Source organism: Leuciscus leuciscus (genome assembly GCF_965113295.1).
Source record: "Leuciscus leuciscus genome assembly, chromosome: 9".
NCBI lineage: Eukaryota > Metazoa > Chordata > Actinopteri > Cypriniformes > Leuciscidae > Leuciscus > Leuciscus leuciscus.
In genome coordinates this window covers 15210302-15282390 of record NC_138733.1, presented here as the reverse complement: position 1 = coordinate 15282390, position 72089 = coordinate 15210302, and the positions used below count along the sequence as shown (strand labels likewise).

At 36.3% G+C, this 72089-nt stretch overlaps 2 protein-coding genes and 4 long non-coding RNA genes across 6 annotated transcripts; 3 read left to right on the top strand and 3 right to left on the bottom strand.

Annotated features, from left to right (window-relative positions):
• The first annotated feature begins 14480 nt into the window (after positions 1–14480).
• On the top strand, positions 14481–17761 carry LOC309506046 (mRNA decay activator protein ZFP36L1). The gene is made up of 2 exons (XM_082179582.1): positions 14481–14689; positions 15620–17761. Exons 1-2 carry the CDS (start codon positions 14570–14572, stop codon positions 16766–16768), a joined length of 1269 nt encoding a protein of 422 aa, XP_082035708.1. The 5' UTR covers positions 14481–14569; the 3' UTR covers positions 16769–17761.
• Positions 17762–27023: 9262 nt separating this feature from the next.
• On the top strand, positions 27024–31000 carry LOC309507132. Its single transcript, XR_014209028.1, has 2 exons — positions 27024–28055; positions 30401–31000. It is a non-coding gene; the product is annotated as an uncharacterized lncRNA (long non-coding RNA).
• On the bottom strand, positions 27298–30405 carry LOC309507140. Its single transcript, XR_014209038.1, has 2 exons — positions 29768–30405; positions 27298–29027 (listed from the first exon to the last, which is right to left on the bottom strand). It is a non-coding gene; the product is annotated as an uncharacterized lncRNA (long non-coding RNA).
• A 1144-nt stretch (positions 31001–32144) lies between the features above and the next one.
• LOC309507134 lies at positions 32145–36761 on the bottom strand. The gene is made up of 2 exons (XR_014209032.1): positions 35700–36761; positions 32145–33596 (listed from the first exon to the last, which is right to left on the bottom strand). It is a non-coding gene; the product is annotated as an uncharacterized lncRNA (long non-coding RNA).
• Positions 36762–40826: 4065 nt separating this feature from the next.
• Positions 40827–42981, bottom strand: LOC309507106 (mRNA decay activator protein ZFP36). Its single transcript, XM_082181237.1, has 2 exons — positions 42832–42981; positions 40827–42727 (listed from the first exon to the last, which is right to left on the bottom strand). The coding sequence occupies exons 1-2, from the start codon at positions 42862–42864 to the stop codon at positions 41798–41800; spliced, it is 963 nt and encodes a 320-aa protein (XP_082037363.1). The 5' UTR covers positions 42865–42981; the 3' UTR covers positions 40827–41797.
• A 19684-nt stretch (positions 42982–62665) lies between these two features.
• On the top strand, positions 62666–64079 carry LOC309505386. The gene is made up of 3 exons (XR_014208419.1): positions 62666–62740; positions 63443–63527; positions 63840–64079. It is a non-coding gene; the product is annotated as an uncharacterized lncRNA (long non-coding RNA).
• Positions 64080–72089: the final 8010 nt, after the last annotated feature.

The following is a 72089-nucleotide window of genomic DNA, read 5'->3' as shown; positions in this document are numbered from 1 at the left end:
TGTGTGTGTGTGTGTGTTCCTCAAGTGCTGCTGGGGGATTAATGGAACTATGGGAACTCGAGCCACTGAGACGAGCTGCAGCTGGTCTGTGAATGCAGCGAGAGGAACACAAAATCCCACCATAACACTCCACTGCTTTAAGTGTACGACTTACTCTGATGCCTTAACAAGCCTGCTCATTAAACCTTATTAAATGTACTGTGGTGGAATTGTGAAACATTGTAAGATCAGCGGTAGTGTCAATCAAAAAACAGTGTGATCTTTAAGGTGTTTTTTTTTTTTTTTTTAGTAAGGTGGTATATTATATTTTGTTAAGATTGGTGTACATGACCAAATAAATGTTTAGATGGATTCTTTTTTTTCTTTTCTTTTTTTGGATATTTAGAATAATGTAAAATGCTCGAACCTATGAAATAACACATGGAATTATGGGAATTATGTACTGACCAAAAATATTATGCAAATCAGGAATATATTATAAGTTCTTCAAAGTGAGATGATATTGGAGTTCCCATTCTGATAATTTATTCATATTGTACACTGTGTACAGTTGCAAAGGATGGTTTTTAAACTGGAATTCACATGCTATATTTAGCTGCTAAAAAGAAATTCAAAATAAAATAATAAAATAAAATAAAATATTTAAGAATCAAAAAAAAGAAAAAAAAAGATTTTAAACATTTAAAAATAATAATAATAAAGAAAAAAATATTTATATCGGACACATTCAAGTGTGTCTAAACTTTTGCTATGGTCTACGTGTTACAAATGTACAAAGGATTGTTTTTAAACAGTATGGGATTCACTTAGCTGCTAAAACAAATGTTATTTATTTAATTTTTTAATTAATCTTGTTCAGTTCAAAAGCATCTCTGTAGCCATATTTTACTAGACCAACTGAACATCTTATTAAGTAAATTAAGAATAATAATAATAAAAAAAACTTTTATATTATTCATTCATATGTGTCCAAAGTTTTTGGTAGTGTACATTTCACAGTTGTACAAAGGATAGTTTTGGAGTTTGCATGTTGGACACTTGCTTGCTAAAAAATAAAATAAAATAAAGTGTTTATTGTTCGGTTCAAAAGCCGTATTTTACTAGAGCAGCTGAGAATCTTTTTATAATGTCATAAAGTCAGGCCATCAGAGCACTGTTTAACATCTTGATTGACAGGAAAAATGGGTTACAACCTTTACCCTTTTGTCTTCTACATAAATTGCCAAGATGTTCAGCAGGACAAATCCCAGACGTGGACCAGGGGTTGAGGGGTGGGTGGGGAAAGAAAATGCTTTTAAAAGTGGCAAACAATAACTTTTAATTTGCCACTCTCATTTCAAAAGAGAACCATGCAGCAGCCTCTTTGTAAAAGAGAGAGAAAGTGGGGCACAATGCCGGGATATCTGTTGAGTTTTTCTTTTTACTATGCTGAAAGGATTACGCTTTTAAAAAGAAAGAGAAAAAACTAAAGACCTGTACCTAATCACTTCCCCTGGTAATTCCTCTGCTTGATTAAATGAGGGGGGGAGTGTAGCGTAGAGGGATATCAAGAGGATTTGAGAGTTGCTCTGGGGCCAGGAAAGGCACGACCTGAAGTCTGTGCATCGCAGTTCATTATGAACATGCTTTGAGGTGATGAAGGTCTAATGTTTACTGCATTGGTACACGATTTAATGAGATTTATGAACACATTTAATCAGTATTTAGTATAATGGATGTCATAATTATTTTGATGCAGATCAGAACAATGCAACAGGTTTACAGTCTGCTCGATGATGTACTGTATTGAAAATACATCTTTCCAAACTTGAACAGACTTTGTTCAATGAAAAACGATATAAAAGTATATTGGGGCCTTGAATTACATTCAGTCTTTTCGAAGTTACGAGTGCGAGCACGAGCAGTAAGTTGCTGGCTGCAGTTCACTTAACGGCCACCGGTGTCGCTAATAACAAGGGTTTCTGAATTCTACATATAGCCCCTTTAAATGTTATTGTTTCAGAACGTTCCAAGAACATTCAAAAGTAACTTTTCCATAATGTTTGCTAAATGATAAAATGGAATGTTTGCTTTTCACTGTCTATGCCAGTTGTGGCAGTTGTTGCGTCGTGGCACAACAGCTTGACGAGGCAGTCCACTGGACGCGACAAAACTAGCGTTCCAAATCCGTTTGTCCCATCAATTTCTAGTCAGGAATTTGTCACCGCATTATTTGTCGACAGCCTCCCTGATTTTAATGAGTTCTGTTTGCTTTTGTTGCTTCGCACCGCACCGCTCGTGTCTGGTGTAGACCTGGTTAATGTTCACACAATAAAAAAAATCTCTTTGTTTAGATTGTTCTGAGAACAATCAGAATTAACGTTTTCACAACTTAATGGGAATGTAAGTAAAACGTTCTTATAGAGCATATTTTTGTTAGCTGGGAAGGCATCGTTCGCTACTTTTAAGTTCTTTTTATATAGTCAACTTACACTTAATTGCATGCAAAATGAGAAAATTTGTTAAATGGATTTAATTTTGCTTATAGACTACATAACTGCATCATATTCTCTGACTAATTACAAAGTTTAAAGTCTTTTCAGTGGTGCACAGTGTAGAAAAACGAAGCGCACGACCCTCAGACTATTACTCTTGCTTATCCTTCACTGTTTACCTAATGAAATGCTGTGTCAGTGGAAATCCCTTCATTGGCAGTCACTCAACCTTCTCAGCTGATTCACTCTGTGTCACACTGCTGGGGTCCAGTAGGATCCCTCCTTAAGAAAAAAATAAATAATAAAAGAATGTCTTCTTTGTCCATCTTCACCCCACCTCTTCTTCCCCGTCATCCCATTTGGCTTCTCCATGGTGATGGAACATTTGTGCATTTGTGCAGTGATGGATGTCTGATAGAAGGTCCTTTTGCCTCGCTGGCTCTTCCATGAACAGTCCGCATTGCGCTGAACCTTTTGTCCAGGGTCTTGCTACGTTCCTCCGGTTCTAATTGAATCAACAGTGTTGCTGTTACCAAGAGCATAGAGGCAAGGGGGTCTTTTGGAGGGCAAAGGACAGGTCAGGACCTCTGATCCCACCTCAGAACCTGCTGGGCATGGCCAACAGTGTCAAACCTTGGGCACTGGGATGAATTAGCACTGTGTTTGTAATGAGTCCCAGCTGGAGCACTGGAAAGAAGACTTCTTATTTCGTCTTTTATAGGAAACCCTTCTTACAAGCTGTACACTTGCAGACGAAAAATGCAGTTATGAAGAACTTCACTTTAATCAGATGCTTTAAAGTGCAAAAGAAAGTAATTTGTGACAACAACATGCAAGTCCAGCACTGCTAGAGTGTTGATCCTCTAAGATTGAATTGAATAAGAATTTGATGTACTACTATTGCCAATATATGAACAGTCAGTTCAGTAATAGAGATGGGAATCATAAAGGAATCTGAATTTCAGTTATGATTCCTTGTCATTTTGGTTCCTTTTACTTTTAAGGAATAAACAATGAATCGCATCAAACATAAAAGTTTGTGTATATATATTATATATTTACAAACTTTTATGTTTGATGCGATTAATCAATATGACAGCACTATTTATATGTATTTATTATTGCGAATATCTTAGAATTTAGATTTAGATCATTTTTACAACAGAAATGAATCAATGCTGAACTTACTTAAGACAATGATTTCTTCTAGAGCTGCTGTACAGCCAAAACAATCTTTGTTGCATTAATTTCCTGTTATCACTGTAAAGCTGCTTTGAAACAATCTGCATTAAAAAAAAGCGTCGAATTAAAGGTGACTTGACTTGACTATTGACTAAAAAGAACTGAATTATAAGAATCATTCCTTCGCAATCAGACTACGCTGGTCGTGTTGTATGTTTTTGATTAACTAAAAAGAGCCAACAGAGGCTTTCATTCTATAAACACACTGAAGTGGTCACACATTAATTCAGTTTTATATAAACATATAATTGGAGATTTAAATTGTAAACATGATCAGATTAATCAAAAATGAATTTCAAAGTAATGCTTGATTTACCAAAGCCATTCATGAGAAGTAATGGAAAACTCATGGTTGTAGTCAGAGATGCCTGTGGGATATGAGCCTAATTGTCTCCACAAGTATCAACCCTGAAGCTCATATGTCCTATACTTTTACAGGAGGGGCAAAGAAATTTCAGACCTCGGTCCAGAGTGTTGACGCCCTCCCTCTGTCACCCCTCAGGAGTTGCAAATCAGACCGATATCTTGGTTATTAATCAAGTGCCTTCAAGAAGGAATAAACAACAGGCCTGGAGGACAGGCCTGGATAATGTAGGCCTGGTTTGGATTCAGGGGTCGTTTAAACGCCGTCATGAAGAGGGGGGCGGGAGCTGTGGGGGTGGAGCCGTTCCAGAGCAATTTATTGTTGCAACAAAAATGCTTCTAGAAACAAAAACACAGTGGACAATGATTAAGATCACAATGTGACATGATACTAACAGTGCTTGAATATTGTTTATTTCATTTTTCTTTAAAGCGAAGGGTAAAAGTTTTGCTCTCAGTTAGATTACTGAATTTATGTGCATTATAAGCATAAACTTTTACGTTAAGCAGTAAAGTCTGTATACAGTAGTGGCCAAAAGTGACATCCGGTCTAGGAAAATTGACATCTTCACCCTTTATTCAAATTATTAAAAATGTGTTAAAGATTTTGTAAGCATATTGCCTAGTTGGGCTAGAGTCAATTGTTTAATTTGTGATAACGCAATGAAACGCCAAATTGTACTGACATATTTTTGGCCAGGGTGTCACAAAGAAAATTATGAACATGCAAAAACAAGAGAGAACCAACAAAATATGAATAACTGATTATGTTGTAGTCAATGTGTGCTTTTTGTTTTTTTATAGTAAAATAAAACCTGTAGCTCTATTTTAATCTTTTTATTTTTGCTAAATAATTTTGTCAAACAAATACCATAACCAAGTTTAGTGATTTGTTCTTCCCTCATATTTAAAATATTTAAAACTGTTAAATATTCTCCTCCTATTTTGACGGTTTAATCAAACTTGTACAGTCATTAAAAACAAATCCCCAGACCAATCCCATCCAGACATCACTTTTGGTCACTACTGTACAAACAGACTACATTAAATAGGGGTTCCCTTGCTGCGAAGATAAACACGGTTTGTGACGACAAGAACGATAAACCATCAGAATTACTTTAGAAAACACTGTAATCAAATACAACTAGATTGTAAATCAGACTTCTGCTGATGCTTATGCCTTTGCATCAAATACCTATTCAGCCTATTGTTAATTTGTTGAGCCTATTACAGTGTTTGATTTTGGTTGACATTTTCATAAAAAACTAATTTGGTGTTGAATTGATATCACATAAAAATACTGAAGCAAAACCAAAAAGCAAAACTTTGTATTGAATGAATTCTATAGCAAGTTATTGCATGGTTAACCCATCCAGTTCTACTCGCACCGTTCCCAGTGGGATTCGAACCGGCGTTATGATAAGAATAATGTCACGTCGCACTATTGGAAATATTTTTGGGTTTAAAACCCTGAAAGTGAGCCATAAAGTGGATATCTCAAAATAAATTTGCAAACTTTGCGCTAGAGTCATGCCGGTGAAGAATGCTTGGGACCTGACCATAGATGTATACATTACACTTCTTTGGAAGAAAAAAAAACATCTTCAGGATGGTCTTTGGCAGGAAAAGCCGTATTAATGCACAGCACATAGTGAACAAGTTCACCTTTTCTTTTTTTCTTTTTTGGCAAGTAGTATTGACGCACACACAACTTTGTCTCTGGGTCTCTTGAGGCTTGACCCATGGGAGGCTCAGTAGTTAGAGCCTGTCCTTTCTGAGCAAGAGAGATCTCTCCTGCAAGAGTGTAATGTTCTCTTTGTTCCCCGTGTGGAAAAACACAATGTAGGTGCTCAGGCATGCACTGGGAGGCAGTCTCCAGGGCTGCCCTGAATCTCATTAGTGGACTTTCCAAAGTTTATTATGATTGGACGGCCTTGTGAAAAGAAAGCAAGAGCCCTAAGAGTGCAGGGTAAGCCCGAGGGTGTGTGTGTGTGTGTGTGTGTGTGTGAGTGTGAGTGTGTGTGTGTGTGTGTGGGGGGGGGACAGAATTAGTCCCATTCCCATACAGGAAGCAGATGTTTTGCTGTGGCCAAGTAACTCTGGGAAATCCACTGAGACGGGTCTTAAATCTCGTGACTCTTCATTAACTCGATGCACCGTAAATGGGATTCTGTACACAGGGCCAATCTAGTTTCTCTTCCCCATTCCAAATAAATTCATATAAGTGCACTTTTCCGTGCTTTTGAGTAGCCTTTAAAAGGGCGCTCATAAAGGCGACCAGCAGGGGGAGGCTTTGATAACAAGTCTCCTCATTGCGTAGCGAGATTGGGCCCTCGGCAGGGAGCGAGCCAGAGCGCTGGGCACAATACACAGCCTGAAGAGACTTCCTGTGGGGTGAGGGATGAAAAATAAGAAACTAACTTAAGAAATAAAGATGAAAAGCTGGCTTGTCTTAACTGCTTGCCAATGAGGAACTGCTTATCAGTACCACATGGGCTTTAGGTCATGGATCAACACCACAGATGCTTGATGGTATGAGAGTTAACATCAAATTTGGTTTATTTGGCAGGATTTTGATTACAGATGGGGTATATATATATATATATATATATATATAATGTTCTATGAAATGCAAATAATAAAAGCCTATATTAATATATTATACAAAAAATAAATTATATATTATACATAAATACATTGTATATAATATAATATCCTAAAAAAAAATCTATATATTAAACATATATCTTAATATCTAATTTCCATACATCTTTTTTTTTTTTTTTTTTACATTTAGACATTTAGCCAACGTTCTTACCAAGAATAATAGACTGGGACATACATATTGTCCTTCCTTCAATAAACACTACCGTTTTTTTCATTCCTTAAGAACAGTTTTACTTTGACAACAATGATTATTCAATGGCTATTATGTCTGCAACACTGAACAGACTAATATAGATAAAAAGGTAAGAGCGATCACTGCATGTGTATGTTTGGTAAAGGTTTGCCTTTCTTTCTCTCAGGTTCACTTGTTTTCTTTAGCGTAACTGGACACCGTTTCCCTCCAGGACTGTTTTTCAGTAAACTAGCTGCTATCTCCACAGATGCTCTCACTGTGATGATCATGTATTCTGTAGCTCTTCAACATATGGAAAGTATGGATATATTTGAAGCTCACACATATGTTTAACGTTTCTGATACACAAATTTTTTTGAGTATATTAACACACACACACACACACACACACACACACACACACACACACACACACACACACACACACACACACACACACACACACACACACACACACACACACACACACACACACACACACACACACACACACACACACACACACACAGGGCAGATGAGTATGGATAGTTTACCTTGTAAATTGTCTTAAGTGCAGTTTGTTTTGGCTTGTCTGCATCACCTGTTCCTGGTTTTGTGTCAGGATGATGGAATGGTTCCACACTAAAATGACAAACACATACGTTTTTCACCCTCAAGCAGAAGTGTGTTCTTTTATGTGCGTTTAGTGGCGCCAAATGGAACTGCAAATTCAATCATGGTTTTCAAACAGGTTTCCTGGAACACTCAACTCAAACACACACACTAGGCATGTTGAAATAACAATAACACGTCAAAATACTTCTCACTGCAAAGTATGCGCAAAAAACTTGTCCAGTCCAATTTAAAGGAATAATTTATCCGAAAACAGAAAGTCTATCACCATTTACTCATCCCATGTTGTTAGAAATCTGTATGATTGTTTTCTTTTGTGGAACTCAAAAGGAGATATTTTGAAGAATGTCCAAGTTGCTCTTTCATACAGAGAAATAGGAAAGTGTATTGCAATATTATATTTCAAGTCTTTTGAAACCATATGTGACCCTGGATCACAAAACCAGTCTTATGTTGCACGGGTATATTTGTGGCAATAGCCAACAAAACATTGTATGGGTCAAAATTATAGATTTTTCTTTTATGCCAAAAATCATTAGGATATTAAGTAAAGATCATGTTCCATGAAGATATTTTGTAAATTTCCCACCTTAAATATATAAAACATTTATTTTTGTGAATGGATGCAGCACTATCGCCAATAGAAATGGACAACTTTAAAGGCGATTTTCTCAATATTTTGATTTTTCTGCACCCTCAGATTCCAGATTTTCAAATAGTTGTATCTCGGTCAAATATTGTCCTATCCTAACAAACCATACATCAATGGAAAGAGTATGTATTCAGCCTTCAGATGATGTATAAATCTCAATTTAAAAAAAATTACCCATAAGACTGGTTTTGTGGTCCAGGGTCACATATGTGACGCTGGATCACATTTCTTAACTTTATTATTATTATTATTTTATTTGTTTATTTCATTTTAGTATTTTAGTATTTTAGTTTTAGTATTTATAACAAAAACACACAAAATTACTACAACTTTAATTAAGATTAAAATGAAAACAGAAAATATAAAATTTAAATTTAAATTTAAATTTAAATTTAAATTTAAATTTAAATATTACTAATATTAAATCAATGATACTAAAATAACACTTTGGAATTACACAAAGGTGAGTTTATGATATATTTTTTTCATTTTTAACTGAACTATTACTAAAAGCTGAGTGTCTTTTTCAAGAAAGTCCATCATACCCAGACACGTAAGCCTCATTGATTGTCAGCATTTTTTTTTTGCAAAAAAGTACAACAGCTTGTCACTGGGGCAATACCCTCAACGGGTCAACATTTTACTTATCTAAGAAAGGTGCATATATACCTTATAGTAGTCATTTGAACCCTTAAGGTAATACTGAAGAACTAAATAAGGTTGTCCCTTTAAGGAACCAGCACTGTTGTAATGCTAAAGTAAGAACTTTTTAGTTTGAGAGTATAGTTGCATTGGAGTGTGCAGTTTCATCCTCTGGTGCTTTAAGTGGCAGGGACATCTCAGATGGATGTCTGTCTGCTTTCACTCCGAAACCCCCATGCTGAGCTCACACTGAGGGGTAATGCAGAGGGGTGTGTGCTTCAGCACCTGCAAATGAAATTAAAACAGATTAATAGTGCACAGAACAAACAAAAACATGCCCTCCGCAGGCAGCATGCTAATGTGGAGCCTGTATGGAGGATAATGGGACATTTTACACTGAAATGACAGATTTCAGATATCCTGCTGCATGGTCCTTAAAGGGATAGTTCACTCAAAAATGAAAATTGTGTCATCACTTACACAAGGTTTTTGGGGTTTTTTTTCCCACTATGGAAGTCAATGCGGTCCATCAACTGTTTGGTTACCGACATTCTTCAAAATATCTTCTTTTTTGTTCAACAGAACAGAGAAACCCATACAGGTTTAGAACAACACGAGGTTGAGTAAGTGATGACACAATTTTCAAAGCGATGCGTTCGTGTAAGAAAAATGTTCATATTTAACATGTTACAAAGTAAAATTCTATAGCTTCCGGGCAAACGAACCTACTACTTACGCCTAAAGCGCAAATTACGCAACTTGTGATGTCGGAAGTAGCGTAGTACGTCAAGGTGTAGCGTAAATAAGTTGTGCTTTAGACTTAAGTCGAATCCGTATGTTCGTTTGCCCAGAAGCTATTTTACTTTATACAGTTTTAAATATGGATATTGTTCTTACACTAATGTATCGCTTCACTTCAGAAGGCCTTTATTAACCCCCAGAGCCGTGTGGAGCACTTTTATGATGGATAGATGCACTTTTAAGGACAGAAAAGGCCATTCACTGCCATTATAGCTTGGTAGAGCCAGGCAATTTTTTTAATATAACTACAATTGTATTCGTCTGAAAGAAGAAATTGGATGAACCTAGGATGACTTGAGGGTGAGTAAATGATGGGCTAATTTAAATATTTTTTGGTGAACTATTCCTTTAAAATAAATCTAAAACTATGGGAATGCAATTTTGGGGCATCAGAATGCTTGCAGTGGAGTTTAAACTTATAAAGTCCATACAAATCATTAGAAGTCATAAAGGACATGGATCATATGTTCAGGCCTTTCATTTTGATCTACACATGAGTGTATAAGACCATTGAACGCTCTTTTGTCACTCACGCCCATGTGCGTTTCCCATGCGTTCTCACTGCATTTGCATGAGAACAGCCCTGAGAGGCGGGTGTGAAATATTCTTTTCATGCTCTGCTAAAGGATGGAGATCCCTGTCAAGGCAAAGCTTGCTGTGGCTTTGGTTTGTTTCGAGACCGCTGGATTCCATGAGCCGAGGTTTTATGTCATGTAATGGTTTCCCATTTGCAAGGTTGGGCCTCTGCAGCTGCAGAGCCCATTACAAGTTGATTGACATCATTCTTGGGACGTTTACAGGTCATTTGCAATGGCATGTGGTGCATGGTAATGGATTGAAATGGTCATATAAAAGCACACTTGTTGAGTTTCTGGACTTTTTGGGGAGATTTTAAAATGAAAGGTCATTTTTTTAGTTGCATTGTTTTCTGTGTTGTGTTCATTATCTTCAAAAATGAAGTTATGCATGTGTCCACAAGAAATAAAATGAAATAAAATAAATAAACGTAAAAATCTCATTTAAAACACACGTCAAGTTCTACTCCTTGTATTCATTTTGGTTTCAAATGATTTTTAATTTATAACATTTTCAAGAAAGAACAGTTTTAGATTAGTATCATGTGGTTTAACCGTGAATTAAAAAGGAATAACAAGTGTACATTTTTATTTACTATTACTATAAATTAAGGATAAGAATCAGATTGCAATCTGAGCATTACAGTCCGCTGGGGTCTATGATCATTTCCTGTTTTATGTTTTATTTTCCTGTGTGTCAGTCCCATGATATTTATGGTGGACAAACGTTTCTGGACTATTAATAATATTAAAAAAGATCAAATATAAAAATATCAACAAAAAAAGCCAAACTACTTAATTTATTATTTTAATGGGGCTTTTATTCTTCATTATGATATCAGGACACTTGCATTACTTTTTTTACTTTACTTTTTTTGATGTAGCCTATGTATTCAAGTAACTGTTTCTATGAATTGCATATTAATTTATCTTTACATAAATGTAGTTTACCCTAACATGGGACTGACGAGGTTCTCTCTAAGTTATGAATAAACATTCTTCTAATAGCATCACTGTAAAACACTTTTTTTCATGATTTGTTATCACAACTTTCTTTCTTTTGTCAAATCGACTTAGATAATTAATGTGGTTCAGATAGCGTAATATTTTGAATTCCTGTTGTTTAAAACAATCTTCTTCATTGTATTAACTTAAAAAAATATATTTCAATTAACTCAAAATTTTAAGGCAACCAGGTCATTTACATTTTTAAGTTAAACCAATCATATTTTTTACGTGTCCATTCAAAGTTATCTGGTCTTTACTAATGTTCTCATAACAAAAGAACATTTATACATCATTCATGGAATGTTTTTTGCTGAAATGTTTTAGTTGATAAGACAAGTTCAGAACGTTCAGAGAACATTCAAAAGCAGCGTTTCCCAATTTTTGCAGGTTAATAAAATGCAATGTCTCCTTAAAGTTGATATAATCAAGGACGTTTTAAAACATTTAAAAAACTGAATGTTTCGAACGTTCAGAAACATTTAGAAATAACGTTTTTCAATAGGAAAGTTAGCAAAACATTCTTTGTTAGCCGGAGATGTAGTTGTTCATGCACATTCCTGCACACGGCTGTGTGGTTTGCTGAATAATTTCGTCTCTGGTCATCTGGGATGACTGCCGTGAAAGGTGGGGGTGTCATTTTGGGTGATGTTCCTTTTTGCCCCCTGACACTGTTGTGATTAAGGATTAGACCGGAGAGGGTCTTCAGCCATCTCTCCCCTTTCCCTAAACAATCGCCCCCCTCCCTGCCCCCCCCTCCCCCTTTTACCACTCCTCCGTTCCCCTGGGGGTGGGGGGAGGTTTTTAGCCCAAGAACTTTTTTACTCATTATGTTCTAAAGTCTGTTGCTCAATCAGTGGAGCAGGAGGGAAACACCCCACACACCCTGCCCTCACTCCCCTGCCTACCAACAACATTGCATCAAACACCGAAGTCCCCAAAACAAACTGACCAGATGTCTGTTTATCACACTCTAATGACCCCAAGACAACAGGTTTAGTGTTCTAGGCCGCAAGGTATTTAGTTTTCAATCATTTGTGCCTTGCTAATGAGTTGCGCGTACTTTGCGCGAAGTTTGACTTTTCCTATTTTCTATACAAGTCTATTCTGAATTCCCCCATAACTGACCCATTACATCACTGTCTGTCTAAAGCACTTGTTTTATTCTCTCCCCTTATTAGGACGGTAATGGGGTTCCCGGTTCCTTGACCTCCTCATTAAAGTATGTTTCTAATTATAAGCAGTAGTCTAGCAGGAAGGTTAACAATAGATATTAGACAGACTAACTGTTTTGTTCAGTTGCGAGGTTAAGTTACAGCTGCATGGATGGAGTCAGCTAGTTCACAAGAGCCCTTGTGTCTCAACAAGCCCTTCATACGATGACATATTGGTTTGTTGGAACCTCCTCCCTGCCCATTTTGGTCTTTTCTGCATTTCATTAACAAAGAGGGGAATCTTATTAGTGTGGTTTATGTTGAGAGAGTAAAATCACAGTCACTAACAAGCTACCTCAAAACCTAGAGAGGGATTATTCGGAAATCATTCTAATATGCTTTGGGGCTCAAGAAATATTTCTTATTATAATTAATGCTGAAAACAGTTGTGCAGCTCAATTTTTTTGTGGACACCATGATACACAATTAAACATTTAAGCAAAAATAACCATTTTTTCTTAGTATGAAAAACATTTTAATAACCTAAAGAATCTTTTTCCACTATAAAGAACCTTTTGTGCGATGGAAAGGTTCCATGGATATTAAAGGCTCTTCGTGGAACCATCGATGCCAATAAAGTTGAACTTTTATGCACTTCTTTTAAATAGATCTGATGTTCATTTTGCACCGTAACCATTGATGAAGACCCCCCAAAAAACAGATCTGCATATGCATGTCCTAAAAAATACTACTATAAATTGTTCACTGAAGTAGCTATTTGGATTCAAAGTAATTGCAAACCAAGAACTGCAGAGATATCTTCTTGTTAAAAACGTCTAGCTCACGGAGACCGTCACGTCTCCTCTCACAGTGGGATCGGCTGATCAGAATGTCTGTGGTCACCAGGAAGAGGGATATAAAATGACTTTAATGTCAACCTCTTCACCAGTGGGTGACACTTTCAACACCTTCCCTAGGTCGTATCAAAGCACCTCAGAGGGTCGTCGTCTCCAGTTCTGACAGCAACAGGGTGGCGTGATCGAACCTTCAGATGTTTTGACGCAGTCAAATGAGTCACATTAGCCTCAAACGTTGTTTTCTTAAACTCATTGGGAATAGCTAGTAAAATAGAGTAAGACTCAATGCATAAATAAAGTGAATAGTGTATATAGGAACTGTACCGGTCAAAAGTTTGGAATAATTAGGATTTTGTAATGTTTTTGAAAGTCTTTACTGATTTGGTGCTCAAGAAATATTTTTTAAATAAATAATAATAATATATGTATATATATATATATATGAGAGAGAGAGAGAGAGAGAGTTCACATGATATATCCCCATGATTTATATAGAGTGCTCAATATGTATGTATGTATATATATATATATACATATATATATATATATATATATATATATATATATATATATATATATATATATATATATATATATATATATATATATATATACATATTGAGCACTCAAGAAAAAAAATATACATGTAGACATATATATTATATATAGACTACATTGTATATATACTTTTTTTTTTTCTTGAGCACTGAATCAGCATGTCAGATGTTATATCTATATATATATATATATATATATGTTCCAATGTTTCTTGAGCACAAAATCATCAATTGTAATTTATTCCTGTGATGGTAAAGCTGAATTTCACATGATCCTTCTGTAATCATTCTAATATTCAGCTTTTCCCTCACAGGAATAAATGACAATTTAAAATACAGGCCTATAAAATAGAAAACACTGAGGCTATTTTAAATCGTAATATTTCACAATATTACTGTTTTTGTATATTTTTGATCAAATAAATGCAACCTTTATGAGCTTCTGATGGTTCTTTCAACAACATTAACAATATGTAATTATTCCAAATGTAAATATAATGGTATATTTAATATTATATTAGTATATTTTATTCACAATGTCAGCGTGGGTTTACATAAGAATAGTTTTTGTGACAATTTGCCCCAATAGCTGGTTTACTTGTTAGCCTACTACTAACAACAACAGCTATAAGTAGTCTATCACACAAAAAACACAAACAACTCATCCGCGGGCTTGTAGAGTTCCGTGTGTAGTGGGCGGAGCAAAGAAAACGCGGAGGTGTGGTCGCCGTACAACAGCCTTAAAAACACGTGCTGAGTCGAACGCGTGAAGTTCATGAAAACTACGAGGGAGTTGCGTGGGATCACGGAGGAATCATCAAATAAAGTCTTCGTCAGGACTATGCCATCCTACGCGCTCAATCAGTTTATTGACCTGGATGATGTCCTGTGCAAGGTAGATCTGGCGTTTATGAACTAATAACGACAGTGTGATTGTTGTGGGAAACATCACGTAGCTAATAGGCTTGAATCACGTTTATAGTGCGGGTTGTTTTCCATGCATCTGAATGCATTCTGCAGGAAACGTATACAGCCTAATGCAAACGTTTTCAGTAAGGTTCAAGATAACTGATCGAAGCAATTTAACGACATCTAACGTTAAGTTGCTAGCAACTTCTCTGCCAGGGAGGGAACGTGGGCCACGAGTCAGCGCCGTTTTATTCCAATAAGACATTATAGTCATGTTGTGCTGGTTTTGCATGTATGAATCTAGAACATAATGAGATGAAAGCGCCAAATGCTTTTAATTGTTGAGAGTTAGTGCAAAAATATTTTTATTTTTTTTCAAACGTAAACAACTTGATTGGCGGAGCTGGAGAGAGAAAAAAACTTGCCGCTGCAAAGTTTTTTTTTTTCTTCTTGGTTCGCGTTTATCTGAATCTTAATTTAAATGCATGTGTGAATAGAGGGCAAACTATTCTTTCAGACATGAAATCGCAGTTTTCTTCTTTCTGCATTCATTGAAACCTTGCGAATTGTAGTCTCCGATGCGCATGCGAATCGTTTTGAGTCGACTCAGTTGAACCTGTTGATAAAACCTAATATTAGTTGTAACCGCTAAATTGATGATAAAAAACAAACAAACATTTTATTCATATTTACGACAGAATGTGCGTGCGTATGTATGTTGGAGTGTTAGAAACCACTCGATGATGCTACTATTCGTTTCTTAATCGGTTCTTTTGAAATCACAAAAACGAATCCGACTCCCCATGATTCCATTCACTGCATGTGCTGTTAACAAAAATATTTGTGGTTTTAAATTTAAACTCCCAGACTGTCATCTGCTTAAAGATGTATAACCCTCTTGTTCTTCTACTTGCAGCACCTTTTAAATCTTGATCTTCGAGAGCCGATGAAGACCTCCGCACAGGCAGCTGCTGTGGGATATAGGAACCCTGACAGTCCCTGCACACTTTCCTCCACTGGTTCAGGAATTTCTATTGACAGCATTGAGAGTGGAAGCATGAACACAAATTACTGGGGCACCCAGAAAGTTTCATCTCAGCCAAAGTGGGGCAAGATGCCCTTCTGGTCGGAGCGCTCCGTTAGCATGGTGGAGGGCAATACTGGAAGTCTGGGCTGGTCTTCTGCCGAACCCAGCCATTTAAAGCAATCTTCAGTCACGTCAGGTGCCGTTTCCCTCTCCAACTCTACTTCTTCGATCACAGCCACCTCATCACGCTACAAGACCGAGTTGTGCCGCACGTTCGCCGAAAGGGGTCTGTGTAAATATGGCAGCAAGTGTCAGTTCGCGCACGGCCCTGACGAACTGCGAGATCTCAACCGTCACCCGAAATATAAGACCGAACCCTGCCGCACTTTTCACTCGATTGGCTTCTGCCCCTACGGTATCCGCTGCCATTTCGTTCACAACGCCGAAGACGATTACGCACAATCCCAATCCCGACCCCAGACCTCCAACCCAACTGTCCAACGGCCTCCCCTACTCAAGCAGAGCTTCAGCTTCGCTGGGTTTCCCACATCTCCCCACCCTCTCGAAGCCCCTCTGGCTCCTTCCTCGTTCCTGCGCGCGCCTTCCGTTTCGACTCCGTCAAGCGCCATGTCCGACCTTCTCTCCTTGGCCTTCCCCGATATAGACCCCAACACCCTTCTGGACCAGGCTCGAGAGTTGCACCCTCAGTTTCTTCCCTCTCCTGACTCCGGGTACTCTCACTCGGGACTGACGCCCACGTTGTCGCCCACCCAGCTCGCTTCCTCCCAGCCCGAAGGCTGCTTAAGAGGGCAGAGTCCTACCGGTGGAGCTTCCCTAGGCCTCCGGAGTCTATCCCACACCTCTCTTTCAGACCACGAGGGGGGCAGCTGCAGCTCATCCAGCAGCATGAGCGGGTCCGAATCCTCCTTCGGGCAGGAAGCCAACGGGCGCAGGCTTCCCATCTTCAGCCAACTTTCAGTTCCGGATGACGCCGTCTACAACGAACATGGCAACTCTAGCACAAGCTTCTTCCTGTAGACTATCACTCCTCACGGGGACTGAACTGTATACTGTGGTATACCTGATGTATTATATGGCTGATACTTGACATTTTTAGTTAAGCTCTGAGTGAAACACACTGTTTGAAGGTACTGAATGTTGAAATGATTCGTTAAAGTGGGGTTTCATGTGCTTTTAAGTGGAGCGATTCGCCATGTTTTATTTTTGATGACTAAAAAGACAAGTGGGGACAAGATTTAACTCTACAACCTGCAAAGTTCTTGCATCGAGATGTTTAGTAACATATGCAGTGGTTAACTTTTAAGATGCATTTAGCAATCAGCTATTTACGAAACTGTTGTACCGAAATAGCCAAAGAGAGGTTATGACCAGGTCTTGAAGGTCATTTTCAATATTTGAGAGATTCATTGTACTCTTTCTAACTAGAGGCCAAACACTTTTTTTTGTTTTGTTGTTACTCCACAGTTTGTGTACTATCATAAACCGGCTGTTTCCGAAGTTAGAATTGATTTTTATTAATTGATGTTAGTCTGCAATATCGTTTTTGAGTTCTTCCAGCTCCTTTTTTTTTTTCTTTTTTTTTTTTTTAGATTGGCATTTGGTTCGTTCCCAGACCTACTTGCCTTATGTTTCCGAGGATCCATCCTCAGGAAGTGCACAGTTGGAGCTTTACTTGGAATGAGTTGCCTGTGTCATAGTTTTTGGTTTTGTAGCTGTTGATATTGTGAGTTTAGGCAAACCAATTTATTACAGTATGAGCCTTTAGTGGCTTTTTTTTTTATAGCTGGTTCTGATTGGTCCATGTTTTGCATCTGATTGTCTGTAATGCACCTGCTGGCTTTGTGTTACATGATGGAGAGTTTCAAGTAACTTAATTTCCTTTTTTTATATTTATTTTATTGTATTTATAGAAAACATGTTTTTGATGACGTTTGTATTAAGTTTAATATATTGATTTCTTCTCCCTGCTGCCCCTATTATTTTGTACTGAAAATAAACCCTGTTGATGAATATTGACTCTTGAGGTGTTTCTTTTCACCAACTTCAATGGATAGTTCACGAAAAATAAAATAAGGGGTTTGTGTAAACAACTTTTTGTATAATTCCAAACTTGTATGATTTGCTGCTGGGCATGAGATTTTGAAGAACTTTTGTTTGTTTTTGAGGTCCAACCAATAGACCAGGGTGAAAGACATTTCTCAATCTAATCTTTGTTACACAGAAGTAAGATACAGGTTTTGAATTTGTTTTTTTTTTATATATATATTTATTTCCAGACCCCCAACAAGTGACTGCCTGCAAAGATTAAACTTTAAAGGGATAGTTCATTCAAAAATGAGAATCGTTGTCATTTACTCACCCTCATGTTGTTCCAAACCTGTATGAGTGAGTTCCTTCTGTTTAATACAGAAGATATTTTGAAAAACAAACAGTTTACGGTATCCTTTGACAGTTTATGGCTTTTTTATTTTTTGTTATTTTTTGTTGTCTGTCGTAGAATGGCAGTTAATGGCTATTGTCAACTGTCTGGTTTCCAACATTCTTCAAAATATCTTTTGTTCAGTAGAAGACAGAAACTCATAAAGATTTGGAACAACATGAGGGTGAGTAAATGACAATAAATGTTTTTTAGTTGAACTACCCCTTTAGTGAATAAGCTCCAAAATGACTGACTTCATGTTTATTTTTATTTTTATAATCATATAAAACCTAAAGAGAACGTAATGACCTCTAGGTTTTAGTTTCTAACATTTAGCATGTTAGGATTTTCAGAAGCAACATGCGATAGTACAGTAGTCAACATTTGAAGTGGATCAAAAAAGTTAATCAAAGATATTGTTCAAAATTCATATATAACTTTGATGAAAGGTTTGGATCCACTTCAAATGTTGCCTACTGCAGTTCATCCGTGGATGTGAGTTATGACTTGATTTGTTAAATTGCGCTTTGACTGCAGGCTAGCATCTCCTTATCAGTGCTGTGAGTTTGTTCATTCTTCATTTATTGTGGCTTGTGGTTGGGGGAGGTGTGAGCAGATCACATCTAGTATGGAAATGAGAAGCCCTTTGTTTTATCTGGTTTACCCCCAATTTGCCTATCCCTCCATGAGTTAAGTAGTTGGTGGTGACAAATATAGAGTTATTTGCAGCAAAACAGTATTTATCATTGTTGTAAAGTTGTTGTTTTTTCCCCGGAATAACCTGTGGCTCTACTTTGAAGTTACATGTTTACTTTTTCTTCATTTCTCCCACTTTGTCCATTTAGCTTCAGCGTGAAGGAAGGTCCTAATGGTGTTATGAAGAGTTGAAACTGAATCCCACCAAAGCTTTTGACAGTTAAGTAACAAGAAACTGATTCTGTTCACTATTCACTTGTCAGGGAGGACAATGGTTCGGGGAGGCGTCCTTTGAGAGAGGCGAACCAGGGAAAGGGTTAAAACTGTCTTACTGTTCTCTATTGTGTGTGGGGAAGATTCTCCCACATCGCCTAGTGAGTTTTTACAAAGCCAGGCACATTCTCACACAGGGCCCGGATCATATGGAATCCTGAGCAGATGGCCACATTCACTGGGACTGTGGCTCAAACATATGCTCTCCAGGCTCTTGTGTAGAATGGAATCCGTGAGCGGAAAGGAGTGCGCTGGGAGCTGGGGGTGGGGAACTCAACCTGGCTACTGTAAGACAATGGGGCAGGGAAAAAAATACTTGCAAGTTTTTGGAATGAAACATTCTTATGCAAAGGAATCATTTGACTGAAATAGTTTTATGTTCGGATGATATATGTCGCTCTACAAGGTTTTAAGTAAAAAGCCTTATTGCATATCTAGTATATGTTGGACTACTTCAAAACTTTTTTAAATTAGATATTTTTGTTTTTAAATATGATTGGTCTATCATTTTTGGCCTTTAAAGAGATAGTTTACCCCAAAATGAAAATTCTGTCATCATTTACTCACCTTCATGCCGTTCCAAACCTGTATGAGTTTCTTTCTCCCGTTGAACTCAAAAGAAGATATTTGAAACCAGACAGTTGACGGCACCCTTTGACTTCCATAGTATTTTTTTTTCCTACTATGGAAGTCAATGGGTGCCGTCAACTGTCCGATTACCAACATTCTTTAAAATGTCTTCTTTCATTAAGAATGAAACAAATACAGGTTTGTAACAACTTGTGGGTGAGTAAATGATGACAGAATGTTCATTTTTGGTTGAACTATCTCTTTAAGTTGGTTAAATAACTCTATAAACCACTAAAACCACACTGGGATACATTACACAAGATTCAGCAACATTAAAAGAGAGAACCAAAAGGTTGGGACAAGTTGTCACATGTGTTTTATATGTTGTAGTTTTATAGTTTATCTGGCAAAATAGTTAGATTTTTGTATATTTATTTCCCCATGTTTGCAGTTTGATGAAGTGATAAATGTATTGGTTAAAAGCCATAAAATCGCTTAAAACATTTTGAATTATACAGCAAAAAATTGGTTTGACTTTCTGTCTTAAATGACATTATGTATACACTCTTGTTCAGAAGGTTTTGAACAAAGCCTCTAATGCACATCATTAAAAATACACTGTAAAAAATGTCTAACCCTCCCAAATCAAAAATTTCAAGTGACCGATAACATCTACATTTTTCAATTGGCCCAAGTGAAATTCTTGTTGCAATAGTCTGTTAACATTGGCTCAATGAGAAATAATACGTCAGACTAATTGAAAAATTTAGATGTTATCAGTCACTTGAAATTTTTGACTTGGGGATGTAATTTTTTTTTACAGTGTAGGCCTACAGAATTTTATTTGATGTATTTTTTAAATATGTTTTAAATAACATAAATTTACTTTGTAATCATTTGTAATTAGCTAATTTGGTGCTCAGGATGTTTTTTTTGTATCATTATCAATGTTGAAAACAGTTTTATGCTGCATAATATATATATATATATATATATATATATATATATATATAAATGCTGTTTAACTATATATATAATAGTCATATATAACTATAATATATGTATAGTCAGTATAGTCATATAAAAGCACCCATGTATACAAACATTATTCATTCTGTAATGTTAAAGTGCTCAATGCTCATTATATATATATATATATATATATATATATATATATATATATATATATATATTAGGATTATTTGATGTATAGAAAGTTCAACAGCATTTATTTGAAATATAAATCTTTTGTAACATAAATGTCTTTATTGCCTTGATCAATTTAATGTGTCCTTGCTGAAAAAAACAAAACAAATCTTACTGACCCCAAACTTTTACACAGTAGCAGACAGAATAAGATTAGATAAAAAGGATGTTAGGAAGAATGTTGGCGACTGATAATTTCAGTCACCATCAACCATTTTCTCAGTGAAAGGTGTAGAATGCATGGTTGAACCTTTGAAAACTTTAAATTCTTCCACTTTTCAGTGGATTCAACCAAATAACCACCAGAGGTCAGTATAGTCATATAAAAGCACCCATCTATACAAACATTGTTCATTCTCTAATGTTAAAGTGCTCAATGCTCATCATATCATAGTAAATAGTTTGTAACAAAGTGTTCTATCATATACTGTAGTGTAGTCTATTATGTTTTATCTTCTATGGCTGAAACAGTACTTCCTGTTTAATCATGATTTTGCCAAGTAAGATATGTTCCTGGATCAACATATTTTGTTGATCCTGGAACAACATTCCTGTCAGAAAATGTAGCCCTAGCCCTAACCTACTCCTACCCATAACTTATCCCTAAAATCTTATCAATAAATGTGGATAACACTGATGCACCTAACCCTGGTTGTAAGCCTAAACTTGACATAAACTGTAAACTAGTCCCCTAAATCTGATTGGTTGATGGAATGTTGTTCCAGGATCAACAAAGATGTTGATCCAGGAACATGTTGTACTTGGTGAAATCCGGATCACCTTCCTCATGACAGGAAGCCGTCAGTCAGCTGAAATAGCAAACATATTGAAATAGAAAAGTTCACATTAAAAGAAAAGTAATTATAATGTAGATTTAAATATTGGTTGGACTATAATCACTTATGTTTAGGCATTCCCCATCATCAGGTGCATGAGGCCTTTTAGATGTCTTTAGATAAAGAGAGCTCAGCTGATATCCCTTGAACAGGCCCGGAGTGGGTAATCGGGAGAATCGGAAGAATTCCCGGTGGGCCGCTTCACTTTTGGGCCGGTCGAGGATATATATATTTTTTTTTCACATTTCAATGTCACGTTAGTTACATTAGGCTACACACGTTCCGCATTCTGACACCGCAGCGCGCAGCCTCTGCATGGGTTGTACCATGTGAGGGAGTTCTCCCCTCCTCTCCTATAGAGTTGGTTGGGTCCATAACACGTCTTTTCCAAAACGTTTTCTCAGGTAGGCTACCGCGGCACCGCCGGCGCCTACCGATAGCTGGGCCGGCCCTACCGTAACGGTACGCGTCAGGGAGGATGGATGGGAGGAAGAGGCCAGGAGGTATGGAAGGTTTGTTTCTGCCACAGAATAAAACATTTTAAAAGATAATTGCGACTTTTTATCTCACAATTGCGAGTTTACAGCTCGCAATTCTGACTTTATTTCTCAGAATTGCGAGATATAAAGTCAAAATTGTGTGAAATAAAGTCGCAATTGCGTGTTATAAAGTCAGAATTGCGAGATATAAAGTCAGAATTGCCTGAAATAAAGTCGCAATTGCGTGTTATAAAGTCAGAATTGCGAGATAGAGTCAGAATTGCGTGATATAAAGGCACATTTGTGTGTTATAAAGTCAGAATTGTGAGATATAAATTCAGAACTGCGTGAAATAAAGTCGCAATTGCTTATAAAGTCAGCAAGATATAGAGTCAGAATTGTGATATAAAGTCGCAATTGTATGTTATAAAGTCAGAATTGCGAGATATAAAGTCAGAATTGTGTGAAATAAAGTCGCAATTGCTTCTTAAAGTCAGAATGGCAAGATATAAAGTCAGAACTGCGTGAAATAAAGTTGCAGTTGCTTATAAAGTCAGAATTGCAAGATATAGAGTCAGAATTGTGTGATATAAAGTCGCGTTATAAAGTCAGAATTGCGAAATATAAAGTAGCTAAGAATTGTGTGATAAAGTCGCAATTGCTTCTTATAAAGTCTAAGTGAATTATTATTTAACCTTTACATTATTTGTTGAACCATGGTATTAATACAAACTACACAATAGCTAAACTGTTGCTTCATTTATCCAATTTAGAAAAAGTGCTAATTTGGAATTCCACCATGGAAAAAGTGGGCCGGTCTTGGGCCTGAAACTCCCGGGCTGAAAAGTGGCCCCACTCCTGCCCTGCCCTTGAATATATTTTTACTAGATGTTTAATAATGTTCATAAGTTCCCCCAGGAAGGTCTGAACTGCCACAGTATACAAATTTAGACTGTGGGCGGGACCTTACGACAGCAAAAGAGAGAGAGAAAAAGTTTTCACTAATGTCACAATTGGTCAGTTTCGCTTCCCTTTGCTGCTTGCTTCATTTCCTACTTTAAGCAGATCCAGTGCATCATAAAAGAGGAAGTGCACACACACACACACACACACACACACACACACACACACACACACACACACACACACACACACACACACACACACACACACACACACACACACACACACACACACACACACACACACACACCACCACACACACACACCATTCCAAAGCTCAAGAGGCTTTTAAATCAAGTCGTCAGGTCTTTGTTCCAAAGGCTAGAATATTATAGAAGATCAGAGGAGTATCTGTATTATATTACAGTTGTGGTCAGAATATGGTAAATATGATACAAATGGCTGTAAAAAATAAATCTGCATTGTTTATCCTTTTGATCTTTCATTTAAAAAAAATTAGCAAAAATCGAACCTTTCATTGAAGTAAAATAATTAAAAGTGGGGAGTAAATCACATTTCTCAAAAACACGCTGGCCATAATTATTGGTTCCCTGTTATTAAATACTTTTTCCAACCTCCTTTTGCCAAGATAACAGCTCTGAGTTTTCTTCTATAATGTCTGATGAGTTTGGAGAACACCTGACAAGAGATCAGAGGTCATTCCTGCTTACAGAATCTCTCCAGATCCTTCAGATTCACAAGTTCATGTTGGTGCTTCTCCTCCTCAGTTCACTCCACTCATCAGGTCAGGGAACTGGGACGGTCATGGCAGAAGATTCATTTTGTGCTCAGTGACACATTTTTATGTTGATTTTGACGTTTGTTTTGGATCGTTGTCCTGATGGAAGATCCAACCACGGCCCATTATAAGATTTCTAGCAGAGGCCGTTTTTGCTAATTTTTTGAATGAAAGATCAAAAGGATAAACAATGCAGATTTATTTTTTACAGCCATTTTTGATCATATTTACCAGAGGTGCTAATAATTCTGTCCACAACTGTACGTATAAATTGCAGTATATACTATAGGATCAGTAAATTGAGAGAATGTGGAAATCACGTGATTTCTGAAAGGATCATTCACACAACAAAACTATTCTTTCCCATAAACAAGTTTGGATATTCCGTAATTCTTTATGAGGGTGTTAAATAAATAACAAGGGGGGACAGACATTTTTCACTTTCTGATGTTTTTGGAAACTCACCAATTATTTCAGCTGCCGTCGTTTGAGAGCCAGGGGAAAAACATTTTTTCATTACGCTACTTTTAAAGACAACAATTTAAGAACATGTTCGAGGACTTACAAAACAGAGGCGAATTTAAAAAAAGAAAGAAAAACCCCCTACACAGCTGATTGAGTAACTCCGACTGAACAAGATGTTTCCAAGGTTCTTTGGAGGTCAGTTTGAACATCCTCTCTCCTTCTGCACAAGGATTCCTTTAAGCACAGATGTCGGTCTAAATGATCCGTCTAATAACACTGTCAAAAATGCACTGCATTCAAATATTTGAAAGAAAATGCAGGGGAAAATTAACACAAAGTAGGACGTGAAACTCTTAAAAATTTATTTTCAGGAAATGGTCATTCAGAGGAAGTGCTTAGCCTTCAGAAAAGGCTGGTCAACATCCTCAGGAGGCCAACAAAATATCATATGATATGTTGGATTTATATTCAACCCTGTTAGCAAAGTTTCAGAGTTATTGGTGTGATTTTGTTGTTTTCCAACTCACTCTCAGTAGTAACTACCAGTGTAGTTCGACAGTGGTATTACATAGTAAAAGCACAATAATCTTAACACTTACTATGTTTTACCACAGTAACTTTAGTTTTACTGTGATAGGTGTAGTAAAAGGACAGTAACCACAAAACTTACCATGCTTTTTCAAAAACTACCCCAATTGGTAGCTTGACCCTGTTATGTGTAGTAAAATTTATTTATTTATTTAGCAATAAATATTCAAGTTAAATACACAACTTAAATTAAATTAAAACAATACAAATTTAAACAAATAAATAAATGTATATTACAAAAATTAATTGTTGACACTTTTGGAGTTGGACCACATAAATATTATATGAGCTGTTGTACATTTACATTTACATTTATTCATTTAGCTGACGCTTATATCCGAAGCGACTTACAATTGCTATATATGTCAGAGGTCGCACGCCTCTGGAGCAACTAGGGGTTAAGTGTCTTGCTCAGGGACACATTGGTGTCTCACAGTGGATTCGAACCCGGGTCTCTCACACCAAAGGCATGTGTCTTATCCATTGCGCCACCACCATGTTGTATTTTCTATTCAAGCTAAATTTCAGTAAATTAGCAAATTTTCAGACTGACTGGTGACCTTTATAATTTTAACAAATTGTTAAAATTACTACATTAATAGTTGACATTATTGTATGATTTGAATTGGTGAATAAAGTTGAGAAGGTCAAGACCTTTAATGTGGCATATGGGCCAAAATCACTAAACTTTTCATGTTAGGTTAATTTTATGTTATATAATAGTCTATAATATAAAATATTGAAATGCTCTCACTACAAAACCTCAGAATGTGTTATTTTAATGCTTTAAAATCACCGGACACCACTGTGTGCAAAACTCATGAAAAGTGGCCCAGGGTGGGGGATTTGGGGACCTCAACAAAACATGTGGATCTTGATGCCTTTTCCTCTTGAGAAACACAGTGTGGTTGTGTAATCTTTGAGGTTTTCTGTGTTTTGTGTGAGGTGCAGGGAAGGGAGAGGAAATAAGGCCACAGATGGAGGAGAGCTGCTGTTTTCAGAGCCTTTCTGGGCTGAATGGCACTCTTTGTGATCCTGTCACAGCTCCACATCCCACATGTGTTTCAGAAGCAACCCCCCCACCCACCCCCTGCTGACGAAAGCGCTTTAGGAGAGAGAGAGAGAGAGAGAGAGAGAGAGAGAGAGAGAGAGAGAGGACAGGTCTGTGTGTTTTTAAAGCAGCCCAGGCTTCCAATCACATTTCACTGCATGTGTGGATTTGTCCCAGTGCCCTAGGCTTCACAAACTGACTTGAAAATTGCAAAATTTTGTTCCCGATCCACTGTGTGAAAACATGTTTTCCGAAACATGTGCTAGCCGCTTAAACAGAAAACTCCCTCACAGAAAATGACGGTTGAAATGATGTACTAAGTTTGACAGTCAGACAATGGTGTTTTAATATATTGTAACTGTTTTGTTTGTCTATTGATATTTAATATTCTTTATATATTATGTAATATCTTTTGGGATATATTCACAATAGACATAGTACAATAAATTAATAAATACATTTTTTAATTTGATGTTTCACGTGACGAATGCAGTCAAATGACTGTACATATTTTTTTTTATAACAACAAATGTATGAAAATAACAAAACAATGTTTGTTTATGTATTTATTTAATGTTGTATATGACGAAAATATTCAATTACTGTCTACATTTTTTTATTCTGTTTATGTTAATATATTTAATATGAGTATTTAATTAAATGTATAGGCCTATTACATCAACCAATTAAATTAAATAGTAACTATTTTTCTTTTGCACTCATGTGCCTCACTTAAATATTCCCAATGCATATATATATATATATATATATATTTATTTATTTATTTATACATACATAAATTAATTTATAATAAATGTTTATAACATAAAAATTTGTAAATAATATATATATATATATATATATGTATATGTATATTTACAAACTTTTATGTTAGATGTGATTAATCAATTTGACAGCACTAATATAAAGATCAATTAAATTAGTACAATAAATAAATAAATAATAAATTAATTTATGTATGTATGTATGTATAAATACTTATATGAAATTATTTTTATAAATATTTACATCTATTTTTTTATCAAATATTTATTGAATTAAAATAAGAATACAGCCAAATGAAAATATATTTATACTGTGTATATTAATATATTTAAAATATATTTAAATTATAAAATATATTTAAATTATTTAAATAAAATGTAATTACATGAACAAATTAAGTAGAATAAAATATATATTTCTACAAATCTGCTTATTCAGGCTTTACCTTTTTGATATGAAATGAACATAGTAACAATGAGAGAAAAACTTTTTATTATTATTATTTTTAATGGAAATGTCACTCAGCATTTGCGCAAGCCTTCCTCAAACATTACACCATGCTAGTCAAAAAAATAAACCCTGAAAAAGAACTGACCTGGTTCTTCTGAGAAATTGTGCAAGCCAGTGGTGCAAGCGCTAGCATGCTGCCTAGCAATGAGCGTTGTGTTTTGACTAGGGGGCTGTCTGCGTAAACAAAGCGAGAGTAAACAGAGTAAAGGAAGTGTAGTGTGACCTCACACATGATGTGAACGCAGACGTATGATACTGACTTCAACCGAAGACACGTTGTGGCAAGGGAAAGCACTCTTGGATGCCAATGCAGCGCACCGATACCACAATGCTGATCTTACTATGCTTTTTTTCTCATGAGAACTTTTGTATCTAAAGGCGTAACCTAATTTGACAGATAATGCCAGTCTTGTCTAGGCCAGTTTTACGATATGAGTTTGCCAATAACCTGTGCTGATTCAGCAAAGGATCTGAAATTCCCTAGATAGGCTATGTATTATATTGTACTGCATACACTCCCTTTGGCAGGCAAACTTCCTGTGCTCAATAGAGTCTATGCAACTCTACGAAAAAAACATGTTTGAAAGTTTCCTTTGAGACCCTCTTGGTTCTCTAAAGATTGTTTTTTTTTTCACTGTTTCCTCAGACGTTTCCTCTCTCATCGCCAAATACTGCTGTAACCGCTAGAATGGAATAGCTTTGCACTTCTGAGGTGGAAAAAAGGTAAGCAGAGTCACGCTGCTGTTGCAGAAGTGGTTACAGTCGCTCCACCACTGAGTGGAACCGTGTCAGGTGGTTCAAATCAGAGGTGCTTTTGTTTGAAAAGCGGTGAAGACTTGACTGGATGAATGTTTTAGAAGTGTGGACTCCAGTGGACTAACTTTTTTTCTTTTTCTGTGTAACAAGTTCTTAATTTAGAGTCAGTTCTTCAAACAGCCTCTTTTGCTTTCGTCTTTCCATTTTCCCTTTTATTATTATTATTAGAGGTGATTTCTAAGGTGAGCATAATTATTCCTGTTGCCTGCAATTTGGGCTCGGGGTTTTCAAAATTGTACCTTTTTTTTTTTTTGACCTGGTGATAATAAGAAATATTCATGAGTGGGCTCGTCTTACTTGGGCAGTTAGTAAACTGTCTAGCTACTACCCAGGGGTGTGTTTCCTGAAGCCAGCTATGGTCGCAAGATCCGTCGTTACCAACACTTGCATAGCAATGCACTAACAACACCCTAGCAACCACATAGTAAAACACTAAAAACCACGACTACTATCTTAACGACTGCATAGCAATGCACTAACAACCATTCCAAACATCCTAGCAACCGCATAGCAACACACTAACAACCACTACGACTATCTTAGCAACTGCATAGCAATGCACTAACAACCATTCCAAACATCCTAGCAACCGCATAGCAACACACTAACAACCACTACGACTATCTTAGCAACTGCATAGCAATGCACTAACAACCATTCCGAACATCCTAGCAACCGCATAGCAATGCACTTACAACCACCTTGAATATCTTAGCAACGTACAAACAGCCACTCAGATCACCTTAGCAACCGCATACAAAGCACTAGCAACCATTCTGAACATCCTAGCAACCACATAGAAACACACTAACAACCATTACAACTATCTTAGCAACTGCACAGCAATACACTGACAACCGCCCAGATTATCTTATGGCGCTTTTCCACTGCATGGTACGGCTCGCTTCGCTTTTCCACTGCGTGGTACGACTCGGCTCGGTACGGTTCGCTTCGGTTCGGTTCGCTTTAGCTCGGTTACTTTTCCACTGCAGTTAGTACCGCTTCAAAGTGGGTGTGACTGATCGTTATAGTTGCCGTCTCTACTGCCATGACATCATCATATTAAATGCGAATTTTTCATTCCGGGTTTCCCCATCCGCTCCTCGGCAACCAACAAGAGGAACGTCTGCACCTCGTCCACTGACCACGATTCAGCCATTTCTTTTTTTAAGTTTATACTCTTTTTTTGAAGCAAATACTAGCGGGTTTAGTGTCTCGTGTTGTAAATACAATGACGCTGGTAGTGATGATTCTGTCTGACCTATCAGTGATCTGCAGTGTTTTTACGTCACATTTTAGTATCGGTACGGTACACTTGGAACCTCAACAGAGGTGGTACCATTTAAAGCGAGCCGAAGCGAGCCGTACCGTACCGTACCATGCAGTGGAAATGCGTCATAAGTGAGCCGTACTGAACCGAGCCGTACTGTACCATGCAGTGGAAAAGCGCCAAAGCGTGCCGTACCGAACCGAGCCGTACCGTACCATGCAGTGGAAAAGCGCCAAAGCGTGCCGTACCGAACCGAGCCGTACCGTACCATGCAGTGGAAAAGCGCCAAAGCGTGCCGTACCGTACCGAACCGTACCGTACCATGCAGTGGAAAAGCGCCATTAGCAACCGCATAACAACGTGCAAACAGCCACTCAGATCGCCTTAGCAGCCAAATAGGAATGCACTAGCAACCATTCTGAGCATCCTAGCAACGACTTAGCAACACACTAACAACCACTACAACTATCTTTGCAACTGCACAGCAATACACTGACAACCGCCCTGAATATCTTAGCAACCGCATAGAAACATACAAAAAACAGCCCCTCAGATCGCCTTAGCAACTGCACAGTAATGCACTGGCAACCATTCTGAGCATCCTTATAACTGCATAGCAACACACTAACAACCACTACAACTATCTTAGCAACTGCACAGCAATACACTGACAACCGCCCTGAATATCTTAGCAACCGCATAGCAAAGTACAAACAGCCAGTCAGATCGCCTTAGCATTCGTTTAACAATGCATTAGCAACCATTCTGAACATCCTAGCAACCACTTAGCTACACACTAACAACCACTACAACTATCTTAGTAACTGCACAGCAATACACTGACAACCGCCCTGAATACCTTAGCAACCACATAACAACGTACAAAAACTTTAGTGATCAACATTTAAAAACATTTCCCCATTGAAACAATCTGTTCTGCAGTTAATAATACTTAATCTCATAAGTCCTTTTCTATCATCAGATGATGGCAGGTTATTTCCACGACGGATCATTTTCAGAGCACTGGGAAGGAATTTACCCTCGCCTGCAAAAACCTCCTCTGTGTGCGAGGAGGAGAGCATCTGCGGAAAGTGGCCCTTTCAAACTCTGCTCACATTCATGCACTTCCCTCTCAAAATTCACACACCTGTTCAAATACCCAGCCTCAGTGGCCATAAAGAGGAATTGTTCACCGCCATAGACTTGCAATGTCATGTGCAGTATTTTAGAATACCCATAGGGAACTTATTTTAGACTCAACATAAACAAGATTGTAATTACTTGTTTGAAGTCTGACCATCTGGCCATTCGCTGAGGCTGGTTTCATGTCTCATGCTGAAAGGCTGTTTCACATGTCTCGGAAATAAAATCATGCCTCGGCAAAACAATCTGGATGGAGCACATGGGATTTTGACTGGCAATTAAATCTATGTATGTGTGTTTATACCACAAAGCTAGTCACATGTCACACGGGTATATTTGTGGCAATAGCCAACAATACATTGTATGGGTCAAAATTATGGATTTTTCTTTTATGCCAAAAATCATTAGGGTATTAAATAAAGATCATGTTCCATGAAGATATTTTGTAAATTTCCTACCGTAAATATATAAAACATTTATTTTTGTGAGTGAATGCAGCACAATCGCGAACATAAATGGACAACTATAAAGGGGATTTTCTCAATGTTTAGATTTTTTTGCACCCTCAGATTCCATATTTTCAAATAGTGGGCCAAATATTGTCCTATCCTAACAACCATACAACAATGGAAAGCTTATTTATGATTTTCAAAAGGACACATGTGACTGTTTTTGTGGTTCAGGGTCACATATTTGTCACTTGCTCTCTTATGTGAACTTTTGTCATTTAAATAGATATAACCTGCCTCAGCTCCCTCCTACTTTCACTCACTCCTACGAGTCTACATCCCTACCAGACACCTACGATCGGTCAACGAGCGACGTCTCGTGGTTCCATCACAGAAAGCCACAAAATCACTTTCCAGAACATTCTCATTCACAGTTCCATGCTGGTGGAACGCTCTCCCCACCCTCATCCGGAATGCAGAATCCCTGACAACATTCAAAAAACAGCTGAAAACCAATCTCTTCCGTGAGCACTTAACCTTATATAAAAAAAAAAAAAAAAAAAAAAAAAAATTCCTTTCCCTTTGAAACATCACTTATCAGGCTTATGCTACTCTGAATAATACCTGAACTTCGTATTTTGAGCACTTCCTGCGTTGTTGTTGCTTTTGCCTCTTTATGATGACTCGCTGAATTTAGTCCTAATTTGTAAGTCGCTTTGGATAAAGGCGTCTGCTAAATGACTAAATGTAAATGTAAATGTAAATAGATAGTATAATAATAATTGTATTAAGTTATGCTTACTTTAAGAGCTGCACAAATCCAATATACTGTTACACTAGTGCTTTTATTTATCAGCTGTTTACGTTCATTTGGATTATGTAACAGACATTATACAGCAGTTAATTCATAAACTATATGCGGGTGTAAAGACAATAATTAAATGGCATGACTACATTAACTAATTGACTCATAAATGCCTGAAGAATCATGAGTATTGTAAAGTATACTGCAGTCATAACCGTCCTGCCAGTTTTCTAGTTGTTAAGCTTTTAGTTGATTCATCACCAAGTAATCCTTACTGAGACATATAGTCATGTGTTATAGTGTAACAAACTGCTCTGAGACACAAAGGCTAAGGTTTCAAATGCAGTTTTATTGAAAGGGTAATCCACAATCGTAGTTGAAATAGGCAAAGGTCATAAGCACTGGGTAACCAGTCCAACCAATAACAGGGTCATGCAGGCAAAACCAGAGGAAACCAATAAAACCAGGCAGAAGATCAAAAAACCGAGATACAGGAAACTAGGAGAATGCTCAGAATTGCAGTGTTACACTAGACAAGACTTCACAATGAATGACTGATAACCAGCCTTTATATTAATTTCTTGCTCACTGATTAAATCCTAATATGGGAATAAAACAGTCCTGGAAGCAACAGATGTAGAACTCAAGTTTCACAAGGGAACCTGAAACAGGAAGAGACAGAACTTTTGCACATTTGAGACAGAGAACAATATGTGTTCTTTTATATTTAGACCTACTCACTGCTGTTTTGTTCTTTTACACAAAGATCATGACGTACACATCCACAAGTGTGTCAAACACTGAGGTCTATCAGGAGAACTTATGCAAAGAACATAATGTTTTAATGTATTTTCACTGTTATCTTTCTCAATTGGATTTTGTTCTCTTTTTTCATTTACGCACATTACATTTTCTTTGCTACAAATGTTCCTGTATTTGTTTCGGGCGTAGTCACATAACAAGCAGTATTTGTATAGGATAATATATTTGCAAAGTTGTCAATTTGGTCACTCAAGATGTACAACATGTTCCACTTAATTATCTGTAAATATTATTGTGGTCCACCAAAACGTATTTGAAAACTTAAGAAAATGAACTGCATTATATTAGACAACAAAACTTGAAAACCAATTGGCACCTACAAATGAATGATGTTACTGTTAAAGCAACACCATGTAAGTTTTGCTCTCGGGGTCCCCCTACAGTTGGGAAACAGTATTGTCTTCTACTACTGTTGTAAAATCTGTCATGGTTACACCAGGGGATACACGTGCATTTGTTGACAAGCCGATATCCAAACTCTGCAGAAGGAGTTCTCACGTCTTGGGCAGACTGCGTGAAATGTCTTCATCCCAGGCACAGTGGGATGTATTTCAGCATGTCATATGAATATAATTTCATCGAAAACTAGCATGTTAGCGTTTACTAGCTACCAGATTGATAATTCGCTCCTCTACTAGCATTACTTGATTCATGAAGATAAATGGAGGACCAGATAGCTTCCGTAACATAGCCAGGCAGACGACAAATTCGAAAAACTAGAGATGCAAGCAATATACTTACTAGTCCAACAGCATGACGGCCAAGTCAGCATCGGTCGGGCACCCCTCCTCCTCCTTTAGCTCACGCCAGCGAGCGAACGCTGGACCAATATTGATCCTCGTCCGGCCTTTGATTTTGTCACTCTCCCTTTTTCTCTTCCTAGTCTCCTCCGACAAAACCTTTGCCTTCTTCGGTTTCGTTGCTGCTTCGGCCATGACAACAACATACACAAGCTATACCTGCGGGCAAACAAACGCTAGTTGGGCTCTCACGTCCAAATTTGAGGAAATGGGGGGGTGGGGGAAGTGAGGTATGCCGTAAAGCAGTCAAATTTTGTAGTTCTTTTTGTGCTCGGGTTACTACCCGAACCCCGAAGTTCCGTAGTGCCAGTAAAAGCGATACAGACCCCGTCAGGCTATGGCAGACGTGTCATTCAACCTTTTGTAAGTCGATGTCACAAGGGTCTTGGAAATATATTATGAAGGTTGAAAAACTACATGGTGTTGCTTTAACCAGTTGAAAGATTATGATGCATGAATGTCATTTCCTCAGGTTCACATAGGCATCTGAGCAAAGTAACCACAGTTGAAGTTTAACATGGTGTAAAGACAATAATTAAATGGCGTGACTACATTAACTGATTGACTCAGAAATGCCTGAAGAAGTATACTGAAGTCATAACCTTCCTGTCTATTTTTCTAGTTATTAAGCTAATTACCGGTTCATTCATCACTAATTAATCATTACTGAGACATAGTCATCCATTATATTAGACAACAAAACATCAAAACCAGATGAATGATGTTACTGTCATTCGAAAGCGTATGTTAGTGCATGAAGTCATTTCCTAAGGTTTACATCTGAGCAGAGTAAATAACCACAGATGAAGGTTACGTCTTGTCATTTTGAATAGTTCTACGTTTATATTGGAAAGTTAACAAACTTCTCTTTGTGAAATACTTTGCTTTAAAAATTTGCTTGTATTTCAGTATAAATGTTGAATTTTTGGCAAAACAAATACTATTTTACATATCATACAAACATATTGTTGATGACATCTGTGGCTAATAGCAAATCACCATTTGAGTTAAAGGGAACCATCACATTAGGGTGGTACATTTGCCAGAAATTATGATTACTATGATAATTTGATGTAAGAGAAGACACGTATTAACCAGGTTGATGGTTTTATAAAGAGATTACATTTTTATTCAATATTTTGTATACTACAAAGTTTTTATAGAAATTAATAATAATATTATTATTGGTGTTTTTGCTTCTATTACTACTACTAATAATTTATTAGTTTTATTGTTGTTGTTTATGTAGGCTATTTCATTATTATTACTATAATTATAATTATTATATTTTATGTATATTATTACACAGATTACAACAAGGTTGATTGTTTTATGAAGACATTGCCTTTTTGTTCAATATTTTGTTATACTACAATGATTTTATATGTAATAATAATAATAATTATTATTATTATTTGTATTATTGTTGTTGTTGATACTACTACTAATATTTTTGTTTTTGTTTTATTGTTGTTTATGCATTTCAGTATTATTATTATTATTATTGTATTTTATGTAAATGTTTACACAGATAACCAGTTTGATTGGTTTAAAGGATCACCTTTATGTTCAATATTTTGTTATACTACAATGTTTGTACTGCAATTATTATTATTATTGTTGTTGATACTTCTACTACTACTTATGTAGTAGTTTTATTGTTGTTTTATGCATTTCTTTATTATTATTATTATTATTATTATTATTATTTATTTCTGAACATTAATAAACAGATAATTGAGAGATTGCCTTATTATTTTTGTATACAAAAGTGTTTTATACATAGATAATATACATGAATAACATTAATAACAATAATAAATAAACAATAAAAAAATTACTATTGATAATAATGAGATATACAAATATACAGATATACTAAAAATATTTATATTGTTTTAATCTAGACCACCACTATAATTTATAAATAACTTCTGTGGTCCAAATATATTTTTGCAAAAAACAAAAAACAAAAAGGGTATTCATCATTTCATCTTCGATTAACTGATACAAAAAAGCAGATTTACAGATTAAACAACCTTTTCAATTAAGTCAAAGTTTTCTGAACTAAAAAACTAAACGTTTGTATCATTGCATTTGTATCGTATCAGTTTAGGAATGACATCTAGGTCCAAATATATTTTTGCCAAAAAAAAAAAAAAAAAAAAGGGAACAGGAAGCAGAAGCGCAGAAGGTTCATACGACCTTGATTTCAGGCTGAAAGCAGAGTGAAGGAAAAGAGGGAAATAGTTGCCGACTGACGTCAACACCGAACGGTGGAAGTGCCTTCCTTTTATAGACATGCTCTCTCTTTGGTGCATTCCTAACTCCAGCAGAGCCCGTCCCAGCAGCCAGAGAGGAGAGGTCCTGCTTGGTTGTGACGCAAAAGCACAGACAGTGAAGGGATAGAAGAGGGAAAAACCCACTCTTAATACTAACTTTTACTTTTACCCTCTGGCCATGTCAGGGCGTGGTATTATTACGTAAAGTCTCAGATATTGATAGAGTCATAATTCTTGAGAATGGTAAAATACAAACGGGATACTCTAAATGCCATATAATATCCCATTTGATTCAACTCAAGTGCTTAATTCAGTTTTCCTAAAATAGGTGTGTTTTACAGGAAGTTTTCATAGGATTGAAACGTTCAAAATGGAAACACTCCCTCCAGTCAGCAGAGAGAATACTTTACCACAGATGCAAGACATTTGGCAGCGACCGACTGTGATTTAAGCAATCTCTCACTCGGCCCTCATATTTTCGTCCACATGTGTTCCTTCCACACTCATTGCTTGGGATCTGACCTCGTATTGTTCTTGGCAGGCAAATCCTTGACAGGCTTAGACAGCAACTAGCACAGGCAGAATAAAAGCCAGATGCGTTTCCATGACGCTGCGCACGTCTGCACTGAGCCGAGTTGTGCAATTCCCTTTATGCTACTTGAACAAGAAATGCAATTTCCACAATCTTAACCTTGCCCCTGCTGAGACTTTACAGCACACCTTGAAAATCTGAAATCACGTGGATAATGTGAAACCCCTCTTAGGACTTCCTGCAAACAGAATATCATTGTTCATCTTATAACGTTTATTAGGCTGTACTTGTGGCATAATGTTTATTGCCACAAAAATAATTCGACTTGTCCATTATTTTCTTTAGCAACAGCCTGGGTTACAATGGCACTGAATCCGTAAATGTTAAAATACTCTTTGTTTCAACAGTATAGCCACAAGACAAAAATATGTGTGTTATAGTGCTGTCAAATCACAATTGTAATGGCAATTAATCTCATCTAACATAAAAGCTCGTGAATATATGTGTGTGTGTGTTTTAATCTCACACACACACACACACACACACACACACACACACACACACACACACACACACACACACACACACGCACACGAGCATTCATTCATTAATATGATTTTAGTGTGAAAAACATTCTCTGTGAAGATATATAACATTTTACAACTTTATTGCATGACAATGCAACACTGTAAACCGTAAAACTTTATAGCTCCAATAATACGCAAGTTCTAACAGATTTTTAAGGGCTTGAAAAAGTATGAGCTTTACACTTCTGAAAAATTGGCTCCATTTCTATAAGTGCCTCATGATTATTGATTTATTTTAAGAAAATGAGAGAAGAGATCTTTTTTTTTTCTTCTGTGGTAATCAATATTATGCCACAAATGCTGTTGATTGCGCTTCATTTTTATGTTGATCCCAGACCGGAATATTCCTTTTAAGGCCACTGTTGTTTTCGATCACTTTAATTTAGTCATTTTCATGGCAAGCTTATAAAATGTAACGGGTGGAACATTAACAGATCTTTTACATTTCTATTCATTATTTATTCATTGAACACAAACGTATTGCAACAGGCAGGTTAAACATTAGACATGTACGATCCAGGCGGTTACTAACACAGCTCATTGCAGTGTGTCTTGAAACAGGTGAAAGGTTAGAGTGCTTTATAAAACACTACGGTCTGTTAAACATTGATAGAAGGGGGTGGACGGGTAACTTACCAGAAACAAATTCAATCATGGGTTTTGTTTTGAACAATGGCTTATGCATATAGTCCAAGAATCTAAAACGGTACAGTATTGTGTTCAGTTAAGATATTATGAATTTCACATCACGTCAATCACCTTTTAGACCATAAGTAGGACTATAGTCTGACTTTAGGTTTGTTGCCTTTGTAACCCTATGGTAACTATTTGTTGCTCTCTACACTTCCTTCTTTTGTTGTTTCAGCTTGTGAGACTTCCTCATTGCTTTTCTGTTTATTGCTGTTTAATAAAATTTCAATTTAATCGGTTTAAATACTCAGTATGAATCTTATTTGGTTTCTTTCCATCTAAATGTTACCAAATATTCAGGAGTGCCCAGATGTAATTATCTCCAAATCAACCATTAAAAAGTCAGGTTGGTTAACCATTTAATATAATTTTTGTCACTTTATTGTCTTATGTCACTTATTGTCTTGTTTATCTTTTGTGTACATAGCAGTGAGGTTTACTGTATTTTGTCTGTGGAGTAGCATTCAATAGGTTTTTCTGTATACTTGGAAACTTGTACAATAAATGACTTTGACTTTGACATTAATCTGAATTTTGCGGGGTACGTGTCCCACTTAATGACCTAAACTGGTTTGTTCAAGGAAACACACAAAAAGATGGATATGAACTGTATCATAAAAGTGTGTTGATAACACCAGATATTTAGTAGCCTATTGTCAGCGTTAGTGACAAAGGGCGTTTGAGAAGCTGTTTAATGTGTGGCCTTTTGTAACTATCTACTTCCTCATCGAAACCATTATCTCTATTTGGAGAACTGTGTGCTTTCTTTATGTTCTTTAAAAGTAACAAGTCTAGAGGAGCTAAAAAGGCAAGTGCAGTTGGTTTGCCAGACATTATATTCATTTTAGAGTTCTGTGCTTGTACCTTAGTCACAGATGACTAAAAACGATTACAAAGCAAACCTGTTGATCAAATGTGACTTTTTATGAAACTCCCTTTTAAAATGAGCAGGGTGTACATTCTGAGCTGGTTAAATAAGCTTCTTTTCTACCCAGGGAGAGCTGTCAAAGTACAGAGGCATTAGTAAACAGTGAGGTAATCACAAGCTACTCACTGTTATTGCAATTTGCAGGCCAGGCTTTACTGCGCTGTACAACAGCTGCCACTGTTTGCTGTGTCAAGCGCACCAATGGCGTCCTAAAGCACATTGAAAAGAAGAGAGAAGGAGAAGACAGGCCATTTGTGTGTTCGTCTGGTTATTTGCTTTTACTGGACTGACACTGTTGTTATGGTTACACATCCTGTGTGTGTTCTGGCTGAGAAGACGAGAGTAGCGTAATAGACTATAAAGTTCATTTAACTCTTAAACGCGACAATGGCTTCTACACCACCAATTTTAACCGTAACTTACCCAAAGAACTAGAGACTGTTACTGGGTGGAAAGGGTACTGGGTATTTTTTTGTCAATTAGATCAGATTTTCCTGTGGCATTGGCAGGGCCCACACTTCCCCATTTAGGGACAAAGTGTGACATGTGATATCTTAAAGTGCCATCTTCCCACACATGACACCGTTATGTTTATTTTGAGTTATAGTGGTCTTTATATATATTTAACCTTATCAGGATATAGATAAGGAGAAAAGTGTGAGGAGGAGAAAATCACACAGTTTTTTATAGCTCAGAAGAACTACAACACATTAAGAGTGGATCACAGAGGTGGGGTCTTTCACTATATCTAAGTTCGGTACATATGAAAGCTCCACTCACACAGTAGATTTAATATATCCTGTATCACAATATAAATAGCCTAAACAGAGAATAAAATAGCCACCTACTGTATACTATCTCATAGTTTCACAGACAAGGCTTCCCAGACTTAAATGCATTATTGAGCTGTTTTAACTGAAAGCAACTTGCACTAATATCTTAAAATATGTCAGGGCCATTGTTTTGTCTCAAGATACATATTTTTTCCAATGCACATTTAAAGCTACTTAAATGTCCAAATTGAACCGAGGCCTAATCCTGTCTTAATCTAAGCCCTGTCTGTGAAACCAGGCCTATTTCTTGAAATTAAATTAATTTTATTTAAAAAAATTCCATTGTTTTCATTTTTTTTTTGTTTAAATATGGCCTAAACTTAATGCAGTAGCTAAGATACATTTCAATCTTAAATTTGATAATGTGACAGACATGTCAAAGAAATTACATATGTGTCATAGATTGCCGATATGGGCCTGGTTTCAGACAGGGCTTAGAATAAGCCAGGATTAGGCCTTAGTTCAATTAGGACATTTAAGTAGCTTTTATAAACATGCCTTACATGCCTTAGACATTTTTTTAATTTATTTTTTTATAATTACTGGTGTGCATCTTAAGACAAAACAAGGCAGTGACATATTTTAAGATTTGTCAGTGCAAGTTTCTTTCAGTTAAAATCTCAAACATGCATTTTAGTCTGGGACTAGTCTAAAGCCCTGTCTGTGAAACCAATGGATGGTGATTTAAAGGGTTAGTTCATCCCAAAAGAAAAAAAAAATCTGTCAACATTTACATGTTGTTCAATGGGGTTCAATTTATTCAACCTCATGTCAAAGTCAATGGGGTCCAAATATATACATTTGGACCCCATTGACTTTCATTGTATGAATAAATCCAGTTGATACATTGATGTTTTGTAAGGGTGGGTGGGTGAGTGTTGTATGCTCCGAAACAATATGTATTATCAAAAGCACTATATGCAAATGATTTTAAGTCATTTGATTCTGGTTTCACAATAAACTGATGTTTGCATAATGGGATGTTTTGTTGTATGTTTGCACTGGTTGATGAACATGTGTTAGTGAGGCTGTGGTCAGTAAAACAAGCATCAAGCGTTATAAAGGGGAAGGGTTATAGCAAAAAATATCGGAAACGTTCCTAATTCTTTTGTACCATTCAACGTAAGAAGGAGGCAATGCGTGGGCTTATGTAATGCATGATACTGTCATTGGTCTGTGATAAGATCTTGCACTCCAGTAAACTGGCCAACTCACAGATCTAGAAGCTGACGGCCTCATTTGCGACACAGGACAGATTTTAATCTCTAAAGACAGCTATCAATTGCTTCAGACATTGTTTTGTTATATGCATGTTGTCTGGGAGATGCAGGTCAGATCTGTGTTGTTGTGTGAAATAACTCTGTGTATGCCAAATATGATCTTAATCCTGCTCCTATTTACAAAACAGCATTTTTCTTAGCAAAATGATGAACTGATTTTGAAATGTAAGCAGTTATGAGGTACACTTTGCTGGTATATTCTTGTGATTGTGTGGTATGGTGCAACTGACATGTAGTTCCAACACAATACAATACAATTGTTTTTCACAATTTGCATTTATTACATTATTTTGGTCAATTGATATCGTTTCCATCATTTTGTGTCAATGCTTCTTAAATTTTCTCAAAAGCCGTGACACGTGTTGATAAATAAGTAAAAAATACATTGCTATAACTTCAATAAATACTTAATAAATATATTAGTTAGGTCTATACAATTACAAAAAACATCGCAAATGAAGCAAACTACTCTAAAGAAATACTGTACTGTTACAGTCCCTGATAAAAGACAAGTTTCCTTGAGTAAGGACCCAACCAGGGTTGTCAAACATTAACTTGACAGCTCTTGTCCAATATAAATATATTGTTTTGTTTTTTTTAGGTTTGTTTCTTAGGTTTCTTGTACAAAACAGGTACCTAACATCATAATGCTTTGGTTAAAATGCTACATGGAAACATTCTCCCAGTATAGATTTGTAAAGTGCATTCTTTGTGAGTGAATGTATGGTCATTTTTCTCAAGTTTGTCACATTGTTGGTTGATATATACACAGGGTGCAAATTATTTGGGGGATCTGACCCCTCTCAAAAACACCCGAAATTCTTTTAAAAAGCCAATCCCCCTAATTCACACACTGGATAGCTATATATGATATGTACACACACACACACATATATATATATATATTTGACACAAGCTCTGCTTATGCCACTAGCATAGGTTATGATATTTTAAGGCACTTGTCTGCAATGCTTACTGCCAAACAACGTTGAAAAGCAGGAAAAGCAAAAGCAAATGGAAGACAATATCACAGATAATAATAATACATCATTATAAAATCAATGCCTAGGCTACTTAAGCTTTGGAGGGCAGCTTGGTATCAAAATAATCTCCTTTAGCAAGTATATAATAATAATAATATTGACAATAATAAATTAACAGTATTAAGACTCGTTGCACATTATTTTTTGACTGATTGAATGATTGTGAAGGAATCGCGGAGAAGTCCTTAGTCAGACACAGACATCCGCGCGAAAACGGTGAGGCGCTTCCCCGTGGAGGCGTCGAAGGTGGGAGACTCGGAGCCGCTCGAGCTGCCGGTGCTGCTGTAACTTTCGCGGTCTGACAGCGAGTCTTCTGAGGAAAAGCGGCACAGGTTGGCTTTGTTTCGCTCTTCCTTCATGTATAGCCCGTTGCTGGAGCCCTGGAAGTTATTTCCGTGTCCGCAGACACATCGTGACCGAGGCTCTGGCGTGAAGGGCGCGTTGTTGTGGATATCTCCGCTACTGTGACGGCTGAAGGGGAACATGTCGCGGGAAGAGTCGCTGAAGACGGGGGACAAGATATCGGCGGGAGGAGGCGAGACAGAGGGCGCGCGGGTGAAGCTCAGGGGCTCGTATAAAGTCGGGGGGGAGTTGCTGCGAGTGAAGCCGGCGAAGCTGACGCTTTGACGCAGTTGACGCGGGTTCTGGTCAAGCTCGAACACAGCGTTTTTGTCGTGGATGAAGTGACAGCGGCTTCCGTACGGACAGTATCCAAACTGGTAGAAAGTGCGACAGGCTTGAGTCTTGTATTTGGGGTGACGGAAAAGCCCTCGCAGCTCGCTCTCGCCGTGGGCGAACTGACACTTGGTGCCGTATTTGCAGCTGCCGTGCTCCTGAAAGCTTCGGCATAGCTCGGTCTTGTACCGGTTCGAAGGTAGGGTTGCCAGGGGAGGAAACCCGGGTGGTGGTGGGACGTCGTTGGGCTTCATTCTGTTCAAGGTGTCGGTCAGACTCATGGATCGGTCTGCTTTTAACTGGGGTTTACAGGGCGCTCTGTCGTTCCAGGCGTCCGCCGGCCAGATGCCATCGATGAGCCGCTCGGAACTGACGCTCTTCGATGAGAAAGGGCGGGATAGATGTGGAAACTGGTCATCTAAACCCAGGTTGATGAGATTCTGTAAAATAATAACAATGTGAATTAGGAGGATGAAACACGCTTGGCAATTATGCCACGGTCCCCAAAGACAAACAAAACACACGTAAACTCAGTTTAACCTACCCGTATGAGACTTTCGCCAAGCGTATCTGACATAGTCAAGTGTTGCTGTTGTTGTTATTGTAAAGGAATGATGTGCCGTCAGAAGCTGCGAACGAGTGCTGGTTGCGTTGAGTCGCTACAGCGACTCTTTATATTTTCAAGAGCAAAAAAAAAAAAAAAAAAAAAAAAAAAAATACAGTAGGCGGAGCGATATCATTCCCGTACGCCGCTCCCTCCGATTGTCGACGTCGCCTCGTAAAGCACAGCTTGAGTATTTTTAGCCAGTGGCAAAAAAATGTTTCAGTTTCACCGACAGGCAAAACAAGAGAGTAGTGTGATTAATTTACAGTAACCTGTCGTGATAACTACCCCGTCAGACATTTTCCCATGGCATATAGACCCGATTTGGTTGAGAACGATACTGTCTGATATTGCTTTTGTTTTCCAGCGTGATTTTCTTGTCACTTTGAGACGAAATCAAATTCATATAAATTGGAAATAATCAAGAACATTAGCCTAGCCTACATTTAAATAATATTAGCAGGCTATCTATCTATCTATCTATCTATCTATCTATCTATCTATCTATCTATCTATCTATCTATCTATCTATCTATCTATCTATGTCTGATAGTCTATCGATGTCTGTCTGTCTGAGTATCTGCATAATAAGCTGGAAAACCATATCACAAAATAAGCACTTTTTAAAAGATCACCCTGTCTCCATTTATTTTGCAATAAAGCCCAGTATGTATTTTATGCCTTACATAGTTTCAAGATGTTATGCATGTAATTTTATATGGCTTGGTCTGTTTATTTAACAACTAAAGTGTCTATGACAGCAGTGTGTGACTAGTCCTAGTTTCATTTTTGTGGTATCAGTCTTACTCTGGTCTGACTCATTAAGGCTCCACTCCTGTCCTTGTGGCCATTATGGGAACTGAAAATACACAAGCTCCACTGAAAAAGGTAAAACTTTAGGCATAGATTACATATGGGAGGGTGTGACTAGACATCTCACGGTTTACTGCAGTGAATGGTTTTTAAACTTCTATGTTTTTTTTTTATTCTATTTCTATATGTGCACAAACTTTAAAGTCTAGCCCACAAAAAAATATAATGAGCATTTCCACCACTATATTGGCAAAAAAAAAAAAAAAAAAAAAAAAAAATGTCATTGAACTTTTGTGGAACGGGAACCTGCCATTCAGCACATAAACAAAATGTAAAATATATACAAAGATATCAAACCATTGTTTGCTCAAACCATTATATATATATATTTATATATACTTAATACACATTAATGCAATTTGTTTCTGAGATATAGCAGACAACTTCCCTTTGTGACAACTAGCCCCATTCTCACCAACATAATTTATATAATTTTCTGTGAAACAAATCCGTTCTTTTTACATGACTAAATGGATAGTATAATGCCATGGCACAAATGTGAATCACTTCACTTTATTTGCTGATTCCTCTGGAAATTTTAGCAAATGTTGCCTTCACTCATGTTCAGTGATTTTCTTTTGTTGCATGGTCAACTGCATCTGTAGTTGCTTCACTGACTAAAACAGGCAAGCCATCTCATGTTCACTTAAAAATAGCTGCTTCTCTCCATGACTCTGTCCAGTTTGGCTGGGCATGGATGTTAAAAATGGTGCATGAGACATGGAAATTCTCACGTGTGTCATCAGACACATTTCTTTCGAGATCTTGGCTCTGTTTTCCTCATTGGCAGCGTTCCCACAAGTTCGGAAACTCTCCCTCATCAAGCAGTGGTTTACTTTGCTTGCTCATGCTCACATGCTCGCCAAGGCATGTATTCAAACAAACATATAGACGGTTGCACAGATGGCTTAAGCTTTTCTTTCTTATGAGCAATGGCATGTCACCTTTACCAGCATGAGGGGATTTCCTAAATGGAGCTATTACACATTTATTTTATTCCTCCTAAATTAACACATCCAATTCGGATGCAGCAACATTATTATGATATTATTATATATACAAGTAGTGTGTGTTTTTTTGTAGTGATTTAATATATAATTAATCAGGCTTAATTTAATATACACTCCATTTTTTGGCTTGCAATGCGATAAATGTGGGTTCTATTGGCTCCTTAAAGCAAAATGAGACATACTGCCTTGTTAGAACATGCCATCACATTAGAGGTTGAGTCTTACTAATGTTCAAATCGTAACATTAGTAATACTTATTTTTGGTGCTTCTGTCTAGATTCATTTGCACTTCTACAGTGGCATCTTTAGTTTTCTTTCTTCATTAATGTTATGACTCAGCAATGACAGGACAAACTTGAAGCCAAAGCTCATATTTAGACAGCTTCTGTTGGGAAAGTACGAAACCTTCCTGTTCTGCAAATCAAAATTAGTCAAATCTGGGTCACCTGAGCGAATTTATAGCTTTATTCCCTCTATTGACAGATTATTCCTTGTCTGGTTTTAGTTTTATGAGTTGAATTGATCTCTTATTCCACTTTTACTTTCATATGGGAAAATGCTGACTGTATCATTCAAGGGGGGAGTTTATATTTAGAATACACGGCATATTAATCTGGTCCCCTAACACACCTGGTGTATTTCCTTTTATGATTAACACTTGTGTAACACCACTAGGACAAAACTTTGCTATAAAACACATAAGAATAGGTAACGCTTCATTTTACAGTGTCCTTGTTACTACACGTTACATGTAGTTTCTAGTAATGACTATAAATTATGCATAATTACACCCAACTAACCCTAAACCAAACCTAATCCTAACCCTAAAGTAAGTAGCCTACATGTAGTTAATTGGTAACACTTTACAATAAGGTTTATTAGTTTTAGTATTAGTATTAGTTTACTACTTTAGTTAACATGAACTAAGAATTAACAATACTTCTTCAGCATTTATTAATCTTAGTTAATATTAATTTCAGCATTTACTAATATGTTATTAAAATCAAAGGTTGTATTTGTTAACATTAGTTAATGCACTGTTAACTCTATTTTTATTAACTAACATTAGCAAAGAGGAATACTGTAACAAATGTATTAAATTGTGATACAAGTATAATATAATATAATATAATGCGATTCAATATAATATAATATAATAATAAAGTTAATTTGTGAAAATTATACTTTATTAACATAAGCCATTTTTTCTGCCTGTGAAATATGTGGCATGTCCCACAAGGAAATGTAAAGCTTATCTGCAGTTTTCAAACCGCTATAATAATATGTCAGTAGAAACATAGCAAGTTAAAGGATAACTTAGCTACTGTAAAGTTCATGTGTTTGCACTTCTCTCCTCTGCTCTGTTTTCACTTAAGGTCTTTAGATTTTACACATCCCTCTGAAACACATTTCCACAGTGTGAAAAATTCACTGAAGAACAAACTCAGCCTTATCCACCAAATACCACCCTTCTCTCTGTGCAATAACTCTGTTTATGCAGTCCATGTGTTTACACACACAAACACCCTCCCAGAGCAATCATAGTCGGCTCGTTCAGTTGCACTATACTATGAGTCTTCTGATTGAAATCTCTCACCGCTTTCAAACGTCTTTTATATCCTCAACATGAACAACTAAGTCCACCAGCTGAGTAACTTTATTGCAGTCCAAACCAAAACAAATGAACCAACGATTTCCTGCTGTATTGAATATCTTTTGCAGAGCCCTGTGCACTGACATGCTCTCATGTTCCCGCAATAGTAGGTTCTGAAGAATTTCTGATGAAAATAAGCATGTAGAAACCCAGGAGATTAACTCTAAGCCGATGCCTATTTATCACTAGGAAAAGGATGTAATGAACTGAAATGCGTTGCTCACTCTGGTGAAAAAGAAGTGTTTAATGTGCAGTTTTAGTGTACTTCAAATCTTAAACATATATTTTTCAATATCTGTACCTGCAGAGAATATAATGCAAATGAAATAAAACTTAAGTTTACTTAAAGATAATAGACTACTACATTCATGACTACTACACTCTTATACACTTTAAATAAGTGCACTTTGTAATGATGCCAAATTAAAAGTCTGGTAACACTTTATTTGAATGTGACGTATACTTACTCTAGTTATAACAGTAAATTATGCATATAAGTAACTAACCCTAAACTAAACCCCAACCCTACCTCTATAGTAAATACATGTAGTTAATTAATATTACTCAGTACTTATTTGAGTAAGTACAATGTAACTATGTCTCCTTTAACCAAAAGGTTTACTTTAAAGTACATTTTAAATCATTGTTTTAATTATTTTTTGATCATGCTTTAAAAACACTCTAAAGTTCAGCTAATTAATACATTTTGCTAATAAAAGTGCTAATAATTCAGTTAAATTCTAAATATAAAACATTTTAATTCGATTGCAATTAACATTCAATTAAGTGTCGAAAATATTACATCCAGTTTGCCCTTAAGAATATTAATATTCATAATAATAATTACTCTCTTTTTAAAATGTCAGCTTGATATTGACAGTGTAATTTCAGTTGCATGGGGCACAATCGGTGGATTTCATAATTCTGTTGGCCTTATCTCACATATAATCCTTGGTTAAGACAATAAATATATAAGTTTTTTTTTCTCACGGAAAAAAATTCCCATTAGCTCTTTATAAAATTGTTGTGGCCATATGCATCTCTTCTGTGGGAATATTTGGGCCCAGAGCTCACAGACGAGCGCGGTATGGTCCTCAAGACTGGGTGCAGAATCTCTCATTCTAGAGTGAGGTCCTACATTTAACCAGCAGTAGTGCTCCATCTGTCAGCCCTCTCTTTTACTCCTTTGCTCTCGAAGTTGGAAGTCGTATTACCACAAACATTGTATTGAGGTTTATTGAATAAAACCCACACAGAACAGTTCCTAATGGAAGAAGCTATAGGAAGGTGCTTTATTTCTCGCTGCGTAATCTTTTTGAGGCATTAGTGTGCAAATACCCACACTTTGTAAGCATGTATTCCTCAGAGTGATTTGTAGGAATCCCCATTGAGAATGAGAATATAGAAAATAATTCACATAAATAATAAATATAGTCAAATAGTAATAATAGCTGAAACCAATACATTTTATAAGAATACTAAATCAATAAGAATAATAAAAAAATAACTAAATTGAATAAAAATAATACAAATTTATACAAAATGAATACAATAATTTATAATAATTGACACCAAATGAATACAATGACAATGGCTTAAAACGTGGTTTCGCAAACGGGTTTGCGGACCCCTATGGGGTTTGTGAGGGAGCTGCATGAGGTTTGTGAGTTGATGAAAAGCTAATAATTAACTAATGAAAATAAATAAATGATAATCATGATATTAGCTTAGTGTGATTGTCAAATTAAAGGCTGCAATTTCATTAAATAACAGTCTGATTAATAGTCTCATTCGCTTACTTTTTTTTTTTTTACAGTAACCTACAATTGTAATTTGCAATAGTAATACTAACTTAAAATCTCAGGGGGTACTTCAAGTAAATATTTTACATCTAAGGGTTCGGCTGACGTTTAGGAATCCCTGGTTTAAAATATATTAGTCAAAAACTCAAAAAAAAAAAAAAAAAAAAACTTTTTTTACAATGCCACATGCTGCTTCCCAATTCGTATACTATCCGTCCCAAATAGTATTCGAAATTAGAATGTGTTTCCCAAATCGTAGTATGTTGAAATGAGTATTCCAAAGATACCCAGATGGTCTACTTTTCGGGTTAGAACTGAAGTGCAGACCCATTGCGTGTTGGACAAGGTAAACACAACTAAAAGAGACCGACGGTCAAGGGTTAGATAAAGGGGTTTGAGTGATTAAAAACCAGTACTCTAAGCTGATGGAAAAATTATCCACATTATATTTCATCTGCAACAGCATTGTGAACTTTTATAAAGATACATTTGGTCATCAACCTTTAAATGCTTCATTATGCAAACACATGAAGAGAGTTCTCCGCTTGAAAGACCCACGACTGGCAGATCAACATGCTACATTTCTCTCCGATATGGTAGGAAATTAAATTAAACTGAATGTGGAGGATTTTAAAGATGACAAGTTGATTGACAGGGCAGTTTAAGTGGTGGCAATTACATACTTTTAGGACATAGTATAAGTAGGCGAATTGGGACGCAGCAACATTTATATGAGGGATCCAACTCACAATAGAAACAAAGCTAATGGCCAAAGGACTTCCTGTTTTGAACATGAAGAAAAAGGGTGTAAGAAACGGATGTACTAAGTCTAGCCTATTCTGCAATCACAAAATTTTCCTCAGCCCAGGTCTAGGAATTTAGAACAGAAGAAAAACCCAAATGTTGAGAAACTTGCAGAGAGATTCCAGTGATAATGTCAAAACATCCATAAACCCATAAATTAAGTCAAACCTCCTTCTATCCCTCAGGGGTCAAGATTATTTATGGTAAGATTAGAAAAAAAGAGAATTAGGAAATCACTCTGTAAGTAACTACATTCAAACGTTTCACATTTGAAGAGGTGATAAAACCAAAAGAATTAAAGCACCCTGAAAGAAAAAAAAGACATAGATATGGAGAGATGGATTGGGATAAGGGAGGAAAACAGTAGGCTTGAGAGTCTTGCGTGCGTCACTCATGGCCTCTTGCTCTCAGGGATGTGCGAGTGTTATCTCTGCCATCCAGCCTGTCAACATTCCCCACTCTCTGATAACACTGCGACCCTCCCAGACAACTCCTTTAAAGGAAAAGTATGCACCTAATGAAGGAAACTTACCTAACTATTATGTGCCCAGATGTTACACATGCTTGAACATGATTCCATGCAGTTTTCAAGCAGGCGCAGGTAAAAGCTACAGTTTGAAAGTACAAAAAAATGATAATTTACCACTGATTATAACTTGCATTATTAGCCTCAATAGTGTACTGTAAGCAAGTGCATACTTGTCGGTACTCAAATCCTGACTCTCATGCAGTTCTTAGGTTTGTCATTTGTCTTAACTGATATCAGAAAGCGTAGAGCCAAAGGATTTATTTTATCACTGGGTATTTTTGAGCACACAATAGCACTAAGCGAGAGAATTGGGACATGAAAAAAATCACTCCAACTGGCTGCTGTTTTCTTTTCGGAGTATAATCTTATGCCAGGAAATTTCTTGTGCTTTGGTTGTTTGTCAACCAGTGTATCCAAACCCATTTTCTTTGTTTGTGTTTCGTGTTGCGCAATCTTAGCAGTAAAAGCAATTTTACATAAGCTTGCAAGTGACAATTTGATGTGCTGAATAGACTTTCTTAAGCAAGACCTAGAGGCTCATTTCCCGAAAGTTTTGTCATCTTCCTCTTTCACAAAGAACACGTAAACGAATCAGTTCTCCCTCATTTTATCTGTACTTAGCAACCATATACATTTGACAACTATGACCACAAAAAAAGTAATTATATGCAAAAAACACAAACACAATGAACATTTAAGCATAAAAAAACGCTTAGCCCAGTTCAGGTCATTTGGTTCGACTTTCTTGCTCTATTTGGCAGGAATTAATTAATTAATTAAATAAATATAATTTTGACTTTATATCTTACAATAGCAACTTCTCATCGTGACTTTATATATCACTATATGTGACTATTTCTTTAATTCTTGTATGTTTCTTTTTACCTCAAAATTGCTACTTTATAGCTTGTAATTCCAGCTTTATTTTTAGTAACTGTGACTTTATATTTCACAACGTGTCTGCGTTGTCATAACTGTGACTGTAATTCTTGTAAATGTGACTTTATTTCTCACAATTGCTACTTTATTTTTTCCATAATTGTGACTTTATTTATTAAATTGGAACTATATCTCAGCTGAAACTTTATTTCCCGGATGTAATTGGAACTATATCTTATAACGTGACTTCATTTCTAACAATGTTACTTAATATCTCACAGTGTTGCTACTTTATTTCTCGTAATGATGACTTAGTATCTCACAATGTGACTATTCCTCATTTTTGCAACTTTATTTCTCGTATTTTGACCTTATATCTCAAAATGTAACTAAATGTGACTCTCAATATTGTTATTTCTAACAATATTACTTAATATCTAACATGGATGCAACCCTAATTTCTCTTAATTGCGACTTATATCTCAAAATGACTAAATTATTCCTTATAACTGGGTAATTGTGACTTTATATCTCAGAGTGTGACTTTATTTTTCTTTTAAAGTTGAATTAAATTAAATGTAATGTGATATTAATTGTACGTTTTTTTACTCTGAAGCGAGAAACAGGTTTCCATCCAAAACTTATATAACCTAAGTCAAAACATTAAGTTCATTCAACTAATGTTGTCAAAATCACTGACACACAAAGACTATGAGCTCTACCTAGAAACTTATAGTCTTTCATACCCGTTTTGACTTTCGGTGATACTTTGCTCTGTGTGCTCGGCCACATGCGATAGCTTATCGTGTTCACAGCGTAATCATGCATGTGACTGTTTGCCTGTGACGGCGGAGTGCAAATACATCTCTCTGAGAGAAAGCACACCGGCCTACCCCTGTGCAAACGCTAAGCTAAGTGTCAGATTTAGCGTTGGAGTTGCGTGCTGTGCTAAGCCCAAGAGTGCTGCCGTGCAGTCCAACGGATCACACTTCAAACGGCCCTTGTGGTTTGAGTTTTCACCAGAACATCCCTGGCTCCATGAATGGGACCCTTTCTCAAGGCCGGACTTGACTTGTCGGCTCGAGCAGGACGCAGGTGGTGTGTGAACTGTGTGCTTATACCTGAGGAAATCCTCCATAAACCTGCCTTCATCTGACTCTGCTTTAAAAGCCACCAGTATTACCGCACCATCTCAATGACAGAGTTTCGTGAGAGCTGAAGGCTCTCGGGTCAACACATAAGTGTGGGTTTCGTTTTTACTGGACTCTCTGTAACTTGTTAGGCCTGAAATGAATCACTCCTGAGTGGATAAGTGTGTGTGTGTGTGGGGGGGGGGTGGGTGGGGGGGGGGGGGATATGTTTAATTGGCTCCATATTGAAATGCTCTTTTTCATCTGTGATTTACATACATCTGAGTCATTCCCTATGAACAAATCTAAGGAATTGCTTTAGATTTCAAAGGGTCCTTTCAGTGTCAAGGGTTGATCTGAAATTGTTTAAACAAGACAATGGTTTTCACCCTGCTTAAAAAAACAAAACACACAAAAAACAGATGTGCCTAAAAAAATGGTTTAAACCAGCCTAGGCCGGTTTGTTGATCTCAGCTTGTTTAATTGGTCTCCCAAGCTGGTCTTAGCTGGTTTAAGCTGGTCTCCCAGTCTGACCTAAGTGCCTAAAACCACTCTAAACCAGCTGACAGACCAGTTTAAACCAGCCAACAGATCAGCTAAGGCTATGAGAGCAGAAAGCGACAATATTTGCAGGCAACTAATGGATTTTTGCACAAAACAATGAATCAGCATTATTACAGACATTATATATGTGTGTACAAATGGACAAAATGCTTTCCAATGATTAAGATCATGAATCCAGCTTCTGTCAACATTGATGAGTAATTAAATGTAGTTAAAACAGAAAAAAAAACGCTAAAATGTTTTTACCACTGACTCATTTTGACTACATTCATTTCAGTTGTTTAACTGCAGCATGACATAACTAGACATGAGACAAAGTTTCCTGTGAAAAGTTACTAATCTCACTAAAATGCAGCCAAAAAGAACATATTTAATGTGTAATACAACTAATTTGAAATTGTTGACTAAAGAAAATTTCTCAGTGGGCGGGGCTAACCAGAAATCCCAATAACTGACAAATTATCATATTGCATATTGCTCTTCACCAACTGTTTGAGTTGTGTTCACATTGACAGCAATTAAATTTCTGAAGTTTAATCTTGTTTAAACTAGTAAACAAGTTCAGGCTGGTTTAAGATGTTTTATTTTAGCAGGGCTGAATGTTCATAGGGTACAATCAAAGACTTTTCAGATTCTTTATTTCATATCTTATTGTTATTTTATATATTGCACACTACTTTATGATTTATATTGTTTTATTTATTTTAGAGGGAGAATCTACCGACTGTTGTTTCTCAATACAGAACTAGTAATGTTCTTCATATATGACTGAGGGTGATTTATGCTTTCTGAGGGAAGATTTTTGGTACCATATGTCGGGCTATTTGTTGGGCAAAATCTCCTTTACGATCAGAGGAGGGCTTGCATGACAGTTTTGACAGTAATATCAAAGCACGATGATTCATGCCTTGAAACAAACAAGAGCTTTGAACATAATGAAAACAAAATGATTCAGTTAATATTTCATTTAAAATTATATATCTTTTTTTCGTTCTTATTTCTTTTACTTCACACCCGTCCACAGCATTCCAGTTTAGCACTTTGGGTGTGCCTTCCATTGCGTAAGAGTGTTGCTAATTCAAATGTACTGTACCGGTGTATAACATATAACAGGTGCAACCAGTTTCATTGCCAGGCAAGGAAGTCAGCACTTCAGGAAACGTCCCACTTTCATTTAGTTTCCATTATCACTGTGTTATGCAGTGTCACACATGTGACTCAAAGACACTCTGTTGGATATTCTTTTGAAAGTTTCCACTTTGGCCAAATGTCTTGAATGAAGACACTAATGAATAAAATGTTGACAACATGTGGTCTAACCTTAGTGCTTCAAAATCCCTCTTTCCATGAGCTCAGCCGCACCATTATTTATCATCTCATAATGACGCAGGAGTTAGTTAAGTTTGGTCATCGGCCACAGGAGGGATAAAGTGGAAAAGCTTTAATAGGTTACTGAAACACGAATCCTGAACACGTTTACATTATGAACTTGCAGAAAACTCGAAGTTGACAGACATTCCGTTTTTTTATTTTGTTTATTTTGGCAGGTATCACTGTTCACTCTCAGAAAATAAAGTACATAATTGTACCTTTAGGGGTACAATGGCTTGTCACTGGGGCTGTACCCTCAAGGGTACCTTAACCTTTAAAAGAAACGGTACATGCCTTTTAATGCTTTTTGACCCTCAAAAAGGTACATATATGCACCTTGAGGTCCAATAATAAGCCCTATGAGGTACGTTAGTGTAGATTGTACCATGGGGGACAGAAATGGACTCCTACTTTACCTTCTGACAGTGTTGATGTAGTTTTTGATGAGTGTTGGCAGGGTGAGATGGTGGGTCACATGTTTGAGTTCCACTTGTTTCAAACCATGTTCGTTCCCATTCATGAAATGAAACAGAGTGGTCCTATATGTGTGTGTGTAATATATGTGTAAAGGCCCACTCTGTTTCATTTCATAAATGGGAATATATACAGTACAGGCCAAAAGTTTGGAAACATTACTATTTTCAATGTTTTTGAAAGAAGTTTCTTCTGCTCATCAAGCCTGCATTTATTTGATCAAAAAGACAGAAAAAAATGTAATATTGTGATATATTATTACAATTTAAAATAATTGGTTTTCAATTTATTATACTTTAAATTATCATTTATTTCTGTGATGCAAAGCTGAATTTTCAGGATCATTACTCCAGTCTTCAGTGTCACATGTGACATCCAGTCTATCACATGATCCTTTAGAAATCATTCTAATATTCTGATTTATTATGAGTGTTGGAAACAGTTCTGCTGCCTAATATATTTGATGAATAAAAGGTTAAAAAGAACTGCATTTATTCAAAATAAAAAAATATTTTCTAATAATATAAATCTTCTTTACTATCACTTTTTATCAAATTAACACATCCTTGCTGAATAAAAGTATTGATTTATTTCAAAAAAAAGAAAGAAAAAAAATTACTGACCCCAAAATTACTGACCAGTAGTGTATATTGTTGTTACAAAAGATTTCTATTTTTAAAACATTTGCTTCTTTTTTTAAAAAATTTTTTTTTATTTGTTTACTTTTTATTCATCAAAGTATCACAGGTAATGAAAAAAATATTAAGCAGCAGAACCAATTATTTTAAATTGTAATAATATATCACAATATTAATAAAAAAAAAAAAGTATTTTTGATCAAAGAAATGCAGGCTTGATGAGCAGAAGAAACTTCTTTCAAAAACATTAAAAATAGTAATGTTTCCAAACTTTTGGCCTGTACTGTACACTGTAAAATCTGATTAGTTCAGCTTACTCAAAAAAAGCATGCAAACCGATTGCACTTAAAAAACTAAGTAACGTGAAATAGGAATAGAATGTAGTACTAACAAGTGCATGTCTAGTAGTGTACACTTACAAGAGAGTTCCAGTAACTTAAAACTAATTTGTATAGTATACTTGATCATTTACTTTGGATGTACTCATTTATGCTAATTGTGTATATGTATATGCATGTAGTAGTTTAGACCTCAAATATGGGATTTATATACACATAGCGCCTATAGTTTATTTTTACTAAAACAATTTTAATGAAAAATTTAGTTGATGACAAACAAATTAGAATCAGAGTTTTGACTCGATACAGAAACAGTCAAACTTACCGACTCTATTGCCATTTACTGAAGATTTAAGTTAAAGTTTCTGCACCAATAGTGTCAACAAATCACTAATAATATGTGTTTAGGAATCTTAATGGGTGAACAAAAAGTGCATTGAAGCCATTGAGATAATCACAATTCTGCTCAATTTGATATCATCAGCATTCATCATGAATAAATCAAGAATATTCAATGCATCGCACAGCCTTAGTTTTTACCACAGTAAGTACACATTTGTGTTGGGCGATAGAAAATAACTGACATGTCACCAGGAGCCTATAGGCCTGTGGTGATGCTTTGACGCCGGCTAGGCAGGTGGGGTCAGTCGCCTGTGCCCTCTGGCTCGGGCTGATCGTGTTGACTCATGTGGAGATGAGTCAGAGTCCTGGTTAGCACAGTCCATACTGACTCACCCAGCAGCTAAAGGAATGTATTTAACACAAACCACAGCTGGCTCTCCACATCAGCACATGGCTTCGGGAGAATCCCCATCTCTACATTACCCAATTAACTAAAGGACATTCCAAACAACTGCCTATACCTGCTTAATCTCTCTTTTCATTACCATGTCTTCTTTAATTCTTAGCTCTGATGTTTGGATGGTGAGCAAGTCACTGGCAACCTCATCTTTGTTCTTTCTATGGCTTTAAAGTTAAAGAAGAACTGTGTACTTTCTGCACTTTCACTTCCTGAAAAGTGGTTTTTAATACTAGTGCAACAACATTAAGAGAAAATGATGCAAATGTGGTGCGTAACCAATGCTATCTGTGTATTTTATCATTCTCGTGCTGCACATAATGAGCATGATGGGAAAAGTAATCTTCTTCAATAACAGAAAATGTTACATAAAATGCATTCAAACTACACTGTACAGTCAATGTTCGTAATTACAACATGATGATGTTACTAACAATTCCAATTAGCTTCAGATCAAATGCAGATTAAGTGTTTATTAAGTTCAATTCAAGACATTGCTGGTCATGTGATCCAAGAAGGGCCACCCACCTAATGTAAATCAGCTTTATAGGCCACACAATGAAGTTCTCATCTCATGTGAATGTTCATCATTCTTAAAGTAGTATTCATCTCTTTAGTTGTGAGAGGTGTATGGATTTATATTGTGGATTGTGTCCAGATACTTTTGGGGGATATTGTAGGTGTTTTAGGACTTACATGCCAAATGGTTTTTGTTAAAGACTATTTTGAGAGCTACTTTGGCCCTCAATTAGCACACTTCATGTGCACTTGGGGTCTTGTGGACTTACAATGGCCACTGCGTCCTCATGTTTGTTAAGTCAACAAGACCGTAGGGTGTCCTATTTGTCATTGTAGGATTCAGAATGGTGCTTGTGAGCACCCCCTTTGCAGTTGTCTTGCGCCCCCGATGCACACTTTTGCCGTAAGCCCGTAAGCTCCATAATAGACCCCAACGCAACAGCCAAAGCGCCATTACGTCACGAAATTGTGGACTTGGAGGAAGATTGCAAGGGCTCAGGGTTCCATTTAGAACAGGGCCTTTATGGACTTTTGCTAGTTAGAAGGTGGGAAAAAATGCCCCTCAAAATTGCAAAATCTTTCTATTTTCACTGAATCAAATCCCTGTGTTTTATTATTCCAAGTTTGCTTTTTTATTTTATTTTAAAATCATTTGAAAAGTGAGTGTAGGAGATACCCGAGTCTCTCAGACCACAATGAGCAAGTCATTGTGAAAGTCCAGTTGTGGTGTCTGGAATTCAGCTGAGCTTTTTTTTGCATGTGTTTCTCATTTCTTTCACAGTCTATCATCTGGAATCTCTTTTCATTTGTCAGTGAAATATAGCTGGGCGGTGTTGGTCACAGCCTGTTAGTGTGCATGAGGATGAGATGGAGGAGGATATGGACAAATGGATTACATTTACAATGCCAGTGACTGCCCAAAGCATTTTACACACTGCTTAGCATGAGTAATAAGCATTTTAGGGAAACTATGTAAATCTCGAGTCATCTGCCTCTGGGGCGGACAGATAGTGTGCTATAGAAAGATTAGAGATGGGGCGGCTTTGCTATTCTTTTTAAACCATTTTGTAGGTGACGGTGCAATAGACCAAAATTAAAAAAGAGTGTTTTCAACAGCTTTTTCCAAACAATAATGAATCCTCTGGGTAGCTGAAGCTGAATTCCGCTATATTTCTGTTTCAGCCGTTGGAACGTCTTAGATTAATGATTGGTTTCATGCAAGCATTTGTTGTTAGTTTAGCTGGTTTTTACAGCTGCATTTTCACTCTGCTCACCATCTTGTGTCTGAATTCAGAGGCCCGTTTTGTAATGCATAAAAAAATCAAATGCCATAAAATTTGTGAGCGGTGCCACACCAGCTGATTTTCCATGTGTAAGCACAGGATTGCGCAACAGGATGTAGGATTTCAGTGCATGGGAACATATTGTTCCAGAGGCCCACAGAGTCCCAAGAATTTCCAAAGAAATTCTCTTGTCAAACATGCATTCGGTGCATTTCCGTGGAAAAATTTTTTGTAAGGACCAAATCAAAGTTGGTAATTAGAGCAAACTGCAGATTCAAGAAGAAATTCCAAGGAAGTAAAAAGCTGTTATAGGAAGAGAGGTGGAGAATTTACTGGTAAGAAGTTAAACACATCCGGAGCTGTAGATTCCAGATCACGTTGCATTTTGGTGACTTTAGATGATATCTGTGTTTGAAAACCATTGTGGATTTTTTTTGCCAAGCTTGTGCAAAAGTCATGTTTTGTAAGCAAACATCTCACTCAGGGTCTAAAAAAACTTCACTTCTACAATGTTGTAAACAACCCAGCAGTGAATCACTATTATTGTGTAATGTTTGACTATACGGGTACATTGCCTTGAGAAACATGATCTGACTCATTCTCCATAAACAGGTTCTCCTCCATGTCATGATAGCAACATAACCCAGCTTCAGTAAATACATCATAGGATTAAGGAAATGCAATAGCATATTTTACACTGGACCAATGTAAACAACTCATCAAGTACCAAAATAATATATATCATATTTTAGTCTTTGACAAGCTATAGGTTTTCTGGGTTTTTATTTATTTATTTTTACTTTGCTGTTTTTCAAAGTGTTTATTTTTTTTGGCAAACTGCATAGAAAATAACCAGGGGCAATTTGACCCCCGCACCTTGTACGTCCTTTCAAAAACACATCCATGTGTCGAAACAATGCATGAATATATACACTCTGCATGAGAACAAGTCACAAAATTTCTATAAATAAAACACGTTTCAAGCAGTTTAAATGAGGGTCAAATTAACCTAAACACAAAAGGAGGGTTAAATCTCAAATATCGAAATGTATTAATATTATCAAAAAATATGGAAGCTTGTTTCCGCCACAGAATAAAAAAATATAAAAGGTAACTGCGACTTTTTATCCCACTATTCTGACTTTTTATCTCAGAATTGTGAAATAAAGTCGCAATTGCATGTTATAAAGTCAGAATTGTGATATAAAATCAGTGTTTTTTTCCTTAGAATTGGACTTGGACGCAATTGCAAATTAATTTTATTAAATTAAATTGAGAAAAGATGTCAGAATTGCGAGATGTAAACTTACAATTGTGAGATAAAAAGTCGCAATTATCTTTTAAAATGTTTTATTCTGTGTTGGAGACAAGCTTCCATAGGAAAAGGCTCAACAATATGCAAAATTACGAACATGACCTAGGCTGAATAGTAAAACTGATTTATAAATTTTGATTTCTAAATGCCTCTTGAATTTTTGATGGTTTCTTGTTCCAAACAGCCAATAATTCACCACATTTAAACCATGTTTATCTTCACTGCAAGTTTTACCCTGTATAGTTTCGGTTTTTGAGGACGAGGGCATGTCACGTATAATCTTGCCATGTTGGCGTCTGTCCAATTGGAATTTGGTTTCTCCCAAGTGGCAGATGAAATTTGCCAAAAATTCTTAGTTCTGGTTTGACGCCAGAAACAAAAGTTAAGGGAAGAGTCTCCTATTTTTAAAAAATCAGAAAGGCTATTTATTTAATCTTAATGGTTGGTTACACTTTATTTTGATGATCCACTTTAGACATTCTACTAACTATTAGTAACTTTGCAACTACATGTCAACTAGTTCTCATTTATTTGCAACTAGATTTCAACTAACTCTCATTAATGTATTAGTAGACTATTTGATTAGGGTTTAGGTTAGTAGAATAAGTTGACTTACTTTCAAAGTTATAGTCAGTAGAATGTCTGTTATCTATATCAAAATAAGGTGGTGGCAGATATTAAGCAAGACAACTAAGAAGTTGACGTGCAGTTTCCTAGTTACTTATAGTTAATATAATGTCTAAAGTGGGTCATTGAAATAAAGTGTTACCGCCAACAATGTGCATATGGTTTTGTTTCGGAATTCTTTATTTAGCTTCCTTTGTTTTCTGTTTTGGTTTGGTTTGGTTTTTATTATGTTTTTATATGATCACACCCGATTGTTCAGCGTCGTCATGGAGACAGTACTGATTCTGACTATCCGGTTTCTCAGCATTCCTCTGTGATCCAGTTTAGTGCTCTATACTCTTCTGTCACGCTGCAGACTAAAGAAAAACAAACCACATAAGTGTATTACCTTCTTTCTTTTAGCATTCAGAGGAATGTTTTCAAACATTTTTGCAGTCTCAGTATCGGCTGAGACAGCAAAAAGTGAATGAAAACAAGATAACTGTGTGACACAAGAGAGCATCATAGTTTAATTCAAAGTTCAAAGTCCCAGACTGTATAACAAAATAATAATAAAAACATCAAACGTAAAAATCTAAACATAAAACGAACACTGCGAGGACAGTAAACAGGTAGATGTTTCTAAATGTTCTCTGTGTATTGGCTCTGAGTTGTAAAGTCTAAATCAGTCAGCATGCCCTGAACATGCCAAACCACAATGACACACAGTCACATGAGGCGAATGAGGAAGCACAGGCCACAGTTAGTCACACTTCATCTGTGCTTCACTTAGTGCCTTTATGTCTTCTCATCTACGGCACACTAGCATTTAAGACGCTTTTTGCAATGTGCTTTATAATTTTTCTTGCTCATTTATTAGCATCTTTATTAAACCCATCGACGATTGTGCAAATTCACTTCAGCCTGTGGTCAATCAAATATGTGAAGAAATGTTTTCTCAGTAATGTGACAGCGCACATGACAATGGGATCTTCAGCCAATGTTGGACTTTTTTTTGTTGTGCTTTATAAGGCTGCGGTGTCAAAGGTTCTACAAATATTTGCAAAGTCATATATACGTTTTGAGGCAATATCAATGTGACATGCTTAGTTATGAAAGATAAAAATACTTAATGTATGTCAGGAGGTTACAATTATATTTTGTACACCTCAAAAAGAATATATATATATATATATATATATATATATATATATATATTTTTTTTTTTACCCCAAATTTAAATTCTGCCATTTTACTCACTTTTCAAACAATTCATATTTTTCAAGTATAAAAATCATGCATCTTTGGGCATAGTTGCCACATCTGTAAAGATAGATAGATAGATAGATAGATAGATAGATAGATAGATAGATAGATAGATAGATAGATAGATAGAATGAACAATAGATAGATAGATAGATAGAACGACAGACATAGAATGAACAATAGATATATAGATAGATAGATAGATAGATAGATATAGAATGAACGATAGATAGATAGAACGACAGATATAGAATGAATGATAGATAGATAGATAGATAGATAGATAGATAGATAGATAGATAGATAGATAGATAGATAACATACAACATAACAATAATATAACACAACACAACACATAACATACAACACAATACCTGTATAACATATTGTGATGTAATGTAATGTCGCATAGCACTTGATTTGTACACTCTATACTCCAAGTCTTCTGAAGCAACGTTTTGGTGTGTTTCTCACACAAAGTTCATAAGACTTGGAATATAGCTTAAAAGTTGTATGGACTACTGTTATGGAGGTTCTATGACCTCTTTGAAGCTTTACATCTACAAGCATAAATGACAATGGCTTTTTTAACCTCACAATTTACAAATAAACAGTTCAGAGGGGAGGATGACTGGAGGAGGGTTAAATGTCACGACACAACTCACAAACTGTCTATTATATAACCGTGCCCTCGTTTTAAACCACTGTTGCTCATTGTTGTGCATTATTTGTATATTTTCCATAGCAACACTTTTCACTTAAATACTGGCTTGTATGTTTGCATTTCCTCCATGTCCAAAGTCTATTACCACATTCATTTGTCCTGATTACTCAATACATTGAAATAATGTGTAATATCTTACTTTAATAATTTATGCTCTTCGACGCCACTGCTGTCGTTTGACCCAATTTTTTTTTATCTACAGATTTATCAGTCTATTGACGCAAGAATGAATAAGTAGTTTACACCGGTAAATGGGAGTGTTATTGTATTGCAGTTAAAGTTCACTGTCATGTCTGATTCACTAGATTATTGAACTGCAGTAATGATGTCAGAGCGTATGTTGAGCACATGCGTATGTTAGAAGGTGGTAAAATCTGGCAATGGCCGGTTGTAAGTTTTAAAACAGGAAGTGAGAGCAGTTATCATTTTAGGCCTCACAAAACATTTCTAAAAGCAACTTTCTCCTGAATCAGCGTCAAAACAGCTGACCTTGATGTGGCTCCACCACTTTGAATTCGTGTCAGCAGTAAAACTATTTTTAAAATATAAGGATATGGGGAACTGTATTACTCAACTATGACTAATATTTAACGACAATATCAAACAAACAACAGCTTAAAAGATCTTAAATTCAGGCACGTATCCTCCTTCATGGAAAAAATGTGAATACCCACAGTAGACTAAAAGGGAGAGTTTTATATAAAACTAGTGATATTTTTGACGCTTTGATGGAAATTTTACTGTACCTCCCACATTAGAATGGAAACAATGGTGCTATACGTTACTTGTTATATCTTTTTTTTTTTTTTGCAAGAATACAAAAAACATGTATCAATGTGATCTTTAGGATAGAAAGCAATTTTAGTATATGAAGTGTAGTCTAAAACCAGGCATATCATTTATTAAGACACTTTTACAAGAAAGGGTTCTATATACACTGTAAAAAGGTTTTCAAGCAGTACTTCATCCAATTCATAATTTGTCTTTCAATTCAGTTTACCATTATTTGTTTTATTTTTCAAATAATATTTTTTTCGTTCAAAACATAGTTAAATATAAATATTTTTCATTAAGAGCTCAAATAAGAAATATTTGTTTCGACGAATGTACAATTTCAAGATTACACACAGGATTGCGCATGGGCATTAAACACAAATCTTCTCGACGACAACGACCACGTCAGCAGACCGCTGTAACCGCTCTTCTACGTTCCGTGGATCACTTTGCTGCTCCAGTCAGAGAGAATCAGATTTCATCGCGGATAAACTGAAGTAAGTGAAACAAACAACCATTTAAATGTGCTGCTGTATATTTAGAAGCCTGTACAAGACATGTTGCTCTGCCGAATTTATCTGTTAGATATCGTTATGTAACGTTAACTTACGTTAGTTTAAAAATGTGTTAGCTAGCTTAGTTTACACTAGGCAAGTTAACGTGTCGACGTTAGCTGCTAATCAATTCCTGACCGATTGCAAAAGGGAACATATACGTTTACCCCTGGCTTATTTTGATTTTACAATGGTAATTAACGTGAACGTTTAATCATTGAACATAACGTTATCTCGATGCAGCGTCATAAGAACGACGTTCTCTGGTTAAAACCGTAGAAACCTGATCAACAACTAAGGAGCTAAAGTTAGCTTACATGTAAAAGGACTGACGTTCACTTGTGATTAATGGTAACGTTATCTAACACGTATGACTGTCGACACTCACAATGGTCATTTATTTATGGATTGTATGCATAGAAGTATTGCTGCATTGGCGCCAATCGGTTGATGTCGGTTGGTTTTCAAAAAAGTGTAGTAGCAGCTACTAGCCAGAGGACATTTTTTCGTGGCGTTAGTAATAGGATTGACACACTATTGAATCATATATTATAATGATTATTATATCAACTGATAACGTATATTGTGCTAAAGTTTGTTGACCATAATGTACCCTCATGCCAAATTTGTATTATCTTGATGCAGGATACTGACACCGATACAAAGAGCACTGAAATATCTCATCCTTTATATGGGAGAAACAGTGGAGGACCTCATCAAACATTTCCTGGTAAGGCCAGATTACTTTAGAGATGTGAAAATGCTAGATATGGCTGTCCACTTCAAAATTAGCCATCAGACTATGTTCAGATATATGTCTGATAACAGTATGAAGGCTAATTTCAAATATAGAAACAATTACTTTCAGCTAAAATCAGAGTCCCATGTGCTGGAAAGTTTGTGCAACTTATATTTATATATCAACAACAAATTGGAGTAAATTTTATAATTAGTTAGAAGTATTAGTATTATGTAAACTAATTTGGGGGGAAACCCAAGCTGTATTGATTCCTTATTCTTTTTTTCTTAAATTCTTTTCCAGGTGTTGGAGAAGGAAGAGGCTGAAAAAACTCTTCAGCAGAAACCATGGAAATCTTTGTCATCAGAGATGCACAAGCTGTATACCCACAAACATTGGAATCATACTTGAGGGTCAAGAGGTTCTGAGGGACTTGCTGTCTGTCGCAAATGTTGAAAAAGTTGAAAATCTGACACGAAATTGTGGATGTGTGGAAGTAATGTATATAATAATTTAATAAATATCGATTTAATGAAAATGATGTGTCTTTTTTATTTGATTTTGGACAAGATTAATTAATGTTCCTTATGGGAAATATGTTTTATTGAATCCATATCTTTTTGTTTGTTTAAAATAAATAATTTCTATTAACTTGTATTTTTAAAAATGAGAAATAATTGTATTATTAAATCAATATCTATTTAATTGGAGAAAACAAATAATTTCTAATACATATTTATTAAATGAGAATTTTTGCTTTGATTAAATCTATATATTTTTGTTTAGATCAAAAATAGAATTTAAATTAATAGATTTTTTTCAACAAGAAAAATATGCTTTGTGCCAAGTTTTATAAAATAGTTTTCATAGACATAGAAAATATTGGTAAGGGCAAGTTATTTATTTTTCATTGGCTCAAGTTATAAAATATAGATGTGAACCATTACCCTAAAATTTTTTAATTGGATGAATGAAAATATTTTTTCAGTGTAGAACCCTAAAAGGTTCCATCAGGCGCTTCATAAATCACTTTATGGATTTAGCTTTAATTAATTCATTTTGTTTTAATACATTTTTAATTGAAATTAATGTGATGACTTAACTCGTAAACATATTATCACTAGAAAAATTTAAATAACCCGTTAAACATGAAATTATGCAACCATTTTAGACATTTCTCCTTATAAAAAAGCTTTTTGCCATACAAGGTTCTAAAAAACGGAGTCAAGAACCCTAGGGTTCTATATAACTCCTCACTCAACATTTTTTTTTTTTTTTTTTTTTTTTTTTTAGGAGTGTAGCAAAATAAGCATTTTAATTCACTGATGACCTTTGTACTTTAAATATCAAAAAATACTGCCTTGCTTTTCTTAAAATAGCTTAATAAAAACAGGAAATGTATTTGCGTAGAGCTTGTTACCTCATAGAAAGAAAAAAAAACACCCTGCTGTACAGATCTAATTTTCATTTTGCACTCACAATAATATGTAGAAAACAGAGAGGAAAGACACAGTCAAAGATCAACCGAAAGAACATCGTAATATATGATCATCTGAAGGTGGACTTTATACTAAGCCATGAAGTTGACTCACTTTATTGTATCAAGGTCTCACTGTTCGAAGGCATGTCTCAGATTATTAAAGATCCCAAAGATTGTGGTATTTAAAGGGAAAGTACATCCACAATTTTAATTCTGCCATTTACTTACTGTCATGCAGAGGTGTGAACCTGAAAACCATACTTTAGTTAAAATACAGGTACTTTACAGCAAAAATCACCAATTCCAATATGACTTGAGTAAAAGTCTTAGAGTATCTGATTTAATTAGTAAGTATTTTACTTGTGCTGAATGTAGGCTCAAAGATGCACTTGTCCTCAACAGCTAAAGGCCGGGACACAACAAGCCGACAGTCGGCCGTCTTGGTTTTTTGGCTCTAGTCGACGTCATCAGGGTTTATTGGGCCGATTCAGCATGTTGAATCGGCATCAGGTCGTCGGTGAGAGAGAGAACTCTGATTGGCTGTTCAGCTTACCGAATGAGTCAGTGCACGAGAAAGCAAAAGTGATGAAAGCAAGTCAAGACGGTACAGACAGAGGGCTGTTTTTTTTATTTTACGCCATCTTACATGGGCATTCAATGCACAAATCTTTTCATAATAACATGAGCCGAGTGGAATGAATAAAGTGATCAGCGTGATTAATATTCAAAGCGCTGCTTTGTTTACAGTTTGTATATTTACAGTCCTAGTTTTGGTTTCCCTTTTTGAATGATGAAAATATACTATTGATACCTGCTGATATAGACAGATATTTACTTACATGCAGGTGCAGAACGCACGCACATGCTGTTGACAGTCCTTTAGTCCTTTTGGTGTGTTCAAGTGCAGCTTTTTGGTCGAGACACAGCCGACAAGAGGCGACAACACAGTCAGCTTTTGTCACCGCAAGTTTTTTTGACATGCTTGGTGTGTCCCGGGCTTAACCCAGACAGTAACATAGTGTCGGCCCACGTCTGGTATGTGTGGAATCCACGTGTACCAGATGTGGGCCGGATTTGGGCCGACGCTATGTTGCTGTCTGGGAAGAGTGCCAGTGAAAAAACAAGAAACAGTTGATTTGTAAGGAGAGTAATGACATGTTTATTTTCTAAAGTGGAAATGAAAAACTGAACACCTCAAAATGACAATAAATCAAGGTCGACAAAACAGCCTCTTAAACGTCTACAAACACTCAAGTCTCAGTTAAGCTCAAGTGCTCAAAAAGGGCATAAGCAAACCAATATCCTTTAAAAAGGTCTCTTCAAAATGACGGATAAATAAAATAATATTAAGTGAAATCAACTAGTCAATGCTACTTGCACTGGATGTGCTGGTCTCTGCCTCATCACTGGCTGCAGTCATGGCCCCATCTCATATATGAAACATCTGCAATTCTTCAACTAATGCACTCAGACTCACAAACACAAAGTAGCCCTATTGACAAGATTGGGTGAGCAAGGGCAAAACACACAAGAGATAGAACCTTCGATGCCCTATAGATGGCGATATCACGTCTTCTGTAACAGAAATAAACTGCCGCAGAAAAAGTTAGGTGCCATGCCACATGTATCGAGTTATTACATTCCTCATCACAAACGTGCATATACTTATTAAAAAATGTAGTCAAGTAGAGAATAAAAGTAGCTATTATCTTTGACACTCGGTAAAACTACAAAGTAGCCAAAAAAGATACTTAAGAACAGCAACTAATTACATTTACTCAAATACTTTACACCACTGCTCTCATGTCATCACAACTAGCAAACAATGAAAGTAAAAACAATACAAAACACCATTGGACCTCATTGACTTTCATTGTGTGGGCAAAACAAAAAAGTTCATAAGAACCGTCATAAATGTTTGGAACGAAATGAGGGTGAGTAAATGATGTCAACGTGTCCATTTCAATGCCCTGTTTATTGTATTTCTACTAGGCCCACTCAGTTTACCAGTTCTAATTGAATTCCTGCTTTAATGTCCGTGTTTGGCCTTACTGAATATAGGTTTGTTTTCAGTGGTATCTTTCATTTTCATATTGTTTCTTCATGCCATCAGAATGCTCTGGTGAATCAAACGTTGTGGCATTTTAATAAAAAAACATAAATATACCTGCGCAGTCTTAGCATATCTGGTCTGAGTGTTTGTTCCTGTGGAAACGGGTGTCAAATTCATAGCTGTGTTATGCTGAGCTCTTGACCCACCCACGTCACGGTCTCTCCACTCGCAGTGGTGTGAAGATCACACCGCACACATAGCGCTGACCACAGCATCCTGCGCCCATTGTTGTGTGCTGGATGCAAAGTGTGTGAGCCGCGCGGAGGAGGGACTGCAGCGTCTCAAGATCTCAAAATAACTCTCAGTGGGTGCACTGTTTTTCCCTTGACCAAACATTCAGTGACCTTCCAGATGACATCAGGTTTATATTGCAGATTTAAGTTACTGAATATATCATGGGCCTGTCTAAAAAAAGCAGGCCTTAAAGTCCACATTAAATCAAATTTGAAGTTTGTTGGCTTTAAGTATGAATATCTTAGCCTTACTGTTATCTGTGGTGTGCTTTATTGTTGTCATTGGTCATTGGTTGTCATATCTGTGGTGTGCGTTTGTTGTCATTGTTGCTTTAAAACAATGACAACATTTTCATTTAGAAGATATAAGCATTCAAAATGTACAGCCTCTCACCAATATGGATCAATGATTTTTTTAATGAGCTTCTCATCAGATTTTCTGTCCAATCAAATACTCTCTTAGAATATAAAGTGTCCCACCCCTTACATTATTGGTCACCCCCCTACAAAATCAGTCACTTGTTCACACATTTACTATTTTCTACATGGTGACTGGCACATACTGCATTAAATAGGGGATAGGGAACGATTCAGACAGTATGAATATGCTTTCCATTGGGGCGAACGAAGTCTGGTTTCACGTTAGTGTCACGCGAACCGCCACAGCGTGCACAGTCTGCTCCGGTCCAGAGACACGATAGAGCGGATCATATGCCCGAGTCGGACCACAAAACATATCGGACACATTTGAATTCTGCACAGAATGCTATATTTTAAAGCAATATGGAGGAGTAAGAGATTAGGAGGAAACTGCGGCTTTACAGAGCTTAACAGCTCTGGCCGAGCTTTCTGTTGTATAAACGAAACGCTATTGGCTGTTTAAAAAAGGGGAGGAGCTGTTCTATATGTCCCGCCCTGTTTTACTGTTTCATTGGAAATGATGGAAACACATTGAATAACTCTGCATGTTTCAAGGCACTTCAGTGGGCCTTTAAAGGGATCAGCAATACACGTCAGTAGCACATGAGGTGTAGAATGGGGTATGAATGCAGAATGTTAAGTGTTTGTTTAAATCAAATTTTACTGCGTTACTCATTCCACAGTGTTTGTGCTACACAGAACACCCTACCGACTACTTAACGTGCTAAAAACACTGCATACTTCATACTATACACTGCAAACACACTATTATCAACATTGACAGTATTTATATGGCAATGTGAAAGAGGTAGGATTGTATGTTAAATGAAAGTAATACAATGGGAAACATTATATGGTCAGGTACTGGAATTTAAACTGTGAATTTACCCAACCTATTGTATTAGGTTACATTTTTCATGATTAAACAGAACTGAAATATCTGGCTAAAATGAACTATTTTTCCTTTCACTCTCACTATAGTATTTCTTTTTTTGTCTGCTAACAATATCCAAATGTGTATATGAATCATAGGAGAATTCTCTCTTTTTTTTCTGCGAGTTGTGATAGTTGTCATCACAGTATCATTTCCATCACGTGTCAAATTATGTATTGAGTTTCATAACATTGTGTGATGGAAATGACAGTGGTGGAAATGACATCTAGACACCACTAAAATGGATAATGCCTTTTACTTGCTAAGGTTAATTTCATAGCTAATATTTATCTTGAATACATACAATGACTATACATGAATGTTTTTGTAGCCTCAATTATATCTAAATCACTCTGCCCAGTAAGGAAGTATGTGTATTTGCATTCAACCATTGTCCCTCTGTTCAGCAAATATTTTGTCCACCTTAAAAAAAGGGAATGTGAGACTTTCTCTGGAAAGAACTGTGGGCTGCACAGTAACTATTGTGACAGCTTCCTTTCTCTTTTCCAAGAACACTGTCTGATTTTGTTCTTTCATTTACTGGTTTAAAGGGATGTATATTCAGTAAACATTCCCTGATTAAAAATCCGCTTTTGAAAACAAAATATCATCTCACAAAGACTCCAGTTATGTCAGTAGCATAATAAGTAAAAGCTATATTATTTTACATGAAGCATGACCAGCCGAATATTACTGACTTTATCTCAGTGGTTCCCAAACTCGCGCGGCAAGGCTAATGGATAGTGTACAGTCAGCAGATTTTTATGCAAAACCTCTCCAGGGTGATACAAGACTCAGCTGTGTATTATCCCACTTATTATGCAGCTACTTGCCACTTAAGTAAATCATTGAATATTAATTTGACATTTTATTACCTCAAAACGACTCTCAGTACCCGCTTGAGCGTTTTGTTATCAGTTGTAGTGTTTGTTCTTGTACAATAAAAGACCACTAGATGTCGCGATTGAAGAATCAGAATTTAGTATTGCAGGGAGCCGTGTAAAAATATAAATGAATGATGCATTGTTCTGTATTAAGCATGTGTAACGGAGTTCGGTAAATAAAAAACTTCACTGTTGCACGATGTTGCCTCCACGCCACTAGGTGTCAGTATAAGACGTGTCATTTCGGCTGCACAAAAACATTACTGAGTGCAACTCCAAAGTGCAGCACAGATGTCAAAATGTCCATTCTACTACAAGACAGTAGATCATCAAATCATTTTAACTAGCTGAGCAGGTGGAAGTCATTTTGAGGTAGAGAGGTAATGGAGAGCAATGAGTTGAAGGAGGGATCAGTTATTCTGGGCCCATTTCTCTTCCTCCCCCCATGTTTGGTGAGAGTGGCTTTACCTCAGACCTCAGCAATGTCTCCCTACAATTGGGTTGTTTAAACAGGCACATTCATAAGCCTGCCAGCACAAGACACACATTTCAAACAAATAAGTCAATGACAGCATGTTTGAACTGCCGTTCCATTTGCAATTTCTTCCAAACCAATGGCCTTCTTCATCTTTTACATTGCCATTGACACTGAGATTAGTGTCACCTTGAAACATACACAAATGGTTTATAAAAATACAGATTTTGATAAACAGATCTTGACAGAGATTGAGTGTTTTTACAAGAAATGAATGTGAAACGAGTGTATTCACTGAAGTGGGAGTTTTATTTGTTTAAAATATAACGCTTTCATTTAGAGAAAAGATCTTTTGTGCCAGTTTTCCTTGTTTTCCTTCACTGGCGGGGGATTGTGTGGTTGGAAACTGCAGCTTTGGTCTACGGCCCAGATTCCCACACGTGCAGGAATCCCACTATTCCGTTAGCCACGTAAATACGGATGGCATAAGGATGATGGTGTGGGATAGATTCAGATTGTGGACAGGAAATCAGGGGATTGGGTTTCTGAAATCTTTCTTGGCTTTTGGTAAAATGGTCTCAAGGGCGCAATCTGTCTGTATTGGAAAACCCAGTCTTGAAAAGATATGGATACAAAGTCTAAATACATAAATACTCCAAGATACATGGAGCGTATGTAGAAATAGGACGTAGAGTGGCCCCAAAAACGCTTTTGGGCATTCAAATGAATTTCACTGTATTAGATGCTGATATATATATATATATATATATATATATATATATATATATATATATAACTTGTTTTCTTCTTTTCGAGATCTTTCCTTTTCATTTCTCAGAACTTATTTAGTGGGGGTGATGTGCAGCAAAGGGGTGCTTCCACCAAGGAAAATAAAAAAAAAGGTATTGTGACTTTTTCCCCCTCAATTGCACGTTTATATCACACAATAAGTTATAAACTCGAGTTATAAACTGTATCAAGTTTACATTTCACAATTTTGTCTTTTTCCCCCTCATAATTCTGAGTTTACATCTTGCCAATTTTTTTCAATTTTGAAAAATTGAATTTTTTTCAATTTTCTGCCATTGAATAAACAAAATAAAAAAGGTAATTGCAACTTTCATTTCATAATTCTTACAGTGTATACAGTATCTCACAAAATTGTGTTAAAAAAGTCAATTGTGATAAAAAAAAAAATCTGATTTACCTTTTTTATTTATTTTTATTTCATGGTGGAAACAATCATCCATAAATATCTTTATTTAGAAATGGTAAATGATTTGTGTCAATATCACATCACTGTCAAAACGATTTAAACATTGTATTCTGCTGCCAGGCCAGTAGTTGGTGATGCCACTTTGTAAAGAAACACTACGCATGCGCATGACGTCAGATTTGTGTTTTTGTAGTTTACTTGAAGATAATAACGGTCTCGTTTAAAAAAAAAAAGCCACTTTGAAAGTTTGTGTTTTCATGTCCCGGAAACGCCGTTGCCGTGTAAATGAAGGATCAAAATAAGGTACATTTTTGTTTTATTGAAATGGCCCCTCAGTGAGAGAGCGGTCTGAATGAATTTGAATCAGCCTGTTTTGCAAATCTTTTTGGACAATTCACTGAAAAGAAAGAACGCTGGTTCAGTCAACAGAAATATGAGACACACATAATAACTGCTGAAATACTCGCAGGGAAAACGTTTCTCAGGTCAGTTAGAGCACTCAATTTTGTCAAAACTACATGAAAAACCCATTTTGAATATAAATAATTTTCATACAATTATTCTTTTTATATTATTTCAATAACACTAAATGGTAAGTAAAAAAAAAAAAAAAAAGTATTTAGTACAGGTTTTAGTTATTTTAGTTGACATATAAACTCATCACATTAACGTTGGATGTGTTCTATTAATGTTGAACAAACAGAAAGTGTATCAGTTTTGAACAGTATACATATTTGCCAGACCTTTTTTCATTTCATTTCATTTGGTTTTATATTTTGTTATCTAATGCAATTGCAT

Coding starts and splice junctions, on each gene's coding strand:
- LOC309506046 (XM_082179582.1), top strand. CDS start 14,570: ATGAAAACTACGAGGGAGTTGCGTGGGATCACGGAGGAATCATCAAAT. Junction 14,690..15,619: donor TGGATGATGTCCTGTGCAAG/GTAGATCTGGCG, acceptor TTCTACTTGCAG/CACCTTTTAAATCTTGATCT.
- LOC309507106 (XM_082181237.1), bottom strand. CDS start 42,864: ATGTCAGATACGCTTGGCGAAAGTCTCATACGG. Junction 42,728..42,831: donor TTGGCGAAAGTCTCATACGG/GTAGGTTAAACT, acceptor ATTATTTTACAG/AATCTCATCAACCTGGGTTT.